Consider the following 72,089-nt stretch of genomic DNA (forward strand, 5'->3'; position numbering starts at 1 on the left):
TTAGAATTCACGAACAATCAAAATAATCGTGGATTCCGTCTGAGGATACCCTGCATCCTGGAGGTGTACCGTTTGTAGAGGAAGCGGTTATATTTCCTGTATAACTTACTGATTTCGTTTCGTTGAATCGATGCTTCGAAATTGGACAACGCGCTTTACAATAATGTCGCAACCCCGAGGAACGCTGTTTCTTGAGATGCCGAAGACGAGGATTAGACCAAGCGGGTTTTCTTATAGGTCTTCGCGGAGGAACAATGCGGTAGATTGCTGAGGTTGATAACACAGTTGAAGTACTCAATGGCATCATTTATAGGTGGGGAGGATTCCAAGAATTGCCAATCGATGCGAGAGAAAGCAATACCGACTCAAAATCAGCTCTGCAAAAATCAAGACATGGAACGTCACCAATGTCCTCAAATTATACGGGAGGAGTTACATCTATCGTTATATCTAATGCAGGGTGATTCGTATCAAGCGGCAGTAAAGACTCACTCGCTTCAGTGAGTTCACATGAAGTGGCGTCATTCACTAGCACTAGATCTAGTAAACGATCGCGTGGTTCACTTGAGTCAGGTTGTGCAAACTAAACCCGTCTAGCAATGCGGAACATAATTGTAATAACTATTACAGGAAATATAACCAGGAAGCTGCGAAGACTTAGACGAAATCCAAGATTATTTTAGTCTTACTGGTTGTCATGGTAGAACGTTTTATAAAAATGCACTCTATTTGCCTAAAACCTTTAACCATATTTTTATGAATGAATAGCTTACAATGCCCAGGTTGATAGGTGGCTATCCTAGAGATGTTATCAACTTCAATGTATTTGATATAACAAATTATATTTTACTACTACTTCTGCCGACAAATCGATTTCAGCATGGCAAACGAGTTCCAATGTGTCTAAGATCGCTTTATTTTTTGTCCAATAAATCGTGTCCTTCTCCGTTGTGTGATGTTCGTTCCACAGCTTCTGGACTAGTGATCCCAGGTCCTGGTTGAATTTGCCACAACATAAGGTCGATCCTATTAAATACGCTTCATTTCATGTCGGCTGGTTTTAACGCGAAAGCAGACTTCAATTCTGTGGTTAGCGATGTTGGTCGACTAGCTCTACCATACGGTTGTGATGTTGGGTTCAATTCCCGATCAGGTGGAGGATCTTTTCGAGCTGGAAATTTTCTCGACTCAGCACTGGGGGGCATGGTGTATCGTAGTACTTATTCTACAACACGCAAAATGTGCCAAAAACAATATCGAACTAATCTAGTTGATGAAGATCCGCTATTAGAGCCCCTCCAGGCTAGCGTGCGATATTGTTGTTTTTTTTTTTTAGATTTCAATATGACAGGACGTTAGCAAATAGTTTGTTAGATAGATCAGAACGGTGGCGTAGCGTGACCGGGTGACCCCGGGGCGGAAAATTTGAGCGTCACCCCACCAGGTTGCAGTGAAATCATCTTGTTATCAAAAAATGTGAGAGTTTGCACGTTCTTTTTCAATTGCACTGAATCTACTTATTTTTTAAAAGTTGGTTGAGATTATACTGGAGCAAATTTATATAATTTTCGAGGGTTTCACCTCGACCTCAACCTAATTGATAAATATTCTTACGGATATCACCCTTTTGAAGGTGACACGTATAAAAATTTTCCTCATGGGTGTCACCCCCTAGAGGGTGAACAACTAACAGAAATAAAAATTCTAATCATCTAGCTGTCTTACAAATATATGAGATAACGTTAATCACACAAAAATCTTTGAATGATCAATTGAAAAAAAAATTAACTAAAATTGCAGCCATTCCGGGGGATTGAAATAGTCTCCCTTGATTGGGAACTTTAATTGATTATTGGAAAAATACCAAATCTGTTTCATAATCTGAAAATAAATGCTGACAGAGGTCTCTTCGCAGTCCGCTGTCCAGTGTTTCCGCCGTGAGAACATTACACGGTGTCTTAAAGGAGATTCGTACGGTTAGAACTGTTGTTCATTGTTTGTCTGAACCAGGTGCGACTCGTCCATAGGTGCAACCTGTGCAATGCACATGGGGACGTCATGAATCTAAATTCCAAATTAATGCTCTTATTTTCTCATTTTGTAGTTTTATTTTTAAATAGTAACAAAGGGAATAACTTGCTTTTATTCGCGGATAAAATTGTAGTTACTTTCCCAAACACTGATTTTCAGAACTTCTAGTTGAACAGGTAGGTTCAACAGCCACGAGTCGCCCCTGGTCTGAACCAGCGTCTTTTCACTACACACAAAGCTTGAAGAAAGTTGAACGAATTCGATTTGCTAGGTGCTATCCGCGTGACAGATCTCGTTTCAAGCCACCAAACAGTAATCGGCGGTTCAGTTTTTCGAAAATCTTCTATGTTCGAAAACAACTATAGTACCGTAAAACGGGGTAACATTGATCATTTTTTTCACTTTTTCGTGAGTATTTATATACTAGTTGACCCGTAGTGGCTAGCCACTTTTAAAATGCAAGTTGGGCTATTACTTGGACTCACTACAAATACTGGTATTTATTCTAAAATGATGATGCTTCTTCAAAAAATCTAGTTTGGAATCAAGATTCAACTATGGCAATTCGGCAATTCGATGCAGATGATCAACGCTAATTTGAAACTCAAATGTTAACCTTAACTGTGAGAAACATTCTTCTTTCAGTGTATCATGAAAATGCTTGGATTAATCGGTTATTTGAAGACGAATGAATATTTTGCCTCCCATACGGAAACACTGCACAGTACATTTTTCCATTATTTAACCATTTTCGAAAAAAAAATTCTAATGATTTAATAATTTTCGTTTAAGCTGTATAATTGAAATAAGAGTTCAATTTTTCAATGGTATGATGTTACATTTTAAGTAAAACTTGCAAACCAAACAAAAACAAATGTGATTGAGAAAAACATAACAATTTGCAAAATAGTTGTCTACGATACTGAACTACTCAAGAAATTATTCACTCGTGCATAAGTTTGCCTCCGTACTTTATAATAGTCATGGCAAAGCCTAAAGTAACTGGGTACTGACGTCTTCTTATCATTATTGGGCAGTTCAAATCACTCTGTGATACTCCGGTATAACCTCACACATTATCAATTTCGCGCATGAAAAGCTTGTCCCCCGCGTTCCCTTGTTCCTGGTTTTAAACCTGAAATGTGTGGTGTAGGCCTTGAATGTGTATAAGGTTTTCAACGGGAAATACACTAAGGTCTTTTTACGCAGATTTCGCAATTAACGCGTTTTTTTTATGGCATAATATCTGGTGATATTTTTACATATCGGCAAATGAATTATCGCTTCAACCATACAGTTTGAACGTCGGAGTATAGTTAAAGCATTACGTTGGAACTCTTGTTTTAAATAACCCATCATGTACATGATTTTTCATAGTCGGGTACTGTCTTATGCCATCACTTAACAACCTAATTTTGATGAAGCTGTATGATGTTATAGGACTAATTGGATATGTTACTATAGATTGACGTTCATAATCAACTGATAGTGGTTTGGTTAATTTCAAATCTCTGGGACATGCTGAATATTTATGACACTGCGTTCCTATTACATCCCGAAATTATCTTCCTCTGTCTTCAGCGAAGCATTATATTTTTGGCGGTTTTTGTCGATGCAACTGGATCAGAACATTTAGCCATGTGCGAATAATAACACGTGTGCCTAAGAAAGTTAAAACTCAGTTCACAGATTTCCTCACGCTTCAATGGGTCCGTATCAGGCGAGAGGAGGTGTGTAGAGGACTAAACGCAATCAATGGTAACTTGTAGTTGCCACACATAAAAAAAAAATAACAAACTTTGGTGTACCTCAGGTTCATAGTTTGCTAGGAAAGAAGACAGTTTTAGTAACTTGCGTATAGCGTGTGCGTGACCACTGACAGCTTACGAAACTATATATATTCCGATTTTACAACTGAAATTACAGGTTTCACATTTTTAAAACCAGTACTGGCATCCTTAGATCTTGAGAAGTTAGCTTTTTAAGCTCTTCGAAAATCTTGAACATTAAAAACATTTGTTTTTCGTCGTTGTTTCAATTTTCCTTATTTGGGGTAACTTTGATCAGTTTAAATTTTGAATAGTTTTGAAACCTTTTTGAACTAAAAATGTTAGATAAACATGTTTAGAGACGCTTTCCGGATTGACATCACGTTCTCCTAGACTGACTTAAGTAAACGTTGGTCGCGAAATGTGCCAGAAGTATTTTGTAAGTGAGCAGACGTTGTAAAATGTTTGTGTTCAGAAAACGTATGTTGATTATATATGCAAGGCCTTTCCAACAACGGAAGTATCAATAGGCCAGGTCTAGCCTCTTACGTTCTATGCTCTAGCCAAGACCACATCCTGGCGTAGGCCAGGATGATGTCTTGGCTAGAACATAAAACTGGACTTTCTTAACAAATATGAATTAACCCTTTCTTTACCACAAGGTTTTTACTCAAACAAAAATCGAAAAATACGTTTTTAGCGAAAGCGCTTGAACAAACCCTTCTTATTTTATCCCAAATTATAGTTTAAACGAAAAAAAAAAAAATCCAAAATGGTGCTGTAGAGCACCACTGGGTCTTACGAGTCACATTTTACAAACAATACAAAATCAAAAACTAACTTCATTTTGTCTAGATATCTTATGAAAACTTAATAAAACTGAACGGAATAATATTTTATATTATGTATGATATGCTGTAAAGCAATTACAGTCTCTTAAAAGGCATAACGGCCTTCCACATTTCGAGCAACAGAAATATGTGAAATGGTTACGAGAATCACAATGGTAACAACGTGATCGCTCGTCACATGCTACAGGCCAGTGAGCAACACCATCTAATCTGGAGTTCAACTCGGGAGCTTTCAGCGGAAGTTTAGATTTTTTTACAGGCATCTGTTTCAGGGGTCGACCTCTACGCTTTATTTTTTGTTTTTCACGCTGAATGAGCCAGTTTGCAATTTCGATACGAAAGTCCAGCAACGTAATTCTGGTTTCATCAAGTCGCGTATCGTGACGTCGGTATAGTATTGAAGGCATCGATGTGATATTTCAGTCACTCTTTAGAAAACAGCACTTTGAACGATAATTCTTAATTTTCAAACGTGTTAAGAACAACTTCATTTTTGTTGTTATTCGCCCAGTGGTGCTCTGGTGCACCAAGGTTTGAGCATTCATAAAACTTGATTAAAATGAGAAAAATGGCTACAATTTGTTTTAAGGAGTGTTGTGACACCTAATTAATAAGAAAATATTTTTTGCACGAATCAACAATAGAATGGTGATAGCTCATGAACAATAGAAAATATTGAATTATTTTTCGAAGAAAAAAACGGCACTTTTTCAAATGTTTGTTACTCTAATAAATTATTGACTGTACATTTTGGGATAATTTTTTGCCTGAACATAAGTTAGGTGCGCAAGAATATATTTTCGAAACTTGAGCGAGATTGCTAAATAATTCGTAACGATACACACATCCAAACTTGTGGTGCTCTAGAGTAACCATGGTAAAGAGAAGGTTAACTAAGTGTAAATGTAATAAATTTGAATTAAATTTTTTCTAGTTGATTGAGAAAATTAAATAACGGTTTTGGAAAACATGTCAATGAATACGAAATGTTCAATATTCGACTAGTATAAAGTGCTTTTTTTGGCACTTACTGAGAGTAAGAACTATAACGGTCAAATTAATTTTAAAATTTAGTTATCAAAACAGTAAACAATTTCAACCAATACAATATTGTTCAAACCTCGAATGACACAAGACTAAGATGTTATACTCAAATTTAGTAAAAGTAATCACGGAGCAGTTTTATTTCAACTATTCGTGAGAAGGGTAAAACTGATCAATGTTACCCCGCTGATCAATGATACCCCGTTTTACGGTAATTATTTTTGTTTTGCTATACTTCGTACAGGTTAGTAAAAAAATAAAATAATTCGAGAATGATTTGTGCAATATAAAAACATTCTTTGATATAATCACATCTACTTACATTCACCATATCGTCCACTTCGCCGTAACGAGTACTCTCCAGCGAAATAGGTGCTGACCCCGGGCCCAGCATCTTTGCCACCGTTCGGGTGATTGCGATGGTAGAATCAGCATCCTCGATAGTTCCGATTCCTCCGCCTTCATCGGAAAACGGTTGCCCGCTTTGACCCGGGCTCGATGCCTGCTGAAGCAACTTAAGCTTGAGCGCCGCAGCAGGATGAGAATTCCATGCTTCCGATATGTCAAACTGACTGTTCCCAAATGTCTTTCGTGAGATCCATGAGTCACCGGGTCCAGCTACGTGCGAACTCCAACCAGCTGAAAGATCCGCATTAACTGCAACTGATTGTTTATCCGGTGCTACCAACGAAGGCCTAGGTTCTGTTTGAATCGACCTGTTACGCCAAGGAATTGACGTGTTGGAGATTTGAAAAAGGATTTTACTAGACCGGCTATCGTTTGCTTTCGAGCCGCTAGGGAAGTTTCCTTCCGGGGCAAAATAAATATCTGTATCATTTAACGACTTGGCAGGATTTTGATTCGCAACAGGAACAACATCGTCTATCGTCACGAACATATTCTCCTTCGGATGGAAATAAATTGTTTTCCTAGGCGAACCCGTTTTGCCATCGCATTTTACCGGGCTTACATCCATTGCGATCGAGTCCGTGAATATGTCCACTTGCTTGGGTCGCAATGCCATTCTCGCCTTTGGCGCTGTAGGTTCTTGAATCAGTCTCTCCGTGGCATTGAGAACTGAAGAGTTCACCGTTGTGTCACATTTCAAACGGCGCCTTTCCTCCTCACACCCCGAAAGCGAAAGATTCCATATACTGCTGTTATTCGGACTAATTCCTCGCGTTTCGATAACGTTCTCTTTGTCGGGGCCACAATTGCCAACGAGAGTCGATTGAGAAAGTTCAGTTTTAGTGTCATCTTTTAGTGTGGTTTCATTTATTGTAAAATGCGGTGGCGTACCATCCGCTGATAGCTCGTACGAATTGCACCAAACCGTTGCGGTTTCATCGGTAGCGAAAAATTCTCTGCAATTGAATTTCCCATTAAAACACTAACATCAAAAACACCAATTAACAAACTAACTTGACTGATTTTTTCGGATTGAATCCGATCCGTTTGGCAGTTTTTTGCAATCCAGTAGTTTCAGACGGACTGGACTCCGTACTACCCAACCCAACCGACGGGCGTTTCTTGAGAATCTGCAAAACAAGCCAATGTTTGTTGTCAAACCGTTTACATTTTTCCGCTCGCAGTATACTGTAACGGACTTACCGATGATCGTTTTCCCTTAGAATTAATTTTTTGCGGAAGCATTTTGCACGCCTTCTTTTGAAATTTGTTTGAACTATTGTGTATATTTAAAATTTACATCTAGCCCCTAAAAAATAAATATTTTCACATTCAAACAAACGATTTTTGCACACAGAAATATGTTTGAGTCTCGCTTCCTCACTCGACTTGATAGCTTTCTTCTTGTTTGCGATGGCTGAACCGGTTCCTTTGAATTTTGAACCGTTTTGCGAAGAATAATTCAAAATAATTAATACTAGGTAGATGAAATTCAATCGAGCAAGCTATAACGTCATTTTTCAGACAGTGTTGCCATTAATTAAAAATTAGGCTAAATTATTATAAACAACAATTATACGCAATTGAAATCACCGTTCGACTAACAGCTGGCGCTGCAGTAAAAATAAACATGTTGATTTGAGATTAGCATTTGATTAGTTATCGTTTAGCCACAGAACAAATATGCAACGAAAGAACCGGAATCGAAACCATATATCTTTTTATTTTAAGTATCGACATCTAGCGGTGGAATTGACGCATTTTACACTCAAAATTTTATTACATTTATACCATTCATTCCTGTTTGTAGGAAAGAATTATTTCGGTCTCTCTTGTCCTCATATAAAACCAAAACGACTGTGCCGCACGGTCTGTGCGAGCCTTCTCCGCTTTTTTGTCGAAAAATTCTCTGTTCTCTCTGGTTTTAATATAAAGAGAGTGACGTGTCAAAATAATCGTACAGTACAACCCCCATACATGTAAGAATTTTTAGGTACGTAATGTTTTCAATGATTTCCATTGTTGTTCGAGTTGAAAACCGAATACTTAGACTAACGACAATCGGTATTTCACATTGCACCTAATGTTGCAGGTAGTACTGTGTAGAGCGCGTCTAAAATGCATTACTCGTGACGTTAAGTCGCGTAAGCGGCACGAAAAAAAGTCGGTTTCCAAATCAAACGAAAATATTCCAGTAGTTAAACTTAATAGTTAAAATAGTTTCAACAGTCGCAGGTTGTACGATCCAAAAAAATCTGTTAGTCTGTCAATGTGTGAATGTTTGAGAGATCTTTTGTTTGATTTTTGACGTGGGACTACGTCTTTCTTCACTATACTAAGGTACATTCTGGAAAAACTGGATTGAACATGTAACGTTTTTGGTTGGCGGAATGAAAGATTTTAGATACTAATAGCGCTAAAACAATTGTTCCGATTTCAATAGTTAATATACCGTTGGAAAACTATAACATACAAGATTTGTATAACATGATAATTTTAGTTTCCATTTTCTCATTACTTCCTGCAAATTGCGAGAAAGTTTGAAGGTCGAATATCCACATACATTTTTCATACGATTGGTATATTTCACTAACGCAGACTTCAAAAACATAGACGAAATGATTTCACGCATTCAGTCATTGGCTAGCAATGCCAGCCAATTGGCATCGCATTCGTCACCCAACGTAAGCGACGAAGAAAGAAAGCAGAGACGCTTCCACGTGATTGATTCTTCCCCCAATCACCCAAGTTCCCCACACTGAGTGACGCTATAAAAGGACATTCCGTGTTGAGAGAAAATCATTCCCTGGTCGACCATCAAAGCGAACAGTTCGGCTTCCTTCGATCTGAGTTGGACCCCACCAGTAGTAATCTAATTCAGATATCGTTGTTGGAATACAACCCGAAACTGGACGTGATCGGCACTGGGGACCATTGGAAGCCGTTGGAAGGGACAATTGGAAGACTTGGAAGCCGTTTGGATGCTGCTGATAGTAGTTTGTGATAGTAGTTTGTTGAAGAGTGTGTGTCTGAGTAGCGTTAGCGTGTGTGTGTGAGTAGCGTGTGTATGTGTGTAAGTAGCGTGTGTATTTGTGTGTGTGTGAGTAGCGTGTGTATGTGTGTGAGTAGCGTGTGTATGTGTGTGAGTAGCGTGTGTATGTGTGTGTGAGTAGCGTGTGTATGTGTGTGTGTGTGTGAGTAGCGTGTGTGTGAGTAGCGTGTGTGTGATTAGCGTGTGTATGTGTGTGTGTGATTAGCGTGTGTGTGTGTGTGTGTAAGTAGCTTGTGTATATGTGTGTAAGTAGCGTGTGTATGTGTGTGTGTGAGTAGCGTGTGTGTGTGAGTAGCGTTTGTGTGTGTGGGTAGCGTGTGTGTGTGAGTAGCGTGTGTGTGTGAGTAGCGTGTGTGTGTGAGTAGCGTGCTGCCGGTAATCGCAAGTCAGTCCCATCTGTAATTTTGTCAATTTTGAGTTAGCATCGTATTTTGGCCTAGCTTTGAGTATATTTTCAGATGTACAGATAAAAAATAGTGGTTTGTTCAACAAAAGTGGAAATCAATACCAAGTCGAATTGTCACATTAGGCAAAGTAACCGCAAGTCAGTCCCAGAAGAAAAATAACCGAAAGTCAGTCCCGATTTACAAAAAAAAACATGCATAATACAACAGTAAAATGAATGGGGAGTAAAAGAGTGTTCGATTCGACCGTTTAGATGAAAATAAGTTATCTAGTAATAATTATCAATTATTGGGATTATTTTTTAGTTTGAATTGGTGATGAATTTATGTGGAGCAATTTTCTGCTAATACGAATTCAAGTCATTTTTTTTTCTTGGTTCGCTTCTTCGTGGATCTATCCGCAAAATCTTGAGTATCGAAAAAACCTTCATCAGAATCCAGGGAATCGTTCCAAGAAATCTCCAAAGGTGATGCTCGGACCTCAAATGGATTTGGATCATCTTGACATTTGTTGTCGGATGAACCAACTGCAGTCCCGGCTTCAGTTTCTTTATCCGAGTCCTCACCGGATAAGCTTTCATCGGTTTCGTACATCATGAGATTTTCCAACGTCGATATTTCTTAAAAGGTTCTCATGGACATACACTTCCTAACAGCGAAGGATTGACAGTTTTCCACGGCAACGAATAACGACACGTCAACACGCACTATAGTTTCAACATGGCAATGTGACTGACTTGCGGTTACTTTTCTCTTCGGTGTAGAATGTAACGGCAAGTCAGTCACACACAAGGTTTTTATCATAAAATCAATTATATCAATGGTTTTTACAACGTAATTAGTGCAGGCTAGTATGCAAACTATATTTTAGCATGAATATAGTCAAAATATTTCATCTTAAATAAGTGATAACTGAGCGTGAATGAAATATCTTTCGAAGCTGTTTTCTCGTTTTAACTTTTTTACAGATGGGACTGACTTGCGGTTACCGGCAGCGTGTGTGTGTATGAGTAGCGTGTGTGTGTATGAGTAGCGTGTGTGTGTGTATGAGTAGCGTGTGTGTGTGTGTGTGTGTGTGTGAGTAGCGTGTGTGTCTGTGAGTAGCTTGTGTGTGTGTGCGAGTAGCGTTTGTGTGTGTATGTGTGTGAGTAGCGTGTGTGTGTGTGTGTGTGTGTGTGCGTGTATGTAAGTATGTAAGTAGCGTGGGTGTGTCTGAGGAGCGTGTGCTTGTGAGTAGTGTGTGTGTATATAGCGTGTGTGTAAAACGTGTATGTGTGTATAACATGTGTGTGCAACAATGCATTCATCCGAGGTATACTATGGCTATGGCAGAATTAAATCTTTACACCCACAATAGTCCTACGTCAAGCCTACGTTTGTGCACTCAAGCACATACCCTTTAACTTTTTTTCTAATGATATTGATTATGAATTGTTGCAGAATTTCCTCTTTGAAGAACTCCTTGAATGCGATCCTATATCTAAGCCTGATTTTGATAGATTTAAGATCTCCTTTTTAACTGGGCATTGAAGCATAAAAAATAAATTTTTATTACTACACATTACACTTTTTATCCATTTCACTAGTTAATTCTATTACTTTTCGCTTATCACTTGTAAAATTAAATAGTGAAACACAACACAGTCTCTAACGAAAACGTTTTGTGTTTGTGTGAACCCACAGACCAGACATTTTGGCAGCGTTGCCTGCGATAATGCCTCTACTAGAGATCCTCAGAGGGAGAGATAAGCGATGAAAAAAACCGCTGATTTGGCAACTAGGTTTCACATATCAGAGGTGCCAGATCTCTTCTCAAAGCGCAACGTTCACTAACTTTTTTTATTCGGCTCGTATTACTGATGGTGACGGTGGAAGTCCTGGGGAATAATAAAGTGCTTCACAAAAACCGTGAAGGTGTTAAATTTTATTTTTATGTTTAATTTTATACACTCCATTATTATTCTGTAGACTATACAAAAAGTTTGTGAACCACCAGTTAAAAATCACTGTGATGAAGCAACTTTGGAGCATTCTCAATTCATTGTTTAACAATAGAACATGAAAAACGTGTAAAAATAAATATATTCTTTATTGACCTTTATTACAATACCTTTCAATGTTTTACCATTCCTGTTCGTTTGGCTCGAATTTTGACATGTTCGTTTGGCTCACAACACTTTCTTCGCATATCTCTCCCTCTGAGTATTGCTAGCCTCTACACGGAAATTCAAAACTACGTAGCCGCTAAGTTAGAACTACCTAAAACTAAGTACGTCCGGTTTATTTGTAGTGATTTGATAATATGAGAACTACGTAACATCAACCCAAGTAAACAGTTAAATGCTTTTACTCAACGTTGAGTTTTAGTTACAAAAAGTATTTATTTGTGGTCGAATTAGACGTTGAGTAGTTTAAACCCAACGTTGGCTGAAAATTTCATAGCTGGAGTAGAGCTTGAATCGTTCAGTCCGTGTTTAATAAACAGTGCGTTTGTAAGTTGATAAGTTACAGCATTTTCATTTTGTGTATTATAATCAAAGGAGTTGTTGATCAAATAATACACCAACCATTTTAATAAATAAATTTGGCGGCATCTGACTCGAAAATAATGGAAACACTTAAAACAAATATAGATAAAGCTAGTTTTGCCAAGCTTGAAGGTACGTTATGATGAACATACAGTTGTGTTTTATGCCCTATTGTTATTTTTATAATTTGTGATGGTTGTTATATATATATATATATATATATATATATATATATATATATATATATATATATATATATATATATATATTATATATATATATATATATATATATATATATATATATATATATATATATATATATATATATATATATATATATATATATATATATATGAGTTTATTTATTTAATATTGTGAAAAAACACGTTTGATCCGGCATTGACGTCGAATTGTTTTCTTAAAAGTCGATTATTATTGAAAGAAGTCGGATGCGTCGAATCGGCAGCAGATCCCACATTTCTACGGAAGCTTTGCCAGCAAATGCGGACATGTTTATGTGCATTATTTACACCAAACTATCCCGTGAAAAAATCGTTTATTTTTCAACTCAACTATGGTCACAATTTCACGTGATGTTACATTGTATTTCTATTCAAACTTAGACCCAATTTCCCTGCTAAAATTTCTACATATATATTAACTTTTTCCATAGTGTTTGTGATTATTAACTAACGTTTGTTTTCCACTTTGTGTCCCATAAAGGATTACGGTGTCATGTTGATGATTGCAAACTGGTCATACCCGGCTATTTGAGTGATTTAAAACAGCATTTCATTTCCCATCACAACATAAACACCAGTCGAAAAGCAAAGTTCCTATTTAAGTGTTCAGAGTGTGGGGTTCTTTATTGGTACTTCACCGACTTCAAAAAACATGTTTTAAAGTTCCATCCAATAAGCGAGGAATCAAAACAAAATCAAAAAGATCCACTGCCCGATTTATTCTCAATCGATGATCCCACAAAAGAAAATGATATCAATATTCGAAATCCGTTCTTCCATGGTACCCCGATCTCTATTGCAGAAGCCATTGATAAAATGGCAACATTGATAACGAAATTGAGATGTGATATATCCTTGCCTGAGATCAAGCTACAAGCATTTATAAAAGGACTTGAAGATGTGACTAACTATAGTCAGCGCTATACTATGGGAAGGATTAAACAATTTCTCATTCATAAACAAATTTCGTTCGATGATGACGCAACGATTGATTTAATAAATGACTTGCACATGCCCGACTTAACATCGAATGTAAAAGTACCATCAGACAACGTTGCGTATTTGGCTGCTAAGTCCGGGTGCCCTATCCCGGAGCCCATTGAAACAGTCATTCGAGAACACAAAATTAAAAAAATGGTGTCAATTCATGAACCACGAGGATTGAAGTTTCACCAACGAATTAAAACAAAGCGTTTAGTACAAACCATTCGAATGAAAAAAGATGTTACTCATTATATATCTATAATAGACACGTTACGTCTTGTGATGAGTAATTCAGCTGCTAGAAATATGGTAGAAAACGAAGAGCCTTTTCAAGATGGCTCCATTCAAGGGTTTAAAGACGGATTGCAATTCAACAAACATGAATTCCTCCAGCAATTTCCCAACTCTTTGCGAATATCTCTTCATATTGACGAGGGAGAGTATCTCAATCCGCTTGGCTCCCGCAAGGGAAAAAACAAGTTAACCAATATATGCTTCAAGATTCAAAATTTTGATAGCCGAGTTAACTCATCTTTAGATCGCATTTACGTTGGACTTATGGTGAAGTCGAGCGTGCTAAAAAAGTATGGATATTCTGTTGTGTTGAAGCCATTGCTAAGTGACCTGCTGGTCCTCCGAGATGGCATCACCGTGAAGATAAATTATGGTTTCTGGACACTACGAGCATTATTGGTGAATGTGCTAGGTGATACTTTGGCAGTACATGATATATATGGCTCACTGGGGCCTTCTGCGAATTATTTTTGCAGATCTTGTGAAATAACACGAGCAGATTTACACGCGGGATTATTTGGAGACATTTTCCCACACAGGTCGAAGCAAAGTGTAAACGAAGTGATCGCTGCAATTCACCATGAAGAACCAGAAATTCAATTCAAGGGAGTAAAAGAGCAATGTGCCCTTCATGCGCTTCCATACTTCCATTGGACCAACAACTATTGCTTCGACCCGATGCACGACTTACTGGAGGGTATTATCCCTATGGTTTTAAAAAAAATTCTAATGGAAGGCATACAATTAAAGGTTACTTCTTGGCAGCAGAAACGTGATTTGGCTATGCAAATTGTGGAAGAATTCCCTCAGTTGGAAAATACAAGAGTACGACAAGAGTCCCCAAAAGAGGTGAAGCTTTTTTTTAAGTTCCTAATGCAATTTCAAACAACAAATTTATTGTAGTCATTCTTTTTTTGGCGGCACGGTGGTAAAGATCATGGATGTCACAGTGGAATCATAGAGACTAGAGTTGGAAACATGAGGAAAGACGTTTTGCCGGAAAACCGTCTTTTTCACCGCGCAATATCAGCGAAAATTATAGTACCAGAAGGCTGTATTGAAGCAGCAGCACTTCTAGCGGTTGTTTCGGCAACGACTCAAAATTTAAAACAAATTTCTGATGGAATGGCTGAATGTGCCCAACTTCATCGATGGATTTTAAATCAAAAATCTGAGAATAAAACAGGAAAAATCTTGAGAGCATTTCCCCATTTTTTGAATTATGATGGTTTATTGGTATGTAGTACGAATTAGTAAAAAAATGCAAATAGTTCAACGTTTTTCCATTCACAGATTCAACAAGCGTATGAGAGAATGCATGTTGGTTATAATAAAAACGCAGACCTGAAATCGTTCCTCAGCCTAGCCTTGGTTTTTGAAGATAACAGTTGGCTTAATGTACAAGACTGTAAGTAACAGTAAATGTATGTTAATTTTCTGAACGGGTCATACATTTTTCTTATCTCCACAGTTAACTTTAGAGGTGTTCTAATTTTAATGAATAAGTTAGGCAGTCGCGGTATCAAAAGAGTGGTGAATACAAACGAGCAGCTTTCGTTGCAAGCGCGACCTCTAGTCAAAAGGATTAAAGTAAGTTGAATTGACTGCGCTGTGGTATAAATTATATGAACTAATACAAGATTATTTTTTTAGAGTGAAGGAGTTCCAGAAGAGGAGCAGGTTGAAGCTTACAAAGAAAACTTTTCCGAACCACACATATTGTGTATTGGAGAAAAATTTACTCTCGGAAACCTATATTTAATTTTTGGGACCAATACCATACCCTGTGGAAGTTCGTCATTGCAGGCTATTGATGTATTTTTTAAGGCATTGGCTGTTTTAGGAATAGCTGTTCCAGTACAGTTAAAAAAGATACATGATTTATTATCAATTCAGTTATGGAAGACTTTATCCTCAACGAACAGTTCAACTATTCAGCGTCTCATTACAAAAATAGAAAACTATGAACGAAGTATTAGTTCTCAAAATTAATTTTTTTTTGATAAAGTGACAATTTGATGTATTCAACATAAATAAATTTGATTATCTGCTTACACACTAAAAACGCAAACCTTAATAGTAGGTAGAAAAGCAACATAACTCCGACATCACTGCGCGAACCTCAAAAATGGGTAATTTCAGCGGTTCGTGTATTACCCATAACGTGGGTAACGGCACTTGAACTTATTTTTGAGTAATTTCAGATATTGTGGTAGTTATGATGTCGCCATTTTACTTTGTCAGTGTCATATTTATTACAAGTTGTGTGCCGTGACTTTTGCAGCCCAGCAAAAGTTTACTTTTCAGGAACGGTTTTATTTAGTAGAAAAGTTTATTATATTGAACAAAAACAAACACGAGTGGGTCGACAATAAAATAAACAAGGTAGGTACAAATTACTGTCTCTTGGTTTGTTTTTCGCTTACAAATATATTTCATTTGCAGGCTTCTCAACAACCGGACAGTAGCAATGGATGACTATAGCAAAATAAATAACGGTGAGTGTTTATTTTTACTTTGCATGATCTATCGCTTAAGCGTTATGCCTTCCCAAAAAGGCTTCAAATAACTTGATCGACTTAGCGTCGTATGTGTCCGTCCCAGATAAGCGGGACTAATGATAACTATTGAATATATTTTTTTAAACATACAACTAGTAGCAGTGATTTTTGAACTTTATGCTGTGCCGATCTGGTGGAGCTGTTGTGTTATGAATGGTAAAGGATTCAGAACAAAATACTGGTACTGATTCCAAAGCACACCATGAATTAGTGTTCGATATCGGACCGGACAGGGTTCGGCAAGTCCAGTCCGAAGCACGATCGGACTGGAACCATCAAAATCCGATTTGTTTGACCGGACCGGCACGGAACCATCTGGACCGGGTAATGCTTCCAGGGCCCAAAAAAAGTTCGGTATCAAAATACAAGTAGCTTGTTCACATTTCACAGCAGAATTATAATTCCTTGCGCTCATAGTACATGAAAATTATCTCAATTTTCGCTGATTCTGTCGAAATATGTTTACATTCCTACTATTTATGCATTTCTTGCTAAGTTACCAGTGTTTTTGTGCCAAATTATGAGTTCAAAAGGAAGTAGATTTTCAGCGATAGAGGAAGCTCTTATATTTTCGTTTCCACTAACATAAACTGTTCACGTGGAATGGCAATGGTTCCCAAAATGCTTCTTATATTTAATAACTTATTTCAGTGTAAGTACATGAAATATTATCTTCCTCTAAACAGTTAAAACTGCAGTTAAGTCTGTCTGTCTGTCTGATCCATTTTGACTTGAGACTACTGAATCAATCGGTATGAAAAATTGTATGTAGCAGTTTTTAAGGCCGATAATTCGTCTCTCCTTTCTTTAATGGAAGGGAGGGCAAGGGCTGACATACAACAAATGAAACATAAATTTATGCACAACTCGAGAGCTAATCAAGCAATTGGAACCAAATTTGTCATGTGAAGGTTAAGGGGGTAAGCAATATTTTCCCCTATCACATGGTATCCGCTATAGTGTGAACTAGACATTAGATATTGTTCGTTTTTCATATTCATAAACAACCAGGAAAATCACATTCACAGGCGAAGGATTTATTTCAGGTTCAAGAGTAATGTGTTTATAACAATGTAATGCGTTTGTAACAATTAGTACATACACTTTATTTTGATTTCTTTTATTTTTCAAACCATCGTGTTGAAATCGCAAGAATGCAATTCTGCATGTTTGTACATGAAGGTTTTCGAGCACGGTAAGAGATTTTTAATACTAGTTTGATCTCATCGTTTATCAACGGGGAGTGAAGTTTATTTTTGCAAGCTTTGGATCTTGTAGCTTGATCATCATTTACATTTTTGTGAACATTTTTTATTGTATTGCGGATCTTCAAACAAAATGAAACAAACAATTTTGATCGACCATTTATAATTTAGCAGATACTTTGCACATATGTATCTATAAGCAAAAAATATTCGAAGTATTAATATTTTTACTATGGGGCCTATTACAGAGGGCAGAATTTTGGTATTAAAGATGGCGAGTCGGTTGGATTTTTGAAGAGTACTTTGCACTAACACAACATTTTGCTCGTCTTATCAGTGACTGGGGCGAGGCAAGTTGCTCGGCTCGTGTTCTGTAATAGGCTCCCATTAGTATTTAGTTTAATCACAAAAGTAATATTGATGATTAGAAATATTTTAAAACCAGAACGGGTGCAATTCAAGCATCCGGGGTGTAATTTAAGCATTCATACGCTTTTAAGCGGCGTCGTTGATCATTATCAAACGTTTTTTTTATTGGACAACTTGCACAACTGTATCTTGTCAAGCTATTATTTAGCAATGGAGAAAAAGCTTCAAAGAAGCTAAAATAAAGTCCTGATAATCATTTTGAAACATCATTCTTGGTTTAATACTCTCGATGTACATTTACCTACTTAATAACTGTTGGCTCTCCACAAGAACTTACAGAACGATATTGCTTGTGCTGTCTCTGGTATTAATTACGTTTATACTTTCTTATTAAAAGGATTCCGATGCCATATGCCAAACTGCATGACAACACATGAGACACTGGATCAATTGAAGGCTCACTTCACCGAAGAACACCGTTTAAAATCAAATTCCAAAAACCAACCACCTTACAAATGCACCATATGTATCAGACCAGTACTATTTTCTGCGTTCGATGCACTCAAGAAGCATTACCAAAGATACCACAATCAAATAGCGGAAGCAGCCGGGACTGTTCGATTGAGCTCTGAAATGCCTTGCGCTGCGAACGAACTACCAGACACGACTATTGAAGCATCAAAAATAAAGAATCCTTTCTATTTTTCAATGCAAACTATTTCAATAGAACAAATTTCGTCGAACTGTGCTTCTATCGTCACAAGAATGAGAAGTGATGTTAAATTGCCGGAATCAAAAATCAAATGTTTCATAGATGCATCAACGAAATTGTATGAAAACATGCAGACCCACACTGTTAGCATCATTAGACAATTTTTGGAGAAGAAACGTATACCAGTTGATGATGCAGTTGATCTGATAAACGGCGTGTTCATACCAAATCCGTTCACAGACGTGAAGTCGCACGTTAGTAATCTGGCATTATTGGAGTTTAAAGCAGGATGTCCCCTACCAGTCGTAAAAACAATTAAACTTGGCAAAACGAAAACAATAGAACCCAGTCCAATTCAAAGAAGACAAGGCAAACTAAATTTGAACAAGCTTCGTTCCGACAAACCACTCAAAAAGTACGATTTGTTCATGACTACGCACATTACATTCCTATAACGGACACTCTTCGTCTCATTATGTGTAATCCTGAGGCAAGGGCAATAGTTACTCAAGAAGAGCCACGCAGTGATGGAACAATATGTTCATACAAAGACGGATCTCAGTTCCGATCTCATACTTATTTGCGAACATATCCTTATGCTTTAAGATTGTCTCTCCATTTGGACGACGTTGAACTACTGAATCCTTTGGGCTCACGAAAAGGAAAGAAGAAACTTACCGTGATTTCATTTAAAATACAAAATTTACCTTCTGCACTCAATACATCGCTCTGTCGAATATATACCAATTTAATTGTGAATACGAAAAATCTGAAAAAGTATGGATTTAATTTGGTACTCCAGCAACTAATAGAGGATTTAGTTGAGCTAGAATCCGACAAAGGAATTTTGATCAACACAGCATAGGGATATTTTACGATGCGAGCGGTATTAGTTGATATACTTGGCGATACTCTAGCGGTACATGATGTTTTGGGGATGCTCAGCCCTTCGGCTAAAATGTTCTGCCGAACATGCTACGCCAATCGTGATTCATTGAAAGCCGGTGAGCTTGGTGATAACTATCCAGCACGGACAGTAGCCAGTACTAAAAGCGACTTGGAAGCTCTTCAAGCAGGAAAAACAACACCTGGTCAAGTTGGGTTGGTGCGCGATTGTTCATTCCACAAGCTGAAATATTTTCACATGGCAAACAATTTGACGTTCGATCCCATGCATGACTTACTCGAAGGAGTAGCAGGTATGGTAATTAAACTATTTCTAAGGGATGCACTGAACAAAAAAAATATAACAATTGGAGAAATAAATAGAAGAATTAACGATTTTGATTATGGTGACGCCGAGAAAGGCAATAAACCATCAGCAAACTTTACGGTGGATATGTTAAAGAAAAAAACCAATTGCATAAGCCAATCAGCTGCGCAAACATGGTCATTATTGCGAGCCTTCCCTTTCCTGTTCAGTGATTGTTTTAATCAGGAGGATAACAGCGTAGAAATGCTTCATGCATTGCAGAAAATAACGTATTACTCATTCTCAAACAGTATGAACAGAGTCATGATAGACGATTTGCAACATGCCATAAACACATTTCATCGCGAGTTCTGCGCTCATTATCCTGATAACATAATTAACAAAATTCATCATTTGAGTCACTATCCTGCTAAAGTTATGGAGAAGGGACCATTAGTTAATGACAGCTGTATGCTTTTCGAAAGTGAATTCAAAGGAGCGAAGGGGCAAGCGAAAAACTGTAACAACTTCAGAAATATTACATTTAGTTTAGCAAAAAGATTGAATTTGAAGCAAATTAATGACATAATCAACCATCATTATGACATCGAAAGAAAAACAGTTTTTAGTACTCGTACGGTAAACAAAAACACTCTAGAATACAAGTCTCTCTTGTTTGATTTACCAGAAGAAATAACCATGATTTTGCATTACTCATGTGATGAAACGAGTTTTGCTGCTGGACTTACTGTTAAATATCGAAAATGTGGATACACGTGCTACGGAATCATAATTACGATAGTTGATGTACTATCGGAATACGTTTTCATTATACAAGAATTGGAAATGATTGAGTTCTGCAGAAAAAAACACGCCTATAAAACAACTATATCACAGCGCATTCATCGAACAACTGAATCGAACATTTCCAAGAGAAAAACCTATAGCTTATGGAAATGTAGCAGTTCTACCGATGAAACATATTACATAAGTTTAAAATACTTCGATGAATAACAGTAATCTCATACGATAGGACTGATTCATTGGTTGGAGAAAGATTGATGTCGGAAAAAGTTTGAAGATGTAATATTACGCAATTATCATTTTTAAGGTATTTTCATTTATATTTAATTTACGTTTTACTTGAACTATGATTTTTTTTTTTTTTTGGCATTCCGTTAGCCTGGTTGACAGAGTTTCTCCAATTCTCCAATTTACTCGGATATTGGCTGCCGCTCTCCAATTCCTGGGACACCTCGTACTCCCCGCCAGATCTTGCTCCGCCTGGTCTACCTATCATGCCCGCTACGCCCGTGGTCGTCGTCTCCCTACCGGATTCGAGGCAAACACCATCATCTCAGGGTAGTTGCCTGGCATTCTTGCAACATGCCCTGCCCAGGGTATCCGTCCGACTCTAACCACCTTTTGAATACTGGGTGCGCCGTAGAATTGCGCGACCTCATAGTTCATCCTCCGCCTCCATAATTCGTTCTCCTGCACGCCGTCAAAGATCGTCCTTAGTTCCCGTCGTTTTAAAAAATTCCGAGCACTTGCAGGTCCTCCTCGAGCATTGTCCACGTTTCATGCCCGTAGAGAACAACCGGTCTTATGAGCGTTTTGTACAGGTTACAATTCGTACGAGGGCTTAGTCTGTTCGACCGCAATTACTTGTGGAGCCAATAGTGAGCACGACTTTCGCTGATAATACGCCTTCGGATCTTACGGCTTGTTTCATTGTCCTCAGTTACCATCGACCCAAGATAAACAAACTCGTCGACTATCTCATCGCCGTCGATCGTAATGCTACTGCCTATGCGCTGTCGGTCGGCTTCGGTTTCGTCGGCTAGCATATATTTCGTTTTAGACGTATTTATCTGCAATCCAATCCTTCCTGCTTTCCGTTTTAGTCTGGTGTACTGTTCTGCCACCGCCGCAGTTGTTCTGCCGACATTGTCAATGTCATCAGTCATGTTGAATATCGTACCCCGCGTGTTGATGTCCGCTCGTTCCATTACATTATGTAACCACAATGTTGAATAGCAGGCAGGAGAGACCATAACCCTGTCGAAGGCCGCTGCGGGTTTCAAATGGCCCGACAATCCACCTGAAATCCGTACACAGCACTGCGTCCCATGCACCGTAGCCTTTATCAGTCTAATCAGCTACCTCGGTAAGTCGTGTTCGTCCATGACATTCCATCGCTGTTTTGTTCGATAGTGTCATACGCGGCTTTTTGCCTGGGCGCCATTCAGGTGTTCGTCAATGTGCTGCCTTCACCTTTCCGTCACCTTACGATCGTCCGTCTGAATAATATCATCTTCATCCCGGCACATTTTATCTCGCGGCACAAAGCCTTTGCGGGTTGCGTTAAGTTTCTGGTAGAACTTTCGCGTTTCCTGAGAATGATGCAGCTGTTCCAGCTCTGTATACTCCTCAACCAGGTGGCGCTTTTTCTCCCGGATGATTTAGGTTCGCTGCATCTTCTTCTGTATGACTTTCTAGATTCTGACGAGTGGCACTGCGCACCTTGGCAGCCCGCGCAGCGTTTTTCTCGTCCATCACCCTCCTACATCCATCGTCGAATCTCTTGTTTCGTTGGGCTCGTCCCACATGCCTGACGATGTTCCTCGCTACGCTGTTGATGGCTGTTTTGATGGTGTTCCAATAGTCCTTGAGAGAAGCTTCCTCCAGCTGATCCTCTTCCGGCAGCGCAGATTTGAGCAAATGCGCGTAGTTTTCGGCGACGTTAAAATTAAACTTTAAACTTTTTAAAATTATCCATGACATCGAGTAATAAGCAAAGCAAAGCCTTGGTGCTACATTCCGATTCGGAACTTGACCTTCTGTTTATTTATACACAGACTTCGCAGCCGACTATTTAGTGTACAGGACAATTGTGGGGCTAGCGCTACGATCCTACTGACACTAACAGTCTCTCCCGAGACGAGACTCGAACCTACGACGAATGGCATGTTAGGCCAGCATCGTACCTCGAGATCATCTGGGACATCTAGTTATACAGTATATAAAACCAAAAAAAAAATACATTCTGAATCTGCTTAGCTTTTCAATTTTATCACTTTTCGCAATACGCATATGGTACGCAGATACGTATTTCAACTCCGAATTGGAGTCTTCATCAGTGCTTAGATAGACTGTTAACTTGAAAGTGACAGAATTAAAAACGAAGAAGATTGAAAGTGTAAAGTGATTCCATCAAAAGCTTTAGTGAAATTTCAAGAAAATATTATGAAATTTGGCAATTCAGTCAAAATCAAAAAAACAAAACAAAAAATAATTTTATCTGCCATCACAATTAGCTGCACTGCAGCTTGTGACAAATTTAATATATAGTCAAATATTCCAAATAATCTTTAAAAATTCTTCCCATCAAACAATATACATAACATTAATGAAAATATTAAAAATTAATTGGAATGTTGTCAACAAATACAGTTAACTAAATTAAATTAAATTAAGCTCTGTTTGGAGCGAAGGGAGAACTTCATACAAAATGTTCTTTTTTTCATGTGCGTAAAAAATGCAACCTGCAAAAATTTCACTTCACTTAGAACTGTAGACAAATTCGATCCAGCGAAATTAACGCATGCACACAATGAAAAAGGAACAGCTAGCGAAAACTCCAGCGCGTTGATGTTCTGTCAGTTCCGACCAATTTTCACTTCGCTCGAAGTGTAATTTTGCTTCGCATAACCGAAAACTTCGCTTGGAATTGTATTTTTCGGATGTCAGTTATGCTGGTAGCTAATCTTTTTATCCTCAAGACTTAAGCAGTGTTTCAACTTAGAATAGAATTCATCTATATGTCTTACGGCTTCAAGTATTACGAAGTGATTATTAAAAGCTGTTATCAATTTGCAGGAAAATTGGCTCGGTTATATGATAAACTCATGACAAAATTGGATCAAGATTCAAAAGATAAATTTGCAGGTAAGTAACTATTCTTTTATTACACATCATGGCAGAAGTTATTTCATGATGTTGCTGCACGATTTTCTTTTCATGAGCATAGGTTTATATTAGAGTAGGCGAACAGGTGAATATATCCTCTAATAGTTTTTCTCAATAATTCCAGTGAACCTAGCTACAGATTTAGGCATTGATTCAAGCCTGCGGTATTTGAAAACTCATAAATACATACATTACTCAGAAGTTAACTTTAATGGTAATGTTAACAAACTATGCAAAAAGGAAACAACAGGTTTGTGTAATCCATGTGTTTCTAATGAATTCAGCGTTTCTGATTAATACAAACTTTGTAATATTTTATGCAGTGTACTAATCGTTTTTTTATAAGCAATAGAATGAGTAAAATAATTATTAACCCTCTGTAATTAACTGTAATTAACTTGAACTAACTGCCTACGGGGTAGCACTGTTATATCAATTATTTTCTGAATCTCAGATTTAGCCATTTCATCAACAATGATGTAATATTTGCGAATTCCTTTAACAAGGCTTCGATTAGAATGAATTTAACTTTCGGTATTATCCAATAAACTGTTGATTTAGTTGGTGCCTCGTCATGCCTTTTGTTTTTTTATCTACTTTATACATGTATATTAAAAATTAAATAATTTGCCTTTTCATAATTTTTACAGAGAACGGAGTTACCATGGAGAGCCTACTTTTAATGGTCGAGAACGATTTAAAAAGCATGGGAATCATTAAAAAAGGACCGACTGTTCTAATCCTGGATTTTATCAACACATCGAAGGCTTGTCTTGCTGAAGATGAAAATGTTCAAGAGTCTCTGGAACCAGACATCGCATCTACTACTTTGACGGTAATTATCCAATATACCGTTATAAACATTCGAAAAATCGAACTATCTTACAATCACGTAACTTTCTAACTTGCATTCCATATTGGTTTCAATGGCAAATTGTTGAATCTAGGCAGATTTGCGCGTAGAATATCTTGATTCATATGTTTTTTACGTAACATAACATGTACTAGGGTATCGGCTCTATTATCGTCAGGTTTAACCTATTATCGTCCGGGAGGTAAATGATGTCCTAGAGTCTTAATTTCTCGCATGATGGTTCTTTATAATGTAGAGCATCTTCCTGCAAAAGACTAGTTCTCTACGATTTCATTGACCCCCCGGACGATAATTGGACAAACCTGATGATAATAGAGCCGATATCCTACATAACATGTACTAGTTACAGGTACGTTCACATAGAAATTCTATGAATCCTCTGAAATGTATCTCGGACGTACTAACGTTTATAAGTTACACTGACATAACAGTGCTCATAAGCAACATCTCAACTGCTTATGATCGCATAACTGCAACATTCGACATTTTAAGGACTTCGTGTTTTCGTGAGGAAATATTTAAAATAGTATGTTCTTTTTACTTCTGCAAAAATATGCTCATGTTTGTTCGAAAAAAGCCGTAAACTAAGTTGTTTTGTCACAGCGTAAATAATTGCATAATTGTCACACTGCATCACTTTTCCAGTTTTTTTATCAAAAGAGCTGCCATCTAAATCCATATCGGCATTCTGGTGTTCAGCTCATACTCGTTAAATCCTAGAAAAACGTCAGTTCCGCTATGATATTTTCCAAACCCAGTTTCAAAGCTTAGCGGCATAAAAGTATCGTTGTAAAAATTTCAACAAATTTAACTTTATAACCCTTTCCGACCCAGCCCACACAATTGTGTAGGTAAAAAATGACTGATAACAAAACCTAAATCGAAGCAAGTCCTATATAAAAACACTTGCTTGATCCGGTTTTTTATTTTTCGTAGCAGCTGCAATGTTGACACGGTGTGAAAAATAAAACAACGAAAAGGACGTTCAAAAAGCGAGAGAGAAGGTTTTGTTTAAGTCACCTTCTACCCACGCATTTATATAGGTCCGGTCGGAAAGGGATAAGTGATGTTCAATATATGCATATATGTATACATATAAAATAGTGCTTTTTTCACTATCTAGTTGAACTAGTTGAGCTATCTATTTGCTATATTGGGAACAGTGCATTTATGGTCGGAACTGGTGTCTTCATAGTAAAAAAACACCTTAATCTGGCGTTTTCTATAGAAGAAATGCTTTGAAACATCCATTCATTTTCTTTACTATTTGCATTCATCTAATGAGCCAAAAAAGGAAAACAATGCCTCAAATTCCGTAAAAAAAATCTTTCTGTGACGTACCTGAGCCACGAACAACATTTGAAATATTTATGTGCTTCATTCCATCTAGGATAATGAACTGGAATCAATCTTGGAGCAACATCCACGTTTTCATGGCATATACGTCAAAAAGTTGGCTCCCAATGGTACTCTGCAGCATGGAGAGTTACTACTTATGACAAGAATCTTGTGTGATCATTTCTACGGTCGGCGCATTTGGGAGGACCAAAAGTAAGTGTTTCTCCTAAATTATACGTTTCTTCTTATTTTACATGTCTACACATATGTTAATCAGCTAAATCTAATTGAGATAGATAAAAATGGACTTCGCAAAAAATTGAATGAGGAGAGGACAACACCCTCTTAAAATTTAATGAAACTTTGTATGTGTATGAGAGAAGCTTTTTCCTCTAAACTGTCCATTTTAAATTGTTCAGAAGAGTGTTCAGGCACGTCTGTTCCTTTTAAAATAACTTTATGTTTTAAAAATCATTCTTCTCAGTGTTTTCTCAGATCTCATTATTATTTATTATCGATTTATGAAAAACTTCAGCCTTATATTCTTCTAGTTAATTTTTTTTAATTAAGTATGCAATGTTGCTTAGTTTATTAAGGCTACACACTTGACAACACACTTACAAAGTTTCATTAAATTTTGAGAGAGTGCTGCCAACATCTGGGTAGGCTGGTGTGAAATCCATCTTAGTATGTTTTTCTGAATGTTTGATCTTATTGAAGGTGAAATGGCTTGGCAAATAGCTTCGGGGCACCACTTTGAATTTTTAAAGGCACAAGGCTCGATAAAAGTTAATGCGTCACCTATGAAAACGGTATTTTATGTTTGCTGTGGTGAAGCAAACACAAAATAGCGTTTGTGGCTTCAATGCAGTCTTCCATTATGTTCACGAGTTTTAAAATCTGGTTCAACATGTGCAAAGGGCCCAATTACTAAGATGTAAACATTGAGTAAATCGCAAATGCCTAACTATAGAAGGTATAGGATTAAAATCGACGTAACATTTTTGAAACACCGAACATTTTTTGCAGTGAGAGCTGTCAAAATCTTTTTGTCTACGGCATTCTGCAATCTTCTGAAAGCTCTTCTAGCACATAAACAATAGCTTGCATTTCCAAACACAACCCGTTTTCGAAAACGAAATACATGTAACGGCACTCCGCGCGCCTTTCAGATTTTTACTTCTACAGCGTTCCGTCACATTAGGTGGCATACCTAGAACCCTAGATGCCGGTTCTCTACCGGATTCCTTCTATGTTGACACAGCCTTCAGCTGTTCACAGAAGTAGGCCAAAACTTGCTTACACTTGGAGTCAAGTCTTCCGCTTGGCTGAGGTGACGAGACGGCAAAGCCACCTGTAAGCAGAGTTTGAATAAACACCTGACTCGATTCGCCGGTAACTCATCGCCGCGTGCGCGGGGGTGAGTTACCGGTGTTGTTTGTCAACAAGTCAAGAGCGGCGGAGCGCACGGCTCATCGATCTCAGAGATTAGGTTAGGTAATGTTCTAAAATAGAAATAGGCTTAGAGTAAAGCGACCAGATAGTTAGGGTTTAAGCGCGGGACACCAATTCAATTTTAAGACGAGGGAGGGAGGGTTGTGTGGTTTGGTTTTAATACTTTTCTTCGAAATGATAAAAAATTACACGTGCATAGTAGGGTGGCAATGAATGACTTGTATGGGAAAAAATTGACGCTTGAATTTCGTTTTGTAGTAAGGTTCAAAAGTTTCGTATTCTTGCACAATGTTCTCATACAAAAGTTCAACTCAATTGGACTTCGAAAAGTTATGCCTCAAAACAGTCCAAGTTTCCCTATTTTGACTGATGAAGTTCATGAAATGTTCATTTCGATATCGAACTGGAGCTGGGACAGTTGTCGGTATGGATTTTTTAAATGTCAAATGCTTTAAAAATGCATAAAACGTCAAGATCTGGTGTTATCTAAAAATCGACTTTCTGGGTTTTATTTTGAGGAAATTTTTGGGCTGGAAAACCCCCCGTTAGCCCTGCTCAAGAATTCCTAAGTCCCAGGAAGTCGTTTTATCGGGATAACACCAGATCCCGACGTTTCATGCATTTTTTAAGACATTGGACCTTAAAAAATTCGATGCCGATAACCGTTTCAGTGAAAATATGTGACATCTGGTGGTCCAATTTTTTTTTAAACCGCGGGACTTTGCAAAGGCAATGAACGCGGGACATTTTGTTAAAACGCGGGACTGTTCCGCGAAAAATAATCCAGAGCGCAGTTACCATCATATGAAATGCTGTTACCACAGTATGTGTCGTAAATAAATAAAATTCGCCACAAATATTTTATTTTTCAAATATTTTTTTATAAATATAACTCACATTTTTGTTCGTTTTTCTTAGACTGGAGGAAGGGTAAACCTACGTTTTTTCAGGGGGGTTGAGATTTTGTGACCAAATACTACGAAGAGAAAAAGGACGAGGTGGGATTGTGAAAATCTTGATAAAATGCCTACCAGAACAGTGTGATCGTGATCAAATTTACCTCTGTGAAGATAAATTTCAATCAAATAATAAGAACAATTTGTTTTGGCAATTGAGCCTTTTTTACATGTTTTGGCAGACATCTAGTATTTACCATCGATTGTGACTTCAAATTACATAAACAACACTCGTTTTTCGACGCTAAACGCGAAAATTTTGTCGATAAAACTTGACACAAAACGTCTGGAATAACGAAACTGAAAAAAAATGAATTATGACGAAGTTTTGTGAGAGTAACTAAACAATGTTTGCTATCATTTTCAGCTACCCAACACATTTTGAAAAAAAGATGCTTGCTGAGCGAATCGTCAGGGCATATCCCCAGTTAGGCAAACCTGTTTCCTGTGGAGCACCTCTCGAGGTAATGAAATAAAATCAAATCTGCCGGAAAAACACTTGAAATTAATTTTTTTTCCAGTCGGTGTTTTTTTTATAAGAACAATGGTAAAGCTAAAGGACCACATAGTGGATATATTGAACAACACGTGTCCAATATGCGCAAAGAAGTACCTTTGGATAAGAGAAAATTCCGACGAACAAAAAACATGCCAAATTTGGAATTTATTACAGAGCAAATGACTGCAAGTGCAGAAATGCTGACAGCTTTGGAAGCAACGGCCCAGAACTGCCTCGAAATTTCGACGATTATGAAACAGTGCTTCTCGATTCATAAAAACATGATAACGCAGGGAAAAAATGTTCATCAGATTTACAGTTATTTCCCTCATCTAAAGTCATATCAGGGTCTTTTGGTAAGTTGAATTTTTGATGCTATTCAAGCTTGTTTAACGTTCAATATATACGAAGTGATTTATAGGAAATTGCGTCTAAATTATATATGTTGAGGTAACAATGTTTTAGACAAACGTGAGGTTTTTTCATTGTCCTTCGATTTTTAAACGAAATATAAAAATCGCTACAATGACAGTTGGTATATAGGCGAACTATCATTGTAGCGATTTCGAGCAGTTTTAATTCGTGATTTAAAAATTGAATGACAACGATAGAAAATTTCTGAAAATCACGTTTTGCTTAGAAAATGCAGCTTTTTCAGATGACATTAAAAAACTGCTGAACAACCCAATTGGGTCCTAAAGCTATACCGGTTTTTATATATCATTTGAAAAAGCCGCGTTTCGTGAACAAAACGTGATTTTCAAAAAACGTTTGTCGTTTTCTTTCGATTTTAAAATGAAGAATAAAAAACTGCTCGAATGGTCTTAGATGACGTTTCGCCCATGTACGGTATATGAGAGAGCTGTCATTTAAGGCATTTCGAGCAGATTTTTATCCTTCATTTAAAAATCAAAAGAAAATGATAAACATTTTTTAAAAATCACGTTTTGCTCAGAAAATTTCACTCTTCCAGCTGATATATAAAAATCAGAAAACCGTTTGAAACTTTAGGACCCCATTGAGCAAAATTATTCTACCTTTCCGTTGATTGAATTCTTTCTGACGTTTTTGTTTTATAATCTAGGTGCAACAAGCGTTTGGAAGGTTGTTAGAAAATCCCGAGCCAGAAGGAAGTTTGAAAAGAATACTGTCTCAAGCCCTATTGCTACAACGTGAGGCATTCAATGAAGTAAATGATGGTAAGTTCAGTTCCTTTGAAAACATACCCCTTCGTTTTTTCAAAATGTTTTTTTTTTTGTCTAATTCTGTTGCAAGAACATTTCTTTCATCAATTTCAAATAGAAACAGGTCACTATAGGACATTTTTCTTAAAATTTAAGTAATCGATAATTGAAAAATCGCGAAACTTTTGCATGTAGAAACGATTTGGCTTCATTTGATCGCATTGATATTCAAAATTTTTCATTAGTGAATGATGTTGAGGAAATGCAGACATAAAAAATTTCAATGTTTTTCAAAATTTGTTTTGATGGAATGACTTAAAATACTATTTTGAGTGAGATTTGATGAAACGTGAAAAATGGTACAAAAAAACGAAACGAAACATTTTATGGCTTCTGCTTTTACATTGTTCTTCAAATGTACATATTAAAATTTCGCATAGTAATTATGTTTTTTTCGATTCCAGTGTATATAAGAGGATGTTTAATTCTTATGAAGGAAATGGCGGTCCGCGGAGTTAAACGACCAATGGAAACGATGGATTTATCACCTGAAGAAATCTATGCGTCTCCGCTAATAAAGTGGATTAGAGTAAGTTACTTTGTTTTCTCACCTCTAAAGCTATCCGATAAGCCGGGGAGAGATGGTTCCGGTGGGGAGAGAGATTGTTTTATAGAAACCCATTACCTGTCAACCATTTCGTGGCAGTGAGAAGACCAATCGTTCTTGGTTAGGTATATGAGAATATTTGACCAAGATTTTTTGATCATCTGCACCGTATGGGATGGCTGAAAAGTCACAGGTTGGATGATACATTATCACTTTTCATTGGCACAATCTCATTCCGGCTTACAGTACAAAGTTAAATTAAAAACCAACGAAAAACATTGAACGAAGAAAAAGGTTTCCATTAATTTCTACAAGAAAACGATATTTTTAGAGTTTACTGGAAACCTTTCTCTTTCTACAATATTTGACTTGTGCTTTAACCCTTACTATGTGTAAAAATTTATTTTTCATTTTATTTATTTTAGATTGAAGATGCTACTGATTACCTCGACCGTGAGAACCCTACAGCTCACATTATTTGTTTCGGCTCAGCGTTTCAAAGTGGCCATTTTATGATTGTGCTAGGCAGGAATTGTAGTATCAATATGGGAGCGAACGCTTTACAAACATTAAATGTTTTTTTAAGACTTTTACTGTGTTCAACATTAACATCCCTGCCTTGCTTAGACCATTGTATGATTTTTTGTCCATAAAATTGTTCAAAACACTAACGCATAGCTCTCGTCGCTCGGTAAATGAGTTGGTGAATCAGTTCGTTAGTACAGATATCGCTGAGCAAGCCCAGAGAAATAATAATTGTTATATCTTAAAAAAAAATGAATCTGTTAAAAATATGATTTAAACAACTAAAACTAAATATCTGTTGTTTATTATAAAAACTAAAAATACAAACTGAGTTTCAAATATGATTGTTTAATAATATAGTTAAATATGAGAAAATCAGCCATCAAAATTAATATTGTGCAACTTTATTTTGATTACCCATTTTTAAGAACGATCACGAAAACCTAATTTTGTAGAAAAAAAAACCTTCACGTGAGTTATAAGTATGAAACTCAATTTTGTGAGAAAATTACCCATTTTTGAGAACCATCTGTAGAACTTCTTTCAGGTAATACTTACCTTTTTTTAAGTTCACACCACTTTACTCAATTCTTGAGTTTCAGCACTTTACCCAATGTTGATGGGATGAGCTTTTGCTCGAGATGGGTACTATGTTACCCAAAAAAAAGTTGTCAGTCTTAGTGTGTACTATTTTATATTATTAGATTGTTTTTTTTTTAAACGATGACTTTTTCTTTCTTCACACATTTTTTTACATATTTTGGGTTGATTCAACCCAATAGACAGTTTTAAATGATTTACTCAACGTTAGGTCGTTTTTACCGAAGATTGCATTCAGTTCCATCTACTCAAAATTAATTTGTTCGCTAGTAACTCAAAATTGGCTTCCTGCACTTTTTCTCTGAATTGAGTCAAAAGTACGTAAAATTGAGTAGGATCCGTTTACCGTGTACATGTCGGTGTAAGTACTTATTTTTGCTATAATCCATTCAGCCAAGCCGCAAATATAAACACTGTATCAGCTATAAATGCCATGAAACGTCAAACTTGTTTCAAAAACTTTCCTCGTCCGTCTGATTTTGTTATTCTCAGGTCGAATTTTGGTTGTGGCGACTCGTTTGCTGACGTGAATCATATTTTTTTGTCGAATCCTGCTAAATTTACTATTAAAATGGTCCACTACGTGAAAATGGAAGATGGCAAGATTATGCCGATCCAGGAAATGTTGAAAAGTATTGAAAGGTACGGTAATTTGACTGAACTCTGTGAGTTATTCTAACCTATAAATCGTCATTTCTAGGTACAATCCGGAACATTTGAAAGTGATTGAATCGTATGTCGAAGAACAGGCTCGTGACAACCAATATGACTTGGAGGCAAACCTTGCCTGCCTCAAACTATATCAGTTCAATCCCCAATTGATGAACTTGGATATTACGTATACAATACTGCTAAAGTCGCTCACGAATTTCCCTCATACGGATTTCGTCCTGTGTAAATGTTTACTTCTTCCGGCTCAAATGAATGATGATACCGTCAAGGAGATTATTTATCTAGCAGATATCCTGGAGAAGTGTGATTTCACTTTGTTTTGGTCCAGGGTTGCTCAGAATCCTCAATTCGTCAAAAACATTACCGGATTTTATGACAGTATTCGGAAATTCGTTTGTCATGTTGTTGGAATTACGTTTCAATCGATCGAAAAAGAATATTTAGTCCGATTGTTGGGAGATGTGGACGGTAGGTTTATTATTAAAGAACAATGTTTAAGCTGGGTTTCACATCAAATTTTGTTTACAGATAATGTTCTTCGAGTTTGGGTCAAGAAATATGGATGGAAAGAAGACGGACAATATGTGACCGTCGCTATGCAAGAGGGCAACATCAAAACCAAACACATTACAGAGAAAATTGATTTTGAAAACCTCGCTCCACTGATGGCTAATTGTTTGTAAGAATGTTTCAGAAAGTAATTCCAATTTGACAAATGAGACATATTGCATTCAAAAAAAAATACGTACAATAATTCTTTATTAACACTACAATTAATCGAAATCCCTTCTTACTCTATCTCAATAATAGCCCCCACTTTAGTGAAGGCTTCTTTCAGCTTTTCTGCTTCCTCTTTCGAAATATCTTCCTTAACCATAGTTGGAGCGCTTTCCACAAATTTCTTCGCTTGCACTAAATTCATACCGTCCAATAGACTTTTAACTTCCTTGATTAGGGCTACTTTCTGCTTATCGTCATATTTGACTAATTTTACTTTGAAAAGAGTTTTAACTACTTTCGGAGCGGCTTCTTCCTCTTCCGGGGCTGGGCCAGCGGCAGCCGGTGTAAGTCCCGCACCAAAACCAGCCGGCATCAGAGCAGCATCGGGAAGATTAAGTCGTTTCTTCAACAGACCACTGAGTTCAGAAACTTCCAGCAGATTCAATGTAGCGATGCTATCCACGATAGACACAAGCTTAGGATTGGCTGGTTTATCACATCCTTCTGGAACGGGTATCGTTAGTTTATCGCCGGCAGAAGCTAGGGCTGCTTCTGCATTTCGTACTATACTTGCAGTGGATATTTGTCGGACAGCGGAACGCGAATATCCACATAATAACCGGATTTGCATCATTTTGTGTAAAGTGGGAATTGAATGGGGTAAAAATGAAGAACTGTTTATTAAATCTTTAGCAGAATTTTTTTGAAAGCATGAGTTTTTTTGACAATTCAACACGGTTTTCAAACTTTAGCTATAAAATATTACGTAACCGGATTACAGAGTTGCTAGTATTTTCAGAGGGAAGGTAAAACTTTGTCATGCCGAACAAATCTGTATTGGAAGAGAAGCCTCTGTTCAAAACGTAGCTGGCGCTGATGTAAAAATGGCGTGGAACTACAAGGAGTTGGAATTCATCTCCAATTAAATTTGAATATACGAAAACGGTTATAAATTTCGTTAATATTATTCATTTTATTATTTATTTTTATTATTTAGTAATCGAAAAAGGAAATCATACAACAATAAATACGTTTAGTTTTGCATCTGAATAATATCGTCCATGGGGTGTTACTTTTCATGTTTGTTGGGCTAACATTTTGACAGTTCATTTGGCTCACAGCATTCTCAATGTTCATCTCTCCCTCTGAGTATTTCTAGATAAACATTTTAAAAGGTCCTATCTGCTTCCATCATTTTTCCGGAGCGTACTTTTATTCTGGTAATGGTTCAACCACAGACAGACGTCTAAGCAAGAACAACATTGATCAAAATTTCCGTGTAAATTTTCAAAGTAAATTTCGTTATAAATCACTTGTACACTAGCGCCGCCTGGTGACCTTATCGCTACAATACATTTTTTTCGCTGGTGTACGAGGCTGGCAGTACTGGTAGCGCTATCTGGTTACGGATTGCTACCACAAAAAATCTTACACAAGTTTGGAACTCAGCTTGGACGTCTGTCTGCGGTTCAACTTTAGTAACTCTCCCAAGCGTGGTTTTCGTTCAGAAGGTTAGAGGGATCCACTATCAACTGGTGCAAATAACGTTTCTTAAAAGGTGTTCAATAAGTTGTGGTAATTGAATGAAAGTGGTTGATCAAAAAATCGATCAAAGCAGATCTTTTGAAATGTTTTTCTAGATTTCTAGCAGCCCTATGACATCGTGCCATTTTTCAAGGGCTAAAATATCACGTATGTGTGAACGAGATAGCATATAATAATTTCCACTTTTCATACAACTTTTATCTGACAGCTGACAGCGGGCCCAGGACATGAGTTTTACTGATTACACGATTTCTACGATAAATAAAGACTGTGTGAAAGAGATACGCAAAGAGATAAACAACAAATATAGCAATCCAGACTAATACCCCGTTCACACTACACCGCATATCACCTGATATCAGGCGATTCGTGCTATCGAGGCCATATACCAATATACCTGATATCCCATACAATCGAGCTGTCATCGGATATCACCTCGGCTACACGATATCGCGGATATCGTGTTCGAAAACAAATAAAAACCAGATTTGCAGCAGTTGGCAACCTGGCCAACAGACATTCGATGCAACCCTACAAATTTCGAAATTTGCGTTGCATACTTTTGCGTTTATATCCCGCACTTTTTGCCAATTGAGTCCTAAAGTCATACAAGTTTTTATATATGATTAGAGCAAAACGTGATTTTTGAAAAATGTTTATCGTTTTCCTTCGATGTTCAAATGAATAACAAAAAAATGCTCGAAATGTCTTAAATGACAGTTCGCCCATGTACAGTACAGGAGAACTGTCATTCAAGACATTTCGAGCCGTTTTTTATTCTTCATTTAAAAATCGAAGGACAACGATAAACGTTTTTCAAAAAACACGTTTTGCATTAGTGTATTAATGTATTTTGATTCGAATTTTTACACACGTTTTCATATTTCTTTATATGAATATGAATGTCTATTCTCTGTGGTTGTAGTTCAACCACTCTGCTAAGTAAAGATTCTACCACAGACAGACGTCCAAGCAAAAACATTTATCAAAATTTTGTGAGTTTAGTGATGGCAGCGCTGGATTATAGTCAAAGTTGGCAGACGCATGGAAACTCTCACAGATTATAAAGTCGCAGTTTTTGCAACGATATAACACTGTTTTGAGGTTTGTGTATTTTTTTTTTTTCATATAAACACTAAAACAAACAAATTTATCGCAAATATAAACTGGGATTGAATAAAATTGTCGATTATGTACAAATTACGACTGCTCAAAATTTCTACATTAAAAAACGGCAACCAAATAATATCGATAAGAGCTGGAAAACTATCGATTTTATCGAATCATTGACCACTAATAGCGAATTTCTTTATTCCACCAGCTCACCTCGTTTTGACCTGGAAGCGCACTAACTGCTGTCAAAACCCTTCTTTATTCGCTCGATTTTGACCCAGCTTTGACCTGCCGTGCTGCCCGAAGCGCACTGTAAAATTTGTCAGCTTCAACCCACGTGCTAAGTTCGTAAACAATTATCTGGCACCTCTTTCTTACTTGCGTCTTAAATGGCGATGACGTTTTATTATTCCTCGGCAGTTTTGCCCGCACACAGTGGAATAAAGAAATTCGCTATAAGTGTTCTTAGCGCCACCATACTGCGTATTGCGACATGCTAAAAACCGTTGCGTCTTATTACACATGAAGCAAAGTTAGCTTGGAGGACTGTTATCTATGATGAAATTCAATCTGTTGCTTTCGGTTATCCCAAGGGAGTAGCAGCACTATTCAAACTCTAAACGCTTGACAGTCACATATCGAGCCTATATTTAAAATACAGCCCATACAGGCAAATGTCCATATCACCACAGAGAACGGACGTTCATCTTATTTTCAAAGGATGTGTAAAAACTTGCAACCGTCATTTCACCGTAAGTGGCAATGCTCCCGCAATGCGGTGCTCGTGTCAATGGGGCTTATCACGGGAGTCACTTCACGGTGAAGTGACAACCGTAATAGGCACGGTGAAAGTGATTCCCATTTGATTTGCACGCGTCTTTTTTCACCGTGAGATTTTTTCACTACGTTCTCACCGTAAGGGGCTCCCGTAATAAGCCCTAATGATAAACCAGGAACTGATATCGATAGCCCTATCCAAACTCTAAACGCTTGACAGTCACATATCGAGCCTATATTTAAAATACAGCCCATACAGGCAAATGTCCATATCACCACAGAGAACGGACGTTCATCTTATTTTCAAAGGATGTGTAAAAACTTGCAACCGTCATTTCACCGTAAGTGGCAATGCTCCCGCTATACGGTGCTCGTGTCAATGGGGCTTATCACGGGAGTCACTTCACGATGAAGTGACAACCGTAATAGGCACGGTGAAAGTGATTCCCATTTGATTTGCACGCGTCTTTTTTCACCGTGAGATTTTTTCACTACGTTCTCACCGTGAAGTGACTCCCGTAATAAGCCCCAATGATAAACCAGGAACTGATATCGAAACGGCAATATTTAGGCAGTGAAACTGGGGCACCACAAGACAGATGTCGTTAGTGTATTAACGTATTTTGATTCAAATTTTTACGCACGATTTTCAAATTTCTTTACATGAATATGAATGTCTGTTCTTCGTGCTATCACTGTAATGGAAATCGGTAAGACTTTTCACACATTCAACATAGAAATAAACAACATGATGTCATCCTAGGGAGCCTGTTTATAATAGCGAATTTCTTTGTTCGCTGAGCCCACCTGGGGCTATCTATTATCTCTTTCTTGCATCGTAAACCGCAATATCGCTTCTCTGTTCCTACGTAGATTTGTACTGACTCCGTGGAATAAAGAAATTCGCTATAATAGAGGCGACATGGAGCTCACCGTTATAAGAACTGTCACATCAAAACGAAAAACCTCCATGCCAAATCATGTAGTGCTTCCGTTTTTGTGTGACAGTTCTTAAGGCCCGAATACACACACGGCGTAATGACGCCTTCTTCATACAAATTAGAAGGCGTAATCGCACCTTCCGTTGGGACGCCTTTTAACCAGAACCTTCTAGTTTTACCTTCTAGTGCAGAAGGTAGTCGTTCGCCGCCTTCGGCTGCGTACTTGACTGCCTCCCGTGTAGACGCATCGTGTCTTCCACCACAGAACGGAAGGTCATCTGTGATTCGAAAACTGCTGAGTGCTCAGTGAGTTTTGCAGCGCTCCCTCCTGGTGGAAAATACGCATTTTACACTAGAGATGGTCGGGTATGGGAAATTTGTTACCCGTACCCGACCCGTACCCGACTCGTCGAGGATTTTCAAAACCGTACCCGACCCGAACCCGAAGTCGGGTTTGTTTGAAATACCCGTACCCGACCCGAACCCGAAAATTTTTGTTTTCAACTACCCGTACCCGACCCGTACCCGAATGAAAAATCCCCGAAATTGCCGGTACCCGACCCGTACCCGACCCGTACCCGACCCGTACCCGACCCGTACCCGACCCGTCCTAGATTTTTATTTTATTTTTTTCTAAATACCTGATTACCTCGTATATTTTATGCACTGATTGTCATATGTGGTTTCTCGAGATGATGGCCGGAGTTGGACTAGACCCGAGTGTTCATGTGAACGAATGTTAATGAACCAGAGTTCCAGGCGATGTATTGGTGCTCCCAGAATCCAGTGTAGCATCTGTCACTGAGAACACCCGCTCGTCTGATGTTGAAAAATTTGATCATTTTTTATCACGCAGCAAAATATCTATTCATAACTGTGTACGGAGAATTTGGGTTCCGTTAGTTATGTCATATTAAAATTAATCAGGGATTTCAATTATTTATTTTGTATGCATACGTATGATTCATATAAACTGCTGAAAATTTCTATTTTGTTAATTTACCCTACTAGCACAACACGGAGAATGGTGAAATATGCAGGAGACTCAATCGTGATGAAGTGTATAGTTCGAAACTGTTACCAAACGACTTTTTTTTTGATACCCGAGTAATAATTACGTAGGAGGTCTGCCGAAAAGAGTTCATTTGCAAACATTGCTTACACGTTTAAACAACAAAAATACTTGTAAAAAAATCGGCAAACTTTCAAAACTCGTAGCTTACCAAAGGACAGAAATATTATGTTTCAGAAAATATTGTTAATTTCATTGCTTGTGTGGATGTTATTTTTTTATTTTTATTGTATATTTATTTCGTCAAGCAAATGTAGACTACATAAATGTTTCATTAAAGTTATTATTTATAGTGTTTACAATGTTCTTGTTACGATACGATATTTCTAGTGTATTTCAGACAGTTTTTAATTTTTTTTATTTTTGATATTGTTATGCCAATGGTTTTACAATGTAGATTATACTGACACATCATTCGATTTATGGGACCATTTTTTGCATAATTAGTTCTGCAATGTTTTTCTGAAAAAAGTTTTTCGTTCTAAGATGCCGTGAAGGTGTATTAAAGCTGATTTGTGATAGAAATGCAGATGAGTCTATACGATTTGAACTAATGTCATTGACGAAGAATATCATCGAAATTCGCGGCGTTGTTTAAGTGTTTGCAGATTAATAAGCTTGCAACGTGCTTCATACGATGGCAGAGGACATGCAGTCCAATTCAAGTTGCGAAGCGCGTAAAGAAGGAATTGTTTTTGGACTGATCCATATGAGATTACAATATTCTACAATAGGTCTAACATATGTAATATACAATAGTTTGATAGTGTACGGGTCTTGAAAATTGTGGCTGAATCGCTTAGCAAAGCCCAGCATACTATTTGCTTTACTTGTGATGGAGTTATAGTTTCATAATAAGTATTTTTCGAATAAGTCCACGGTCAAGAAAAATGCAATCATTCTTCTATAGAAATCAATGATACCGTTACCGATGCAAATTTGTGCTGCGTCGTATCCGTTTCTCTCTCCCAGACCAAGACTATGCAAAAACACCTCGGCTAGAAAAGTTAATGATTAAATTCTCATAATGCACGAAAATCGAATTACCCGTACCCGACCAGTTGAGAATTTTTCAAACCCGTACCCGACTCGAACCCGAAGCCTTGGTTTTTAAATTACCCGTACCCGACCCGAACCCGAAAACTATTTTTTGGCGTTACCCGGAACCCGACCCGAACCCGTCGGGTACGGGTCGGGTACGGGTATCGGGTAAAAATACCCGTACCCGACCATCTCTATTTTACACGGAAAATAAATAGAATTTATACTTCTTTTATCGAAATCTGTCATACACACTGGTATAAATCTGGCATGCGAAAACACTACAGGTGCACTCTTTAAATGCGGTTATGTGTTTATTCTATATTATTACTTTTACATTCTCTTAAGTTTCCCAGCAATAATGGTTATCACAAGCATATGAAAGATGTTTTATATTACACTTTTGACGTATGAGTACGAATAATATAATCGATCTGGAAATTTGCAAATTTTTACTACTGAAAGGTACGGGGATGAAAGGAATATTTAAATTGCGTCCGTCATGAAAAGTGATTAGGATTCGAATGCTTATAGAATTTGCGATCTCGAACCGTCCCAGATGGTCTCGAGGTACGATGCTAACCTACCAAGCCAGTTGTCGTTGGTTCGAGTCTCGGCTCGGAAGAGACTGTTAGTGTCAGACTGACACTGTCAGTAGGATCGTAGTGCAAGCCCCGCAATTGTCCTGTACACTCAAACAGTTGGATGCAAAGTCGGTGTATAACAGAATGTCGAGTTCCGATTTAGAATGTGGTAGCAACACTTTGCTTTACTTCAGAATCTGCGATTTACATAGTATCGCTGCACCAGAGAGATTGCATATCCTACTTGCCAAATCCTTTGTACTACCATTGAAAAAAAGATATTGGTTACATCCTCATAATGTGAAAGATCATTCTTAGACTTATTTCAATTTAATATAAAAGTGTTCAAAAAAGTTTCGCTTAGACGCATATTGATTTTCCAATAGAACCAATAGATTATTCCAATAGAACTCTTTTTGAAGAAGACCTGCTTTTTCATATGCATGTTTCAAAATAAGACAAGTAAAACAGGAGGTGTGAAACAACTCGGGGACAAGCTATTTCATTCGCACTCCTGCTTAACATGTCGACGAACTTTGGCAAAATGTATAACTGTGTTATTTAAGCCGAAGAGCAAGACTTCACATAGGGGTGTGCGAAACGGCTCTTTTGCAAAAGCGGCTCCGAACCGCTCACTCTCCGTTCCGAACAGACTCATATGAACGGCTCATGGTTCATGATTCACGAGCGTTGGCAGTTCGTATTTTCTCGGTAAACTTCGGGTTCGCGCGAATCCATCAGTTCTGGTGCGCTCCAAAAACCGTGGCACTTTTTCGTGAGCCGTTCATTCTTACGGTCTTTCTAAGAACCGGTTCATTCACACATTCAAATTAAATCATGATTTTTAAAAGTTTTCTATCGTTATCCTTCGTTTTTAAAATTCCGATTTAAAACAGTTAGAAATCTGCTCTAAATCGCTACAATAACAGTTCGCCCATGTACCAACTGTCATTCATGCGATTTTTATTCTTCATTGAAAAATTGAAGGACAATGATATAAAATCACGTTTGTTCAGAAAATTACACTCTTTTAGCTGATATATAAATGCCAGAAATCCGTGAATAGTTAATATCGAAATATCGTTCGCAAAATTAATATGCTACAACCACATTATTCGTTCGTACAACCACATTATCCTGTGTATGTATCGTATTAATTGATATTTTTCGGTGAACAATTACAACACATTTCTTACTTTGCGTGACGTTTCGGCCTACTGTTGCATTTCAGCCATCTTCTGACGCCTGCAATTTTATTTAAAAAACAAACATTTTTAAAAAATACATAAAAAAACACATAAAAACGCTTTGTTATAATTGTCGCTTTTTTCTTTCACAACTCACAATTCGATCGCCGCAGCTTTTCGTCACCTCTTTCAGCGCCGCACGATCAGGTATCACTGTCTGGCGGGTGTGCTGTGATGCTGTGTTGATCGTCGCAATTGTTTCCTCTCCACCGTCCGCTGTTTGTACCTTGCCGTAGCTTTACCACAAGCGCATTGTAGTTGGTGTTGAACGTTCCGCACTCACGCTGGAGGTTCACCGCGTTGCGTTCGCCAACCAACTTGATGTGGAATGTCTCTGCTGTGATTCTGCTTTCCTGGTCAACAATACGTTCTAGGATCGTCACTTTTTCGAAGTCAAACACATGTCCGTCACCTAGCGTGTGTTGTGTCAGGCCCGTTCGGTTGTCTTTGCGTTTGATGTCATTTTTATGCTCTCCTATTCTTGTGTCCAACTTTCTGCTCGTCTGCCCAACATACATTTTTCCATCTCCAGTTCCACAGGGGATAGAATATACAACATTTTTTTGTTGCCCTGGTGGAATGGTATCTTTGAGTTTGCTGAAAATAACGTCTTTTACTTTATTTTTGGGTTTGACGGCTAGTGTCAACCCGTTGTTTTTGCATCGCACGGGAGGATCATGTTGACCAAATTTTGGCAACATTTAATGATTTTCACGACAGGCTTCAGTTTACCGTGGAAAGGGAGGAAAGTGGTCGGCTTAAATTCCTGGACATGATGTTAACTAGAAGGAACGGTAAATTAAATTAAAGCTGATTTGTGATAGAAATGCAGATGAGTCTATACGATTTGAACTAATGTCATTGACGAAGAATATCATCGAAATTCGCGGCGTTGTTTAAGTGTTTGCAGATTAATAAGCTTGCAACGTGCTTCATACGATGGCAGAGGACATGCAGTCCAATTCAAGTTGCGAAGCGCGTAAAGAAGGAATTGTTTTTGGACTGATCCATATGAGATTACAATATTCTACAATAGGTCTAACATATGTAATATACAATAGTTTGATAGTGTACGGGTCTTGAAAATTGTGGCTGAATCGCTTAGCAAAGCCCAGCATACTATTTGCTTTACTTGTGATGGAGTTATAGTTTCATAATAAGTATTTTTCGAATAAGTCCACGGTCAAGAAAAATGCAATCATTCTTCTATAGAAATCAATGATACCGTTACCGATGCAAATTTGTGCTGCGTCGTATCCGTTTCTCTCTCCCAGACCAAGACTATGCAAAAACACCTCGGCTAGAAAAGTTAATGATTAAATTCTCATAATGCACGAAAATCGAATTACCCGTACCCGACCAGTTGAGAATTTTTCAAACCCGTACCCGACTCGAACCCGAAGCCTTGGTTTTTAAATTACCCGTACCCGACCCGAACCCGAAAACTATTTTTTGGCGTTACCCGGAACCCGACCCGAACCCGTCGGGTACGGGTCGGGTACGGGTATCGGGTAAAAATACCCGTACCCGACCATCTCTATTTTACACGGAAAATAAATAGAATTTATACTTCTTTTATCGAAATCTGTCATACACACTGGTATAAATCTGGCATGCGAAAACACTACAGGTGCACTCTTTAAATGCGGTTATGTGTTTATTCTATATTATTACTTTTACATTCTCTTAAGTTTCCCAGCAATAATGGTTATCACAAGCATATGAAAGATGTTTTATATTACACTTTTGACGTATGAGTACGAATAATATAATCGATCTGGAAATTTGCAAATTTTTACTACTGAAAGGTACGGGGATGAAAGGAATATTTAAATTGCGTCCGTCATGAAAAGTGATTAGGATTCGAATGCTTATAGAATTTGCGATCTCGAACCGTCCCAGATGGTCTCGAGGTACGATGCTAACCTACCAAGCCAGTTGTCGTTGGTTCGAGTCTCGGCTCGGAAGAGACTGTTAGTGTCAGACTGACACTGTCAGTAGGATCGTAGTGCAAGCCCCGCAATTGTCCTGTACACTCAAACAGTTGGATGCAAAGTCGGTGTATAACAGAATGTCGAGTTCCGATTTAGAATGTGGTAGCAACACTTTGCTTTACTTCAGAATCTGCGATTTACATAGTATCGCTGCACCAGAGAGATTGCATATCCTACTTGCCAAATCCTTTGTACTACCATTGAAAAAAAGATATTGGTTACATCCTCATAATGTGAAAGATCATTCTTAGACTTATTTCAATTTAATATAAAAGTGTTCAAAAAAGTTTCGCTTAGACGCATATTGATTTTCCAATAGAACCAATAGATTATTCCAATAGAACTCTTTTTGAAGAAGACCTGCTTTTTCATATGCATGTTTCAAAATAAGACAAGTAAAACAGGAGGTGTGAAACAACTCGGGGACAAGCTATTTCATTCGCACTCCTGCTTAACATGTCGACGAACTTTGGCAAAATGTATAACTGTGTTATTTAAGCCGAAGAGCAAGACTTCACATAGGGGTGTGCGAAACGGCTCTTTTGCAAAAGCGGCTCCGAACCGCTCACTCTCCGTTCCGAACAGACTCATATGAACGGCTCATGGTTCATGATTCACGAGCGTTGGCAGTTCGTATTTTCTCGGTAAACTTCGGGTTCGCGCGAATCCATCAGTTCTGGTGCGCTCCAAAAACCGTGGCACTTTTTCGTGAGCCGTTCATTCTTACGGTCTTTCTAAGAACCGGTTCATTCACACATTCAAATTAAATCATGATTTTTAAAAGTTTTCTATCGTTATCCTTCGTTTTTAAAATTCCGATTTAAAACAGTTAGAAATCTGCTCTAAATCGCTACAATAACAGTTCGCCCATGTACCAACTGTCATTCATGCGATTTTTATTCTTCATTGAAAAATTGAAGGACAATGATATAAAATCACGTTTGTTCAGAAAATTACACTCTTTTAGCTGATATATAAATGCCAGAAATCCGTGAATAGTTAATATCGAAATATCGTTCGCAAAATTAATATGCTACAACCACATTATTCGTTCGTACAACCACATTATCCTGTGTATGTATCGTATTAATTGATATTTTTCGGTGAACAATTACAACACATTTCTTACTTTGCGTGACGTTTCGGCCTACTGTTGCATTTCAGCCATCTTCTGACGCCTGCAATTTTATTTAAAAAACAAACATTTTTAAAAAATACATAAAAAAACACATAAAAACGCTTTGTTATAATTGTCGCTTTTTTCTTTCACAACTCACAATTCGATCGCCGCAGCTTTTCGTCACCTCTTTCAGCGCCGCACGATCAGGTATCACTGTCTGGCGGGTGTGCTGTGATGCTGTGTTGATCGTCGCAATTGTTTCCTCTCCACCGTCCGCTGTTTGTACCTTGCCGTAGCTTTACCACAAGCGCATTGTAGTTGGTGTTGAACGTTCCGCACTCACGCTGGAGGTTCACCGCGTTGCGTTCGCCAACCAACTTGATGTGGAATGTCTCTGCTGTGATTCTGCTTTCCTGGTCAACAATACGTTCTAGGATCGTCACTTTTTCGAAGTCAAACACATGTCCGTCACCTAGCGTGTGTTGTGTCAGGCCCGTTCGGTTGTCTTTGCGTTTGATGTCATTTTTATGCTCTCCTATTCTTGTGTCCAACTTTCTGCTCGTCTGCCCAACATACATTTTTCCATCTCCAGTTCCACAGGGGATAGAATATACAACATTTTTTTGTTGCCCTGGTGGAATGGTATCTTTGAGTTTGCTGAAAATAACGTCTTTTACTTTATTTTTGGGTTTGACGGCTAGTGTCAACCCGTTCTTTTTGAGCGTTTTTTGCAGTTTCTCACTCAAGCATGGAACATACGGCGTCGCAACATATTTGGTCTCCTCTTTTTCACCATTATTTTGCAGTCCGTTGTAGTGTTTGTGTACCCTTTGTGCCAGAACGTTTTGGACGAACCACTCAGGATAGTTGTTGCATTTAAGTATATTTTTGACCTTTTTTGTCGCATGTGGACGATTTTCAGCATCAGTCAATTTGATTGCTCTGTCCACAAGGGTCACTGCCGTGTTGCGCTTATGCGTAAATGGGCTTTCAGAGTTGAAGTCCAAATACCGACCTTTCTCCTGTTTGGGTAACCAGCTCTTCTCCACAATTCCGTTCCTTCTAGTTAACATCATGTCCAGGAATTTAAGCCGACCACTTTCCTCCCTTTCCACGGTAAACTGAAGCCTGTCGTGAAAATCATTAAATGTTGCCAAAATTTGGTCAACATGATCCTCCCGTGCGATGCAAAAACAACGGGTTGACACTAGCCGTCAAACCCAAAAATAAAGTAAAAGACGTTATTTTCAGCAAACTCAAAGATACCATTCCACCAGGGCAACAAAAAAATGTTGTATATTCTATCCCCTGTGGAACTGGAGATGGAAAAATGTATGTTGGGCAGACGAGCAGAAAGTTGGACACAAGAATAGGAGAGCATAAAAATGACATCAAACGCAAAGACAACCGAACGGGCCTGACACAACACACGCTAGGTGACGGACATGTGTTTGACTTCGAAAAAGTGACGATCCTAGAACGTATTGTTGACCAGGAAAGCAGAATCACAGCAGAGACATTCCACATCAAGTTGGTTGGCGAACGCAACGCGGTGAACCTCCAGCGTGAGTGCGGAACGTTCAACACCAACTACAATGCGCTTGTGGTAAAGCTACGGCAAGGTACAAACAGCGGACGGTGGAGAGGAAACAATTGCGACGATCAACACAGCATCACAGCACACCCGCCAGACAGTGATACCTGATCGTGCGGCGCTGAAAGAGGTGACGAAAAGCTGCGGCGATCGAATTGTGAGTTGTGAAAGAAAAAAGCGACAATTATAACAAAGCGTTTTTATGTGTTTTTTTATGTATTTTTTAAAAATGTTTGTTTTTTAAATAAAATTGCAGGCGTCAGAAGATGGCTGAAATGCAACAGTAGGCCGAAACGTCACGCAAAGTAAGAAATGTGTTGTAATTGTTCACCGAAAAATATCAATTAATACGATACATATGAAGTAACGGTGATTATACCAACAAACCACATTATCCGTTGCTCCAGAAGCTTATTCAAGTTTATCTAATCTCATCCTCCTTATTTTTATTCCATCGGATGCATCTAGCATCAATGAGTACAAAACCGATATACCTTCAGAGTTTGGATCTCGGGTAATCGATAAAACATGTGATATAATGAAATGACAGGATGAAACCTGTTTAGAAATTTCATGGTCGACTAAGGTATTGATTCAATATTATAAAATATCTAGATATTTGCCTAACAAAATTTATCTGTACAACATCTTCTTACAACACAAAGTAGCACTTCCTTTAAACAAAAACAAAAAAAAACACTTCATATTTGATTTATGACAACGGGAAAGTTTCAAACTAATTTTTATAAATAACTGTCGCTAACACATGATACAATCGTGAGAGGAAGACCTTCGCAATAATTGCATCATTAACAGTTTGTAACTCGTGTTCCAAACCAACATGTACGGGACATCAGATAGCTTGTGTTGATACTTTCACTTACTTATACTATGCCACATTATAGATTTTCGAATATAAAAAATTGCACAAATGTGAAGCTTTGCTGTTTTCGCACAACGGTTTTGCATTGCACGCAAAAGTTCGAATTGAACAGGTTAAACTGTTGAAATAACCGTCAATTTAAAACATCGAATAAATTATGCCACTTTATACCACTATCGCAAGGCATAAACGTACACGACAAATATGTATTGCTGCGGGCAAAGAAAATTCATTCTTGATTTTTCAGTCCTCTTTGTGTACACTTTCTGTTTGATCATATACCTGAAGTTGACCTTCCGTTCTGTGCTTCCACACAGTGATGCCACATATACAGATTTATCTGCATTCATACAGATTTTTTGCGTATTTTTATACAGATATATGCATATACAGAATACAGATTTTCTGAAAATAATGCAGATTTATACAGATTTTTTTGGTTTTCATGGGGTCGTAAATTAAACTTCTTTATATAGTTGAAAAACATAAATTAACTCAAATGCGATTGAGCGTGTCGGAGGTTTTATCATATTCACTTGCTGCGCATAAACGTGTGCATGAATGAGTCACGGGAAAAATGTTAGACAAGCTATATTGCATTTTTTTTTCGAGAAGGATATGTCCAGTACATATGCAGATTTTTATACAGATTTTTTGAAAATTTACCAAGGTGACAAGATTTTTTCAGAGTCTATGTGTATAGATCATTGCAGGATGACGTCACAAAATAAGAAGAAGAAAGAGATTTGACAGTTGTCGCGGGTTTGTTTACATAGTAAAATTTTCGGCTCGAATAAAAATGCGGAAGTGTCTTGTTGAAAATTGCGTTTCCAAGAATAAACCAAAAGATCACAGTAATGAAGAACTTTTTTCGTACTCGTATCATTCATTTTCACTCCTATCACATGAAAGGTGGATAGAACACCTTGTAAACAAACCCGTGGGAAATGTCAGAAAAGTGAGGTTATTTTTCGTGTGCAATGATCTATATAGAGTCGCGCGAAGAGAAAATCTATCGTTTCGGCAACACAGTTTTTGTGCCGTTTGTTGCCAAGAACTATACAGTTCTGTTTTTCACCATGCATAAGCGAATAGAGTTCTCCAAGCGAAAACACACAAACACTACGACACGGCCCGCTTTACACTGTATATTGAAATTTGTGAGAGTGTGAATCAAACTCGCTTGTTTTTTATGCTCTCTTTCAGATGACAGTTCTCACAGGTGACAAAAAATTCTTACAGCTAACAAAAAATAAATCGTAAACATCGCACTAATACAAACGCACCTCTATATCATTTTTTGAAATTCTTCACAAGGTATACAGTTTTGAAAGATTACACCGGTATTGTTTTGTTAAATTTGAGTGAACCAGTTACAGGTTTAATGTTGTATTGAAATGTGTGAGTAAAACTTCGGAAAAACACATATTCTTTATTACGCTCAATTACAATACTTTTCATCCACTCCTAACATTATCACCTTGTTTATTTACATTGCTCGATTGGTACCCTCGTTTGACACTGATTTGGTTCCTTTGGTTTCATCTTTGCGGGACTCTTATTATAAACATAGACTCTGGATTTTTTGAGCTCCAGAATACAGATGAAAATGTGGCATCACTGCTCCCACGCGGTCTTGTGTCGCCTTCTTTTGGCGAAGGCGCTGGCAACGCCGTGTTGTATTATTTTTAGCCTGCTGGTGATTCTAGAAGTGTGTTGCTTTATATTTTCTTCCAACAAACATAAATAAACATAAATTGGGTGGCATGACGACAAAAAGGTTAGCACACGGCAGAGTTTTAGACGGCGTGATCGCGCCTTTCGCGTGCAAGTGTTAGTAAGTTTCCTCCACACCTTTCTTACATGCTCATTAGGTTATTACCGAATGAAAAAATCCGTTCAATTTTTCACCCCACTAAATAGATTCTCGTTGGCACAATCGCTCGATTTTGATTTCAACCCACCAACCGAATAGATCGACTATTGGTTTGTTGGCTATACTAATTTTTAAATATTGTTTGAAAAAGCTGCGTTTTCTGAGCAACACGTGATCACGAGTCAAAACTGCTCGGAATGGCTTGAATAACAGTTAACTCATGTATCAACTGTCATTCAAGTGATTGAAAGTGATTTTTATTCTTCATATAAAAATCGAGGGACAATAATATAATTTTTTTTTTTGAATTTTCGTTTTGCCTACAAAAAATAACTCTTCTATATATAAAAATCAGAAATTCGCATATACCGAAACATCCCAAACTAAAAACAATGCACTAAGGTCGCTTTTTACGCGTTTTTTTTACACGGTTTTTTACGCGGATTCCGGAGTTTACGCGGTTTTTTACGCGGATTCCGGAATTTACGCGGTATTTTTTTTTGCCCGGATTTCGGTTTCCCTTCACTCGGAATGCAAAATTACGATGGTTTTTTTTTACGCGGATTCCGGAATTTACGCGGTTATTTTTACGCGGATTCCGGAATTTACGCGGTTTTTTACGCAGTTTTTTTTACGTGGCACGTATTCCCCGCGTAAAAAGCGACTTCAGTGTATTTGGAAAGTAAAATTTTTGGTAACACCAACAATTCCGCTAAAATTAGCTTTGCTAGTTACCGATTTCACAAAATAGTGGCCATCACTGCTTAAAGACAAGATACTTAGCAAATTGCATACCCGCTGAAAAAGATAGTGTCACTCTATTCACTACGTAGATCTCTACGTATCAAGAACCAAGTTAAAATTTGGATAACCACAAGCCTATAAGATATTTCGCAAGCAAGAAAAAGCTCGCGAAACTTTTTCAATCTTTTTCTCTCCCTTTAACAGCTTGTTGACTTCCGATAACTTTTTTTCCCGAACACCACTTGATTTATGGCGCAGTTCTGATGGCATCGGGGAGGAGATATCATTGAGTCATGCAACTCGTTTTTGGACTAGTTTTATCCTTCTTTAAGAGTCACTCCATGAGAACTCCATCAATAACAACGTTCTGCTCCTGCGAGCACCGGCTTATACTTAGCAGGTTTGCTCTGATTTGTCCGCAAACTGCTTTCTCCGTAAAAGCTTTCGCCATCGTAAACCTGTACAAAGAGCAGAACATCCCACTTCCGATAAATATACATTATGCTCGTTGGCTTCTATTCGCTCTATAGAGACGTGCTGATACGTATGTCGTTCGGGAAAGTTGTTATTCTGCGGACTTTCCCGGTATCCCGGCAACACCCGTCCGCCCAGTAAAAGCCACGATAAATGGATGACTGACCCGAAAGAAGCCAAAAAGCCGTGTTCAATTTACAGAGTTGTAAACAGATCTTTGGTACTGGTCCAAGCTATCCTGTTACGAAAACATAGAAACTGAGGCTGCACAGTTCTTTTTAGGCGGTCTAGTCGCAAACTGGAATTCAGTCTTGAGCACTAAATTTCTATTCTTTTGTCGGGAAAATGCGATTAGTAGGTATTGTATCTGGGCCAGTGCATTAACGGGGGCTCGACCTTTAATTTAAACAACAAAAACGAGTTGATAAGGCAGGGCTCTTTCCACTATTTCCTTTGCAGCTCTTTTGCAACATTTAAATTTCGAAAAATTCTATTTCAAATCATTAGAGTTTTTGTGACACGACGTGATACATTTTATGTTAGATTGTGATTAATGAATAAACGTGAAGGTTTCTTGTGATTTATACTATGAGTGCAAATTGCAATTACAAGACATAACCTAAAATATATCATGTTAATCTCCTTCATTTTTTAAGTCCTGTAAGATCGTATGCGGTCCGCTAGACTCGAGTAAAAACACAATAGCTGTGATTGCATCTTTAGATAAAATTTTGTTTTAGCAAGATAGTTTTTTTAAATCAAGGTTTTACTAAAATCTACAAGTATGTAGCAAATAGTAAAATCCCCGCCTACGTCCCATACAGTCGAAGAAAGAGAATACGCTTCCATGAGGATAAACCACAACGGCAAAGGCAAGGCATAAGTTCAGGTTTCATAAAAAATCATTCTCACAGTGAAATATTTAATCGAATCGAGAATTGCATTGGTTATTTGAACTGCCTCTTTCTCACAGTGGAGCTAAATATAAAACGAAACACAAAATCACCATTATCCTATTTTCCAATTCATTTTCTTATTTTAATTCCATGTAAAAGAGCAGCCCGCAGTCAACCGGAAATGCAATCCAAACCCAAATATATCGCGTGGTCACCAGATGCATAATAGTAACACAAGAAGAGGGCTACCATAGAATTTGGTAATAAATACTACCAAGCTGACAGATATAACGGAAATAAATTACGATTATTTTCCACAATAGAGGCTTGAATTCTACCCAAAAGATAACCATTACATTGCCATGGAATGACCATTTGATAGAATTGATGGTCAAGTTGCAGTACTGTTCAGTTTGTCCAAAATATTCATTGGATGTACAAGAGCTGTTATTTAGACGAATCTGCTTAAGCATATTGAAAGTAAACAGTTTGCCATCGCACGTTGTAGTCCCAAACATGAGTTTGACAGATCGCGGTGCCTTTGTTTCGGTTGTTTGACCTGTGATTTGTTGCGATAGGCTCGAATTAAATTAGAGATTCAGTGATTTCGATTGTTTATGTACAAGAATCAGTTCGAGAATCAATACCTAATTTCTTGTCAATAATATTCAAACGGGAAGTAAAGTAAACGTTTTTAATCACACGGTCTAGTGTCATCTAAAGAACGAAGAGGAATTGATTACAAATGTACTTAAGTTATCTATTACTATTATTATAAAAAAATAGGTTAAATAATAATAATAGCAGTGCGGATATGATAATGTTGCGCGATGAACAGAAAACATCCTGCCGATAATAGTGTATAGATATTAGCCACAACAACTCACAAGACAACTACTCGTGTAGAGAACGGTAAGGGACCGTTCCTAAACCACGTGGTCATATTTTGATCACTTTTTATACCCCCCGTACCCCCCCGTGATCTTTCGTGGTCTGTTGCCAACCCCCCCCCCTCCCCTTGCGTCTTTAACCACGTGGTCTTTTCATTTGTCAAGTGCCAAAAATTCGCTTAAATTTTTACATTTTTATTATTAAACTTTCAGTACATTCTATATTTCTAAAACGCAAAAGCTTTATTCTTGACTTGGTGGTCACAATAAATTATAAGGCAAGAAAAAAGACCACGAGGTTATTTCGTTAACCCCCCCACCCCCGTGCGTGGTCTTTCGTGGTCTTGTGACAAACCCCCCCCTTCCCCTCTTTGTGACCACGTGGTTTAGGAACGGCCCCTAAGCTACTGTTTACCCAAAATAATGCATTAGTGCCTGATAGTGATTTAACACGATGCTCCACTAGTGCACGCTCCGTCAATCTGATCTGCATACGACCGTGAGCTGACGCGGCATCAGAGGACTACTGGCAGTCAATATTTGCACATTTTATGTTGAATCAGGTTGAACCTGGTCAATAATGCTTCAAGAGAATTATGTTTATTATTCATTTTGTATTGTTTAGGCGAAGCGTTCACATGTGCGTTGATAGTTGAAAAAAAAATTAAAGGCTAGCAAAAAATTACAACTTATTTGTTTGTAATTACATTTTTCTGTTTCTTCTCTATGACGAATGTGGAAGCCAATTTTTACACACATATTGTGATATAATACTCGATCACATCATAGTCAGGCAGCTACGAGAGAAAATAAAATAATATAACATGTACTAAACGGTGAGGGAAAGCTAACGTCGATTGCAAAAAGTGATAGCTCTTCTTCAAACCTGAACTAATGGAAAATATATCTTAATATTTTTTCTCGTGAGTCAAACCCAACAACAATCATGTTATAAGATTAGCGCTGTGGTCTTAAATTGGCCCGATTAGGTTAAATACACTTGAAATCAATTAATGGCCAGAATTTTTCTTACAGCAAGCACATTGAGAGTATTTGCATACAAAGAGCAAAAAGCATATAACGTTAGAATTCTAACAGTAGTTCTAGATTTGTTTTCAAGAATGCTAACTTAAAAACTTAGAAAAGTTTTCTTTAATCCACTGACTTTTATACTAATCACAATCAAGTCTGTTCCTAGCGGTTATTGAAATATGGTAATATAGAGGAAACTCATTTTAGTTGAGAATAAAAATAAGATATTATACTACTGTTGAAAATTTATACTGCTAAAATAAAAAGCTTACAATTACTTACCTATTAACAGTTACGCATAATTGGATGATTATTGCTTGCAACCTTTTTTCGGTGAAAATGTTTTTTTTTATTTAATTAAAGACGTTTCCACTACTAGGTAGCGGTGAAAATCTTGATTGAATTTTTCAGATTTTGAAAACGACCGTTGCAGAATTTTTAATACGTTCTGACAAAGTTTCTTAAGAAAATATTTTCAATGTTTTCTTTATAAGTTATATTTTTTTTGTCCAAATTTCGTCCCTCCCATTTTTTTATTTAAATTATTTTGAACATTCTTAACTGGTTCCACAGAGATTTTTAGATTTCAGACCCCCTCTCTTCCTATGTAACGATAAATGACGTTTAATATGACCCCCATCTAGGGGGAGGTGGTTTCTTATATTACTTAATGCTAAACAACCTGAGCCCCTCTGCATCCAATTCCGATTTTATAAAATACCACAGTTACGTAATTGTCTCAACTCAACTTAACAACCCCACTCCATATGTAGTTAACAATAAGCAACGCATGCGTTTTACCGAATTTATGTACGACGCCTTTCCAGAAACATCAAGTTTTCATCTTGGATTTAAAAATAGACCATTTTACGAACTGACAGATGTCACGGATCCTGCTGATGATGATGTTGCTTTTACGTGCGTTATGTCAGCAGTTCCGAGCTTTCTGTCAAAATTTCATTCATAAATTGAGTTCAAAAACGTCTCGTAAAATGGTCTATGGCATGTGGATTCGATTTCTGGCCTCTGAGCATCAGTGGCGTAGCGTGGTCGGGTGACACCCGGGGCCGACATGTGCTGAGACCTGGACGGCAACCTTCTTACGAACAAGTGTGAGGTGATTGAAAGTTGGAAGCAGTACTACGATGAGTATCTTAATAGTGATGTAGCAGAGGAAAACGACGAAGTGGTAGTAGATCTCGGTGTACGCGGAATGTACATCAGGCTGAAGGCTGAAGCCAGACGAATTGGACTGGCTATAAACGCATCGAAGATGCAGTACATGAGAGGTAGAAGTTACGAAGAAGACAGTATCAACTTTCCACCACGAATTCATATTAGCGGTGATGAAATCGAGATGGTAGACGAGTTCGTGTACCTGGGCTCACTGGCGCCTGCTGACAACCACACCAGCAGAGAAATTCGTCGACGCCTTATGGCAGGCTATCGTGGCTACTTTGGACTCCGGAGGACGCTCCGCTCGAAAAAAATCCGCCGTCACACGAAGTTGACCATCTACAAAACACTGATCAGACCGGTAGTTCTCTATGGCCACAGAACCTGGACCATGCTCGTGGAGGACCAACGCGCCCATGGGGTTTACTAACGGAAGGAGCTGCGTACCATCTGTGGCGGAGTGCAGATGGAAGATGGGTCATGGCGGAGGCGGATGAACCACGAGTTGAATCAGCTGGTAGGATAGTCACTCATCGTTCAAACGGCGAAAATCGGGAGACTACGGTGGGATGGGCATGCCGTAAGGTTGTCGGACGACAACCCGGTGAAATTGGTTCTTCATAACGGCCCGACTGGAACGAGGCGCAGGGGGCGTGCAGTGAGCAAGGTGACACGACCAAGTGAAAGACGACCTGCGGGTCCTCCGCAGACGACATGGCTGGCGAGCTGCAGCCATGGACCGAATTGGATGGAGACGACTTCTTCGAACAGCATGGGACCCTTCGGCTGACTGGTAAAGTAAGGTAAGCATCAATCCGATCGTTTTAGGCTGTTTTCCGGAAAAAAATGATTGAAATACATGTTTCATTAGTATGGAAGACTCCACCTCTCCCCTCCTTCCAAATATGGAGTAGTGTAAAACTATCATAGAAATATTTCTCGCTCCAAAAAACCTCCACATGCCAAATTATGTTGAATATGCTTGATTTGTTCCCGAGTTATGCAGAAATTTGTGTTTGATTTTGATTGTGTTTGTGCCTCCCCAGCTGGCCTCGAGGTACGATGCTGGCCTAACAAGCCAGTCGTCGTAGGTTCGAGTCTTGACTCGGGAGAGACTGTTAGTGTCAGTAGGATCGTAGCGCTAGCCCCGCAATTGTCCTGTACACTTAACAGTTGGCTGCGAAGTCTGTGTATAGTAAACAGAAGGTCAAGTTCCGAATCGGAATGTAGCACCAAGGCTTTGCTTTGCTTTTTTTGTGTTTGATTTGTATGTGAGCCCTCCCTTCCAGGTAAAGTGAAGGGTGTCGAACCAACATAAAAATATTGCTTGCTCCCAAAAACCTTCACATGCCAAATTTGGTTTCATTTTCTGATCAATTTTTGAGTTGTACAGAAATTTGTGTTTTATTTCTTGCTTCTAAAAACTTTCACATGCAAAATTTGGTTCCATTCACTTGATCAGTACTCGAATTCTGCAGAAAATTGTGTTTCTTCGCCTCTCTTCTAGAGGAGGGAGGGGTTTCGAACTGTCTTAATCACCTTTCCCAACCCCAATATACAAATTTCACGCCGATTGGTTCAGTAGTTTTTGAGTCTGTATAGATTAGACAGACAGATTTGCATTTTTACATGTTTAGAGTTAAGATTGATTGTGGATATTTGAGATCAGTCATGCAACACCCCCGGAGATTTGTATGCCTGGAAATGAGATGCCACATGACAAATTTCAGCAACGCGCAATAAAATTTCATCTTCATTAATCAAAAGCACTAGAATGCACCGCTGGGTGACTTTCTGCAGGTTATTCTATTTTTATTGATGAATGTGCATTTCAACCATCGCTTGAATAATATTCCAATCAAATGTGGTCAGCTTCCATCAATCAATGAATGAACAAATGCACGCAGGTGATGAACTAATTACATTTTCCGTAGTATGTTTCCACAATCTGACTGAACCTTGCTGACTGGCGAGAGGATAGGGATAGGAGGCCAAAAGGACAGCACTGCAAACATAATGGAGTTTTTGCGTCGCCCTTAACTTTATGGTGAAATTTATTCGCGTCCCAATGACCGCCAGCGGTGTCAATAAATATATGGCCTCATCAGAGTTGACTACCCTGCGGTCCGTGTCAGTGGTGTTTGACGAGTATTTGGCAATTATTGCTGATTCATCGGAACTCCCAAATGGCTGCCGAAATTGATGAGTTAATAATTCATCCCCATCAAGTCTGAGTTATTAAAGATTTTAATCTTACCTCTATAAATTATATAAATGGTTGGACTCACAATGTTAATGGAAAAATGGTCATGCCAACAGAAAAATACCTTTTAAATAATGGTAAATCGGAAATATATTTTTCGCAAAAAAGTATGGTGCTATCTTTTTAAAAAGAGGAAGCTATTTAATATCGGGACGCTCTGCTTATTTTACTGCAGCACTACTAGTCTAGAATCTGAAATGTTTTACCAGCGTTTTTAAATGCTTCCTCTTTTGATGCTGACAAGTTTGTCATGATTCATTTTGTTCGAATTCGAATTTCGAATTTTTGTAGGGCTTTTGACCTACAAAAATTCGAATTTCATTACCAAATCGTTTGCTGCTTAGAAAATTAAATTGTTTGTTATGGAGTAGGAGTAGGAGGAGTTCTAAGATTCATAACTAAATATTAATAAAAAATATGTTGCCATGCGATTCAACGGTTGCAAATTATTGCTTTGGGGAGATTTTGAGAAAAAAAAGTTTACAAAAGACTCTCACATTATCTCTATGTCGAGCAGATAAATATCTTTTATTATAACTTCACACAGTCTTTTATATAAAAAAATGTCTAACCAATTGTTAAATTAAATATTGATTTCATAACTAATAATAACCCTACACCACACATACTGCATTGATTCAACAACGTCATTGAAAATGCGTCAAATCATTTTATTTTGCGATTTCCATTTTCAGCGCACCACGAATGGTTTAGGGTAAAAAGAAGGAATTAGTTCACGACCGATTCGTCGTCGCGTTGTTCAAATTACTCAAATGACACCTCCTCTCGGTTAGCGACGGACTACCTATCGCAACCCTCAGAAATTTACGAGTCTGACATAAAATGCTACTGGCAAATTAAAATTAATTAGTATCCTCCGATGAATCCATTTTAATTGGATTTTACTCCCTTTTCACCTCACCAATCAGTCCTTCGAACCCACAAACAGAAGCCTTGGCGACGCCGACGACTCCTAGAAAACTAATGACCGCTGCGGCACCGTTGATGCTGAAATGAACAAATAAATCTTTCCTCGACTGACCAGGGCTTGCTGACCATTTCAGTGCCCAGTTCACCCTTCTCTTTAAGGTTTCGTTTTCACTACTACTGGTGAACTCTTGCAGCAGCAATTGTTATTTGTAGGTATGAACATTTGGAAGGAAAATATGCGCTTCTGCATGGCTCCTTTTTAAAAATTGTTTATCTTTTGATGGTAGAATTATACAAATATACTGATTTTACTAGCTGAATATAAATGCAGATGTCTTAATATTAGCTCATCGAACAAATTAATAAAAACGAACACATTGTGTACCGAGGAGCGGTATTCATAAAGTCGAAAACGATCAAAGAATCGAAATCAAAAATTTATTGATCTAGTAATTGAGAAACAATCGACCACCATTGATCACATCATCATAAATGCTGACGGCACATTATACTGTGGTGACACTATTGTTTGATGGGTAATTTCGTGCACAAAAAATCGGATTAACGTTTCCGGTGCCAGTCCACCCTCGAAGGATATTTTATAAGATAAGCTCATAATCTACCGAGAACACTGACTATTGATGTCGTGCGTTGAATGAAAACCCGGGAAATGAATGCATCGTTATCCATTTTAATCCGCACATAATTTTCGCGTAGACTTTAAACATGGTCGGCCGCGTTGTTCTTTATGAAAGTGGATTGAATAATACTGGTTGGTGTTGTTTGCGCATTTAATGCAACAACTGCAAAACGTGAAAAACGTGTTCCCGGCAATTTTTAGTGACTGATGATTTATTTTGTAGTTTATAGTTAAATAAAAAGAGTTTAATCTAGCAATACGTCAAACTATTTTCACTTTTGTACACTTTAATTCAGATAAGCGAAATTTAATTGAAAGTTTTAATTACAAAGATCCTTCCGAAGGATAAATACTTCGGTTACCACTTCCCGCGCTCTTACACTAAAATAAATTGGGCTGTAGTGCAAAGTCTTACTGGTGCGGTATACTGTTTTTTTTCTGTGCTATCTAATGTTATTTCAGAAACTCTACGGAAAAGATTTACACCGGCCGCTTACTTAATACAAAATACTTCCAGCGTTGGATCTCAATTCACATGGCGAAACCAGTTTCCGGTTCATGGCGATAATATGGCTCCGTATCGATTAGAGTGCAGCCAAGGTAGCTGCAACAGATGACTCGAGTTGTGGTGGGTAGTAGTGAAACTAAGGGAAGCAACCGGTAAGAAATAAAATCAAACACTTTTTATCGTCCTCGCCCTGACTGGAGAGACACTGAGACACTGTATTGGAGAGCAACAGCTTTGGCTACTTTGGTATTATCACCTAGACAGCCGGAAGTCATAAAATAGAAAAACATACGAAACGGTCTTAAGCCACCGGTTATGTCCTAAATCGATAGCATTTTCCGGTTTCTATTGATTGAGTGTTTGAGCAGGAGGAAACAGACCGTAAATCGGTTATCAATTATGACGAAGTATATACGATTTTATTTATTGGACGCATTTAAAAATGAAAATTGGGTGATTAATCTAATACTTTTTATGTTAAAAATAACACAATATTTTGTTTCAATGAATTTTAAATTTAGTTCATATGAAATGTTTTCAAATATAGTTTTAATCCAGTCTTGAATACTTGGTGTATATTTTGTATTTTTACATTTAAAGTTTCGGTACAATTGTTTTTATGCTTGAAATTTGAACGCCACTTTGCTCACACGTTTAGATTAACAAACTCCGTATTTTCCGTGGGAGAAGCGAAGATTTAACAGTTAGTTTCTAAAAAAGGTGTTAAAGTTTACTTCCTGACACTTTCTGCAGCATTCATTTTTTGCTCAATATAACAATTTTTGGCAACCAACAGCGTAACTGTACAAATAAACTTATAAAATCGTTTACGAACTAACATTGCACACACATTCGAACATACATACACACTTACGATTTCAAAGGAGAACCCCATTTATTTGAGATTAATTTTGAGAAGACATTTCTTCGTGGTTTTCACACATTAGTTAAACCACAGACTAACAGACGTAACACTGGGTCCCAACTCCATCGCCACAAAAAACGAGCATTTTAAATTGTCAACAGTCGTAGGGCGACAACACCGTCTAGGACGCTGTTTCACAAGCGCACAATTTTTCTTGTATTTTCAATTTGACTTAAGAACGTACGCTGGGGCTGATGTCGAAATACAAAACGCAACGCAAACACGGCAGAAGATGGTACTAGTGTTACTTATGTAAAATACTGTTATCTTTCGAACGATGATTTCATTGGAAATTTTCTCAAAGTGCCATGTCTGTTAGTCCGTGGATAGACTATAAGTCCGGTTATAATTTAACCTTTTAACTTTCAGAAAATCGATTCAGCCATCTCTGAGGAAAGAAAATGAAGTTGGAGAGCCCGTACATTTACACACAGTATTAGAAGATTTTTCATTTTAGAAACAACTGTACACTAAAGTCGCTTTTTACGCGGGGGATACATGCCGCGTAAAAAAACCGCGTAAAGGAAAACCGCGTGAATTTTGGAATCCGCGTAAAAAAAACGCGTAAATTCCGGAATCCGCGTAAAAAAAACCGCGTAAATTCCGGAGTTCGCGTGAAAACCGCGTAAATTCCGGAATCCGCGTAAAAAAACCAGCGTTAATTCTGCATTCCGAGTGAAGGGAAACCGAAATCCACGCAAAAAAATACCGTGTAAATTCCGGAATCCGCGTAAATACCGGAATCTGCGTAAAAAAAGCCGCGTAAAAAGAAACCCGCGTAAAAAGCGACCTTAGTGTATTTCAATGATGTTAGATGATTTTAGGAATTATTTTCAATGAAATCCTAACGCCTGTTGAACAGCTGGATCGAGGAAATGGCAGCTCTATCTAAACTCTACACGTTTGACAGTAGGCAACATATTGGAGCTTTATTTGAAAATAAAGCCCCGAGGCAGGCGCCCATCAAAAGTTCCATATACTAATCACTTTAGTCGGAAAGACTCTTCACTCATTTAACGTAGAAAGAGATAGCATGTTGCCATCCTCCTAGGCTGGATAATGCATACCTCCGCCGGTACCAAGTGCACCTACAAGAATAAAATAGACTCCCCACGCGGTCCTTAGCCTCTTAACCAGGCACTTCTATCCCGACCCTCACGCGGTGCCAGCTGGGATACGAGCAACCAAGGGAAGATCGGATAATTAATCCCGAGCGTCTGTTCTCTATGTTGAGAGCGGTTCAACGGCGTCTGTACTTCAGATTACGGGCGGCCGATAACCGTCCCAACGTGGGACTCTAAACAGTGTTGTGCACGATGGCCCTCCGGCGAGACAGGGGGTTGGTGCGCAGGCCTTACAAGCCGCTACCGTAAAACACTCACAAGTAATGAACGAGGAACAAAGAAATTCGGACTGGAACAATCAGGACATACCCACGCGACGAAAACAGACTAACGATTGGAAATTCGGGACGAGGAACTGCCGATCGCTCAATTTCCAAGGGAGCACACGAGTGTTCCCCGAAGTATTCAAATCTCGCAGGTTCGACGTTGTAGCACTGCAGGAGGTGTGCTGGAAGGGCTCAATGGTACGTACGTTCCGGGATGGTCCTGCCATCTACCAGAGCTGAGGCAACACATATGAGCTGGGGACAGCGTTTATAGTGATGGGTGATATGTGGAAACGGGTGATTGAGTGGTCGCCAATCAGCTCTCGAACGTGCAGGTTGAAAACCATGGGCCAGTTCTTCAAAATCAGTATCATAAACGTGCACAGTCCTTCCTTCGGAAGCACCGAAGACGACAAGGATTAAATTTGCGCGCAGTTGGATCGTGTGTACGACCACTGTCCAAAACATGATATCAAGAACGTCCTCGGACATGTCAATGCTCAGGTCGGACAGGAGGAGGAATACAAACCAATGATTGGAAGGTTTAGTGCACACCAGTGGACCAACGAAATGGGTCTATGCCTTATCGACTATTCCGCCTCCAAGAAACATGGTCGTGCGTAGTACCTGCTTCCAGCACATGCTCTTACACAAGTACACCTGCAGGTCACCAAATCGGACATAAACACAGATCGACAGATCGTTCTGATTGATTGTCGGTACTTCTCAGACATCATCGACGTCAAATCTTATAGGAGCGCCAACGTCGACTCGAACCGCTACCTGATGATGGTTAAGATGCGCCCAAAACTCTCCATTTTTAACAACATTCGGTACTGACGCCCGTCCCGGTTAGATCTCGCGCGACTGAAGAAGACTAACGTCGCCGAAGACTAAGCACATTTGCTCGAAGCTGCACTACCGGAAGAAGACCAGCTTTATGTAGCTTCTCTCAAGGACCGTTGGAACACCATTAAAACAGCCATCAACAGCGTAGCGCAGAACGTCATCGGGCATGTGGAACGAACCCAACAGACTGGACGACTGGTTTGACGACAAATGAATGAGTATGATGGATGAGTAGAATGCTGCGCGGGCGGCTGGAGAGACACCCATATCTTCCTGGAAAAAAAGCGCCGCCTGGAAGATTATCATTCTCAGGAAACGCGAAAGTTCTACCAAATATTCAACGCATCCCGCCGAGGCTTTGTGCCGCGAGCCGAAATGTTCCGGGATAAAGATGATAGGATTCTGACGGATGATCATGAGATGACTAAAAGATGGAGGCAGCCCTTTGACGAGCACCTGAATAGCACCCAGGTAAAGAACCATGGCGACGGAGAAAGCGATCCCGTCGGTGCGACAAACGTAGAAGATATGCCAGCCCCAACGATAGGCGAAGTTAAAAATGCCATCAAGCAGCTAAAAAACAATGAATCGCCTGGGAAGGATGGCCTCGGAGCGAAGCTTATAAAGATGGGCCCGGAATAGCTGGCCAACTTTTTTTTCCTTCATCTAAGTTATCTGGCCACCTGTTTGCACTGGCTTATTGCAAGAAGCCGGCTTTGGTGGAAGGACGGTCTACGACGGACCGAATCTTTTTTATACGGCAGATCGTCCACAAATGCTGTGAATACAGAACCTCTCACCTATTCATTTACGTATGTCATTCCACGTCGAAGACTCGACAGAAACGGACGTGCAAAGTAGTCGTTCCATTATAATCCGGTCCATGTGTACGAACAGCCAAACATAAGAGAATATAATCCGCGCTCAGAGCCAACTAGATAGTGAGTTGTGTCGCTACGATTCCGTACCCGGCTCGCTACAGTGGCTGTATTGTTGCAAAGATACTGGCTTTGATTTGTGCACAGTGAATAGATAATTCGTGTTCAAGGCCATCTGACAGTTGAGTTGTGTCACTGCGTAAAGTGATTTCGCACCAGGCTCGCTGCTGGTGGCTGTACTGGTGCTGCTGTGTGGCTGTAACGTCTGCAGCTTCAAACGATCGGACAACCAGCCTGCTGGAAGGAAGTAATAAAAGGTACGTGTTCTTGTCGGTGCTAGTGCGCTAGCATTAGCGCAATGGAGGTAGATCCCTCACTCCCCGAACCTCCGTCTCTGAAACCTCCTGACTCTGTCCCTTCCGTCACCCCCTCCCCTGTTCATTCTTCAGTCCCCCCTGGCCCCAGGCTTTACTCAGACGGAGCCCAGGGCAGCTATACTGTCTATTTTCGGCCAAAGGCGGGACCGAAATGCTCATCTTCATCTTAAAGAGAAAGAGTTTTCTTCCCTCTTAACAACTGCAAGCTTACATTCAATGTGCATCACACCATCTGCTGTAGAGAAAGCGCAGAGTAATAGTTTCTCTGACGAAAAAAACGCTTCTAGTTTGACAGAGCAAAAATCCAGTGAAACTTTTGTAAATTGCTCATCCGCGCACACAAGAAAAATGAAATAAATTGCTCGGCGACCAACTGAGCATTGCGTTACCGTTCTCATCGCTCTGGGGTGCGACAAAAACAGTATAAAATCGAACTTTCTGCAGAATACGCACCCATGGTGAGTTGTGAATCTTCCTATAATATTAAATTCGAAAACGGTTAGGATGTGGCTTCAATGTGAACCTAAATGTTTTGATATTTGGCCAACTTCTTTTCTAGTAAAGGAGAAGCTAACGAAAACTACTCCCTCTTAAACTAAGAGAGCAAATAAATGTTCATCCCTAACACGTTATGATAAAGAGTGAAAAGGAACTCTGCGACTGAAATACTCTACGCCTAAATGTGGATAATTACTCACTCTGTGTGAGAGAAAGTCCAGTTCTCCAAGGGGTTTGGCAGGTAGAAAAGGAAATTGGGCAAAAATCAAGAGAACGGAAGAAGCCTGGTTATTATTAAAGCGTGTATACTGTCTGGCCCGATTACTGGTCTGTACATTGCCTCCTGTCCTATCTGACTCTGGAGGATGCTTCACTCGAATCAAATTCGCCCCCGCACGAAGTTGACTATCTACAAAACACTGATCAGACTGAAACTTGTACCAACGTGCGCTTGGGGTTTTGGGACGAAAGATGCTGCGTACCATCTGCGGTGGAGTGCAGATGGAAGATAAATGAACCACGAGTTGCATTAGCTACTGGGAGAACCCCTTATCGTTCGAAGGGCGAAAATCGGGAGGCTACGGTGGGCTGAGCTTGTCGTAAGGATGTCGGACAACAGCCCGGTGAAAATAGTTCTAGATAACGACCCGACTAGAACGAGGTGACGAAGCGCACAGCGAGTAAAGGGGTTCGATCAAGTGGAAGACGACCTGCGAAACCTTCGCAGACGACATAGTTGGCAATCTGCTGCTAAGGACCGAATTGAATGGGGACGACTTCTTCGAACTTGAGCAGACTGGTAAGGTAAGGAAATTTTACACAATTAGCTTTTTGACAGCGAGAAGAATAATTAAAACCCAAATTAATCAACCTAGCGGTGAGACCCAGCCTTTATCATTCAAACTTGTTAAACATGTTAAAATAGATTTACATGATTTAAGAGAAAAAATACTCCTTGAAAATTTCTGCTGGTTTCATTTTTCACTCTAAATAAGGAATTTTTCATAGCCAACAGCACAACTCTACCGAACATTCAAAAAAAAAAAAAAAAAAAAAGAAATCCAGGTGACTACTTCTGGTTGTCGGAATACATCCTAATATGACAAAATTTTGCCTAATCCGCGTACTTCGATGGCAAAGATGCCGACTTTCAGTTTCTGGAAAACAACTTAAGATGACCAAATATCATCTATTATGAGTGTTGCGGAAGCGTTTCACCCAGAGGCCAGAAATCAACTTAGGACGCCATTTTAAATTACTAGATACATAGTAGCTTCCGATTTCTGGAAAACAACCTTAAAGGGACAAACATTACCTATGTTTTTCAGAAACATTATCCAGGGCTCGCAAGCCGGGAGTAAACTCCATATTTCACTTTAAGGGGGGGCCCTACTCTGGAAAGTCGAAAAATAATAAATTTTCGTATTTTTTTTTTGGATGCTTAGAGTAGAGTGATGTGTTCGGATATTGTGGCTATTGATTAAGGTATATTTGAAAATATATTTTGCACGTTCTGGATACAAATATAGTGAGGATTACGCTGTAAGCAGCGTTTCTCTCGAAACCATGTTTTTTCAACTGGTGGTAAATTTTTCTCAGCATCTTCTGAACCGATTTTGCTGAATTTTTTTTAACATGTAAAAATGGATTATCTAACTTGTTACGTAGCCGTTTTTTGATATCTGAGTTTTTCAATGTTTTATGATTTTTTAAATAGTGATTTTTCATGAAAAAAGCAATTTTTTTACTAAAATGGCCGCCATTTTAGCAATTTTTGGAATTTTCAAAAACGGCTACGTAACAAGATAGATAATATGTTTCTATATACTGAAAAAAAAAAAGAATTTCATTGTTTAAGGGTTTTAAAGCTAATTAATTTGAATTCAAATATGTTCATAGTTTCTGAGATATAAGAGCGATTTTCACATTTTGACGCAGCGCCAAAACTAAAAGTTTGATTACAATGAAATTCAATAGAAACTTAAGCGGCAAATAGACACCCACACCCACACACACATATACACCTATATATGCATACATGCAGAAAATGCTCGATTCGTTGAACTGAGTGGAGTAGTATATGACATTCGGCCATTTGGATCACTTTTCTACCTTTTAATTGGCCAGTGATCGTTAGGAGAAAGTCAATATGGTCACTTTCATTATGTGATTTCACATTTCTATTAACAACGAACAAAGTTACAATCCGAATACAATGAAATTTAATAGCAACCTATGGGGCAACTAGACCTTTCATTTGACACTAATTTTGTGAAAATTGGTTCAGTCATCTCTGAGAAAAATGAGTGAGTTTTAACAACTTCAGGAGAACTTTTATTTACATTACTTTTGAACCATATGTTCAATCATTACGAAATTTAAAAGTTAAGGGTTTTGGAGACAGCCCGATCATTTGCAACCAGTTTTATTTAAATCGGTTGTGTGGTTTCTGAGATATTGATGTTTCGTGATTTTTACATTTTGATACATAACCTCTAAACTAAAAATCTAATTACAATGAAATTCAATAACAACTTATGGCACAACTAGACCTTTCATTTGCAATTAATTTTATGAAAATCGGTCCAGCCATTTCTGAGAACAGTGAGTGAGAAAAAAAAGTTGCACATACACACACACATACACACATACATACATACATACAGAAAATGCTCAGTTCGCCAAACTGAGTCGAATGGTATATGACATTCGGTCATTGCGACCACTTTTATACCTTTGGTTTTTCCAGTGATTGCTATACCTTTCTAGGAGAAAGGCAAAAAATAGAAGTTCATTCCTAGAGAACTCAGCCCTAGTCTTTGCATTCCTTTCTCACGTGTTTGGTTACAAATTTCTCACAATCTTGAAAAAAATTTAGTCGGCAGACTGGCGGCAGAACTCACTGCACTAGCAATCCCACTTCACTGGGTAATTACCAGGATTTGAAAGGAAAAGTTTCCCTCGGAGGAAAGGATGGAAGGAACTGCATGCCTCGTAGGTGTACGCCTACATAGGTGCAGATGGTTGTGGGTTGGCGTGATCCGCCCTAACTACCCTAAGAATGCGCTACTATGTAGCAAAATTTCTCTGTCCGGCAGATCTGTGGCGATCTTGGTAACCCTACCAATTCGCCCCCTTGTAATCACCGACCAGGTAACTCATTCTCGACATCACAAAGTAACTCATTTTCTATACTAAAAATGCCCGTCCACGGAACCCTCACACGATCTCTCGATCTCTTGATCTTCGACAATCGAGTGACAGATACATGTACACGCAAACCATCTCATGTACATATGTAAATATAATTGTATGTAAAATATAATTAGTTTTAAATTACCTACTAACGAGAGCACACGCGTTTTATTATTCGTACGCAGCAATCGAAAAATCACCAAAGTATCGAAATTCCGTATTTTTTACACCACGTTTCGTGTACCGCGATAATCAGCGCTGAAAAAAATTTCGGCTAAGTGAAAACCACCCCAAAAAGTGAAACACGATTTTGTGAAACAGCCGCCATGACAGAACCCGGCGTAGAGCCTGTGGTGAAGATCGAGACCAGTGAACCAACGGTAATCGCGAAGATTGGTTACCCTGACTTTGATCCGGACGATGTCGATACTTGGTTCATTTGCCTGGAAGCCGCGTTTAGTGTGAACCAGGTCGAACACGACCATCAGCAGTTTTACGCAGTGATAGTGGCACTTGGACCACGGGCGAAATTTTTCCATTCCGCCATCGCGAAATGTAACGCTTCTTCAAACAATGACTGGTTCGAAACAATAAAAGCCGCCGTCGTTGCACATTTTCGGCCATCTGAAACACAACTTTTAACCAGTCTGTTCTCTGGGACCAAGCGTTAGGTGACCAGAAGCCAACTGTTCTATTGTTTGAAACGAAACGTTTGGGTGGTAACGGTTGTACGGACACAGTGCTTTCGAATTTGTGGTTACGCGTGTTGCCCAGTACCGTCCGCTCGATCTTCGCTTCGATGCAATGATATTGGGGTCAGAATTCGTGAAATGGATCACTAAAAATCGCGATGTCTATTTTTTTCAAATAAGTATTAAAAACTTCAAGAGTTTCACTCGGGAAGTTGATTTTCCAATTTTTATTGAATTTAAGTAAGTTTTCAAGTAGTTATTGTCATTTGAAATTAAGGTCGAAATTGTTTTTAAACAGACATAGCTTTAAAAGTATTGCATCGAATTTAGGTTCATGACATTCGGACTCCGGAATGCATGGCAAACGCTGCAGCAACATCTCATCGACATTTTAGGCGATTTCGACTTTGTTTTCCCATACGTTGATGACCTCTGTATCGCGTCCGATGACATCGAACAACACAAAGAGCTTCATCGCCTGGTGTTCGATCGGCTGAGAGAGAACGGACTCACCGTCAATGCTGGCAAGTGCTAAATTGGCAAATCGGAAATTACATTCCTTGGTCACCTGATTACTCAAGATGACATAAAACCTACTCCCAGCAAGGTTGAAGCCATCATTAGTTTTCCACGGCCAGTGGTAGCGAAGCAGCTGAAGCGGTTCCTGGGGACAATCAATTTCTACCACTGTTTCATTCCGCGCGCCGCAGTGAACCAACAAATTCTCCTGTCGATGATCCAAGGCAACGTTAGAAATGACAAAACACCAAACACCAAGGCAAACAGGACCAGGCAAACGTAACTCTTCTCGCGCATCCGTGTTGTGATGCCAAGTTAGCACTGGCAGTCGACGCATCCGGCACCGCAATCGGAGCAGTGTTGCATCAAACAACCGATAAAGGCTGTCAACCTCTCGCGTACTTTTCTCGTAAGCTGAGCGATAGCAAGCAAAACACCAGCACCTACGATCGAGAGTTGTTTGCGATATACGAGGCCGTGAAATTTTTCAAGGACTCACTCACTGCCTGCGAGTTCTATATATACACGGACCACATGCCTCTAACCACAGCTTTCCAGCAGCGACCTGAACGAGCCAGCCCAACACAGCAACGGCATCTTAGTTTCATTAGCGAATACACAACGGATATTGGCCATATACCTGGCGAAGAAAAGCGGGTTTGCCGACATGCTGAGCCGCATCGAAGCCATCTCTAACACCAACGAAGCCATCGATTTCGAGCTGATGGGCAAACAGCAGCGAGACGATACCGAGCTCCAATCGTTCCTCAACGATCCACTCACCAATACTACGTTGGCACTCCAGTCTCCGTTGTCAACGATTCCGATGTATTGAGACATCTCTGCTCCTGCGATCCGACCGTTCGTGTTTAAGAATTTTCGGAAGCAGATCATCCTGAAGCTCCATAGCGCATCTCATCCTGGTGTTCGTGTCACCACTCGTCTCGTGACGGACCGTTACGTGTGGCCTTCGGTGCGACGCGATTGTAAAAACTTTGTCAATCGTTGCATCTCCTGCCAGAGATCGAAAGTCATTCGTCACAACAGAGCACCAATTATCCAGATCGCCACACCGGATGATAGGTTCTCACACATTCATATGGATTTGATCGGACTCTTACCACCATCGGAAGGGAATGCGTATTGTCTAACGATGATTGACAAGTTTACGCGTTGGCCCGAAGTAATCGCGATTCCCAAAAAAAATATAAAAATATAATTAGTATTAAACTACCTACTAACTAGAGCACACGCGTTATATTATTCGTACGCAGCAACCGAAAAATCCCCAAAAATCCTTCCAGAATGACTTCAAGGCAGCGTATGATAAAGTTGATCGAGATAATCTATCGCAAATAACACACAACTACTGTTTTCCGGATCAGTCATGTGATCAAAGCTGAGTCACGTATGCGTATCAGGGACACTCTCGAAACTCTTCGAAACGCGCAGAGGGTTGAGATAAGACGATGAACTATCCTTTACGTTGTTCACGTACCTACCCACCGCCATGATACAAGTAACTTTAAACCATATTCCGAATAATGATCTGACCTTTTTACTTTTTATGATTATTAATTTGATTTGCAGATGAAAACAACGTTGCTCTTGATTATTTTTTGAAAGTGTTTACCAGACATGATTATTACTTTTAAAATATCAATTTCGGTTCAAAAATATTTAATTCGAATGCTGGGTAATTTATAATTTATTTCTCATTTCAATGATATTATTATTTTTACTAATTTATCTAACAGCGTGAGTGCAAGGTAAATTGGACGCAAACGGTGAAAATTGTGCACCATAAAGCTTCGTCTGCGTGTTCATATGAACTTAGTAATATGGAAAAAATACAGCAAAATCCGATCGCGAAATATGATTTAAGCATTATTGAAGAAATTTACCCGTATAAGCTTACCATCGCCACCGGGTTGGAGAAATCTGGATTTAATTATTTTATTTTTTAATCATCACTACAAAACCATGTTTTATCCGAAACCCGTCCCTTTGAATCAACTTCATCGATCCTTGCAGCCACATACGGTATGTATGCAGGTACAGTCCGGTCCCAATTTCCTTTCGCGTTTTACCGAATATTTAATGATTCACCAGCCAGCTTACAGATGGGATTACACAGACGACCCCAAATCGATGGCTGATTACCTCGGTGCGGCACAGCCACATTTGCGTCAGTTCCCGGTGGTACCTCGAGCTAGGACCAGTGCCTTTCCATATGGTATATTAGGGACACGGTTGTGTGATTAATTCATAATCACAAATTGGATTAATTATTTTATGAGCGCAAGCATAAATCGTCCGATAAGCTATCGTCGTCAAAATAATTGCAGCAATGATTGCATCCTGCCATTATACAAATTGTGAGTAGTGATTATGGTTAAGCGAATGTAACGCTTAATACAAATTGATTTATAGTCGTTTGTTTTGCACTATAATGTTTAGCATTTAGCATAACAAGTTTTATTTCTCGAAAAAAAGCAAAGCGGTGCGGAAAATTGTGACGTACTTATTTTCGCAAACTCACACATGGAAACTTTTTAATCTACCAAACTTTTTTTTTTCGAGAATAAAGTGACATGCAATGTTAAATGTACTGTGAAATACTATTTCCTTTTCGTTTAAAATCGCATCCTTTCATGTCTGTTAGTGCGCTGATGGCACTGCACCATGTGCTGCGTTAATATCTCTAATTAAACCCCTTATGTCTCGACACAGTCAATTAAACACGATATGCGCACCAGGTGTGGAAGGGTTGCAAGCCCTATCGTCTCGAAGCTTTTTTGCGTGTTCGTATACCAGCGTAATGCGAATGCAGCTTCCCAACGAGTGCTGATTTTCACTAGTTTTTAGCTGGATGAGCAAATTTGCTAATTACTTTTGACCAGCCGAAAAACGAATAATAATATAGCAGTTGCCGGTAGCATGTTACCAGAGGGAGCTGATCCGGCTGGTGAATCTTTGAGAGTTTAATCCACAGCTGAGCTCAAATGTAATTCGACTGGGAATATGGAATCAACGATAATGAATGTGATATATTTTTATTGCATTACTCTTCAAATAGATTTTTATTGAAAAGTGCAGAGAAGTCTTTAAACAGATAATCGAAACTGCAGTATTTAAAAGTTCGTACTCGAATGTCCCGAAATCAGACGACTAACCAAATCAACCATGAATTCACGTCAGGCCATTATTGCTGCTGCGGGCAAAATTAACGCAGTATTGTTTCTGTATTAATGAATGTTGATTGGGGTTAACGATACACGTGCAATAACAGCCAAAGCAATAATATTGACACTGATAGTCGCGTAATTCATAATAAATGCACAAGATCATACAGGAAGGAGAGAGTCACGTCCGTTTTTTCGTTTTGTGACGCGATGCATACCGGATTTGGGGGTGGTAAAGTTTTCCAGAGACTCTCGGCAGCGCGCACCCGATGATTGCATTTGCTTAATGTGAAAACTTCATTATCATCATCTGTTTCCTGAATCACGAGAGATGTGTGATCGCAAGCAGGAAGGGATGAAATGTGAACGAGAGTTGATACTTCGTCGAAAGCAGAAGAGAAACGTCGATGAAAATATTATATTTGGCAAGGTTGCGGTGATATTTTCACATTAATGAAGTCATGAAAACTAGAAAGTTTCATAAATCTGTTTTGCTGCGATAAATTGCTGTTTTGCTGACTGCTAAGAATCAAAGTTTTTGGAATCTGAAGCTCGATAAAAGCGCGCGGTGAGTATTTGCTTACCACACTTTGATAATTTCGCATATCTGAAAATATTGCTTTCAAGGAAATTGGTTTATATCTCTTGGAAACTTGTTACGATTCACAGCACTTGATTTGATAATATCATTTGTGTTTTTTTAGATCATAAGCAAAAAGATATAGTTTTTACGAACTCTCTTTAAGTTTTTCGAAATAATCATTGCACCGTCTCTAGGTAGCTAAGATTACCAAAGTATAAAGTGAAGTAAGTGCTCTTCATCTTTATCTTCGAGTGTGCTGTCCATGGAATAAAAAATCCGGTTTGCAGCCTGCTGCCAGGTCACAAACTAAACACTGTCCGTTGCAGTAGCAAAAGGTATATCAATCGTTATGAATATATAATCCCGTGTCAAGTATCATCTCTGAGTGCCTGGTCGTTATCTACCGTTCTACCGAGAATAATGCACAAAGTCAAATCAGCGATGAAAGCTTCGACTGGTTTCGGGAACACGTGTTTCAATTTGCGCGCAGCAGGAAATTGAACCTTCGTGTTGAACTGACACTTACTAATTAAACAGAACTAAATCGCAACGACTTTTACGGGACATGCACCAATAACGAACCTAGTATGGCATATTTTACTCTTAAT

General features: G+C 38.6%; 4 protein-coding genes across 12 annotated transcripts in view; 2 read left to right on the plus strand and 2 right to left on the minus strand.

Moving 5' to 3' along the window:
• Positions 1-7,510, minus strand: part of LOC129724367 (uncharacterized) — an 18,741-nt gene extending 11,231 nt beyond the window's left edge. For both annotated transcript variants that reach the window (XM_055679221.1, XM_055679220.1), the window contains exons 1-3: positions 7,307-7,510; positions 7,118-7,233; positions 6,018-7,059 (exon numbers count right to left, since the gene is read on the minus strand). In XM_055679221.1, coding sequence (XP_055535196.1) covers positions 6,018-7,059; positions 7,118-7,233; positions 7,307-7,348 — 1,200 coding nt within the window. In that variant the 5' untranslated portion in view covers positions 7,349-7,510. The remainder of the gene's footprint in view (positions 1-6,017; positions 7,060-7,117; positions 7,234-7,306) is intronic.
• Positions 7,511-15,667: 8,157 nt separating this feature from the next.
• Positions 15,668-31,328, plus strand: LOC129723758 (uncharacterized). 8 transcript variants are annotated; one of them, XM_055678163.1, is made up of 11 exons: positions 15,668-15,994; positions 16,055-16,107; positions 23,531-23,599; positions 23,745-23,870; positions 24,271-24,455; positions 25,885-26,045; positions 28,611-28,707; positions 28,765-29,098; positions 29,827-29,941; positions 30,391-30,515; positions 30,959-31,107. In XM_055678163.1, the coding sequence occupies exons 2-8, from the start codon at positions 16,080-16,082 to the stop codon at positions 28,780-28,782; spliced, it is 684 nt and encodes a 227-aa protein (XP_055534138.1). In that variant the 5' UTR covers positions 15,668-15,994; positions 16,055-16,079; the 3' UTR covers positions 28,783-29,098; positions 29,827-29,941; positions 30,391-30,515; positions 30,959-31,107. The 8 variants fall into 8 exon arrangements, with proteins under 8 accessions (XP_055534138.1, XP_055534141.1, XP_055534140.1 ...); XM_055678166.1 differs by lacking the exon at positions 23,745-23,870; XM_055678162.1 differs by lacking the exons at positions 15,668-15,994; positions 16,055-16,107 and adding an exon at positions 20,850-21,010.
• Positions 31,329-32,094: 766 nt separating this feature from the next.
• On the plus strand, positions 32,095-33,084 carry LOC129721939 (eukaryotic translation initiation factor 3 subunit K). Its single transcript, XM_055675072.1, has 3 exons — positions 32,095-32,300; positions 32,359-32,798; positions 32,859-33,084. The coding sequence occupies exons 1-3, from the start codon at positions 32,230-32,232 to the stop codon at positions 33,011-33,013; spliced, it is 666 nt and encodes a 221-aa protein (XP_055531047.1). The 5' UTR covers positions 32,095-32,229; the 3' UTR covers positions 33,014-33,084.
• Positions 33,073-33,809, minus strand: LOC129721940 (uncharacterized). The gene has a single exon (XM_055675073.1). It carries the CDS (start codon positions 33,682-33,684, stop codon positions 33,121-33,123), a length of 564 nt encoding a protein of 187 aa, XP_055531048.1. The 5' UTR covers positions 33,685-33,809; the 3' UTR covers positions 33,073-33,120.
• Between the last annotated feature and the right edge of the window lie 38,280 nt (positions 33,810-72,089).

Source organism: Wyeomyia smithii, chromosome 2 (genome assembly GCF_029784165.1).
Source record: "Wyeomyia smithii strain HCP4-BCI-WySm-NY-G18 chromosome 2, ASM2978416v1, whole genome shotgun sequence".
NCBI classification, from domain to species: Eukaryota; Metazoa; Arthropoda; class Insecta; order Diptera; family Culicidae; genus Wyeomyia; species Wyeomyia smithii.

What these genes read in the sequence shown, in the direction of transcription:
- LOC129723758 (XM_055678159.1), top strand. Translation starts at nt 19,334, where the DNA reads ATGCGAGCGGTATTAGTTGATATACTTGGCGATACTCTAGCGGTACAT.
- LOC129721939 (XM_055675072.1), top strand. Translation starts at nt 32,230, where the DNA reads ATGGTCCACTACGTGAAAATGGAAGATGGCAAGATTATGCCGATCCAG. An exon ending in ATGTTGAAAAGTATTGAAAG is followed by an intron (nt 32,301 to 32,358) that starts GTACGGTAATTT and finishes CGTCATTTCTAG; the next exon opens with GTACAATCCGGAACATTTGA. An exon ending in ATTGTTGGGAGATGTGGACG is followed by an intron (nt 32,799 to 32,858) that starts GTAGGTTTATTA and finishes TTTTGTTTACAG; the next exon opens with ATAATGTTCTTCGAGTTTGG.
- LOC129721940 (XM_055675073.1), bottom strand. Translation starts at nt 33,684, where the DNA reads ATGATGCAAATCCGGTTATTATGTGGATATTCGCGTTCCGCTGTCCGA.